The sequence below is a fragment of the Oncorhynchus kisutch genome, linkage group LG22, assembly GCF_002021735.2.
Source record: "Oncorhynchus kisutch isolate 150728-3 linkage group LG22, Okis_V2, whole genome shotgun sequence".
NCBI classification, from domain to species: Eukaryota; Metazoa; Chordata; class Actinopteri; order Salmoniformes; family Salmonidae; genus Oncorhynchus; species Oncorhynchus kisutch.
This window is the reverse complement of record NC_034195.2, coordinates 16,027,193-16,099,281: the sequence shown is the minus strand read 5'-3', so window position 1 is coordinate 16,099,281 and position 72,089 is coordinate 16,027,193. Positions and strand designations below refer to the sequence as shown.

The 72,089-nt window shown below is 41.4% G+C and overlaps 2 protein-coding genes across 2 annotated transcripts; one reads left to right on the top strand and one right to left on the bottom strand.

The window, feature by feature from the left end:
- The first annotated feature begins 18,277 nt into the window (after positions 1-18,277).
- tsg101a (tumor susceptibility 101a) lies at positions 18,278-43,735 on the top strand. Its single transcript, XM_020456919.2, has 10 exons — positions 18,278-18,730; positions 19,073-19,160; positions 19,276-19,341; positions 19,605-19,768; positions 23,544-23,670; positions 24,314-24,371; positions 24,652-24,746; positions 39,975-40,177; positions 40,393-40,632; positions 40,814-43,735. Exons 1-10 carry the CDS (start codon positions 18,689-18,691, stop codon positions 40,901-40,903), a joined length of 1,173 nt encoding a protein of 390 aa, XP_020312508.1. The 5' UTR covers positions 18,278-18,688; the 3' UTR covers positions 40,904-43,735.
- ldha (lactate dehydrogenase A4) lies at positions 43,627-64,426 on the bottom strand. The gene is made up of 8 exons (XM_020456920.2): positions 64,219-64,426; positions 49,996-50,121; positions 47,648-47,765; positions 47,217-47,390; positions 46,703-46,876; positions 46,449-46,566; positions 44,660-44,783; positions 43,627-44,102 (listed from the first exon to the last, which is right to left on the bottom strand). Exons 2-8 carry the CDS (start codon positions 50,119-50,121, stop codon positions 43,938-43,940), a joined length of 999 nt encoding a protein of 332 aa, XP_020312509.1. The 5' UTR covers positions 64,219-64,426; the 3' UTR covers positions 43,627-43,937.
- Positions 64,427-72,089: the final 7,663 nt, after the last annotated feature.

Below are 72,089 nucleotides of genomic sequence, written 5' to 3'. Positions count from 1 at the left end.
AAATAAATTACTATAAAAATCTAACTTTCATGAAATCACACATGTAAGATATCAAAGTAAAGCTACACTTGTGAATCTGGCCAACATGTCAGATTTCAAAAAGGCTTTTCGGCGAAAGCAAACAATGCTATTATCTGAGGATAGCACCTCCGTTAACAAAGAGAGAAAAGCATATTTCAACCCTGCAGTTGCGACACAAAACACAGAAATAAAAATATAATTCATGCCTTACCTTTGACGAGCTTCTTTTGTTGGCACTCCAATATGTCCCATAAACATCACAAATGGTCCTTTTGTTCGATTAATTCCGTCGATATATATCCAAAATCATTTCTTTGGCACGTTTGATCCAGAAAAACACCAGTTCCAACTTGCACAACGTGACTACAAAATATCTCAAAAGTTACCTGTAAACTTTGCCAAAACATTGCCAAAACAAAACAACTTTTGTAATACAATAGGTATTTTTTTACGTAAATAATGGATAAAATTTAAGACAGGATGATCTGTGTTCAATACAGGAGGAAAACAAACTGTAGCATGCTTTCTGGGCCTCTATTTAACAGTACACTTCAAGTTACCCTCGTTCAAGATTGCCGTACTTCTTCATTACACAAAGAAAAAACCTCAACCAATTTCTAAAGACTGTTGACATCCAGTGGAAGCAATAGGAACTGCAAGAAGGTCCCTTAGAAATCTGGATTTCTAATGAAAAACCATTGAAAAGAGAGTGATCTAAAAAAAACTGAACGGTTTGTCCTTCTGTTATACTCACAGACATGATTCAAACAGTTTTAAAAACTTCAGAGTGTTGTCTATCAAATCTACTAGTAGCAGGCAGTTGAATTTGGGCATGCATTTCACCCGGACGTAAAAATACTGCCCCCTGTTACCAAGAAGTTAATGAGACTCACTTTGGCATCCTTTGCAATATTAGTACCATCTATTTTTGTCACTTTGAGACGTAAATGCAATAAGGTGTTGTTGAGGTCCAGAGAGTTGTCACCGTGGACTGGTATGAAAAATTCTATAGGACCGTTGTCTGTAATGGCAGAGAGTGGGGCTATCTCCACATAACCGAACCTCTCTATTGAAAATTGGGTTAAGGGGGCCGTGAAAAGATCGAGCTCTGTCTTTATAGCTTCAGAGAACATGCGGTGTAAAAGAGCCATGTTGCTTGTTCTTTTAGAAAATACCTCCGAATATTCTTTTTACCGTTTTTGGTCCAGACCTCCTCACTTTACCTCATCTTTGACTTACTGAGTTTCTTTTAACGGTTAAACTCCTGCTTTTTAGGGGCTGGCCTTCATCTTATACCCTGAGGTCTCTTTTTTGGTCTTCGAGACAACAGCATATGATGCTCGGCATCTAATGACGCCCTTCTGGTCCTAGCATTGGCTACAACCTCACAATATTTTTAGCCGCTGATTTTAAATGTGGTTTGGCTATGCTGAGGCCTCTCTTCATAAACGGTAAAACCATCCTAAAGAGGTTACGAAATATGCCTCCTATCCCCGAACCGTACATGGTCGGGGATCTGTGACAGCCGGGTAACCCATTACCCACTTAATCAACATAGTATGAGACATATCGGTTAGGGTCAAGATGGTGGTTGTGTTCCATAAGCATTTTAATTTATTTGTATTATGTTTATAAAAAAATATATATAATAGGTGGTACTAAATGCCGTCTTCCACTCGTCTCCCTCTCGGATACGCACCAGGTTGTACTCACTCCTGAAATCCAGTTTAATGAAGAAGCGCGCCCCGTGCATTGACTTAATCGCCGTGGCAATAAGAGGTAGCGGGTAACTTTACCTCACCGTGATTTGTTTTACACCTTGATAATCAATGCACGGGCGCAGACCTCCATCCTTATTCTTCACAAAAAAGAAACTCGAGGAGACTGGTGAAATGGAGGACTGAATGTACCTCTGATTCGAAGACGTATGTCTCAATAGCCACCGTCTCCGCTTGCGACAGGGGATACATGTGACTCCTGGGAAGTGCAGTGTCTACCAGGAGATCTATCGCACAATCCCCCCGTCGATGGGGTGGTAATTGAGTCGCTTTCTTTTGACAGAATTACGAGAGCCAAATCGGCATATTCTTGGGGGATGCGCAAGGTGGAGACCTGGTCTGGACTTTCCACCGAAGTAGCACCAACGGAAACTCCTAAACACCTACCTAAGCACTCTTGCGACGACCCCGTGAGAGCCCTCTGTGACCAAGGAATAGTGGGGTTATGGTAAGCTAACCAGGGTAGGCCTAGCACCATTGGATAAGCAGGAGAGTCAATAAGGAAAATACTCATCTTTTCCATGTGACCCCCCCCCCCCCCCGCGTCACCATACTCAAAGGAGTGGTGGTCTCCCTGATAAGCCCTGACCCTATTGGTCGACTATCTAAGGCGTGAATAGGGAAAGGTACATCCACGGGAACAATAGGGGCCCCTAAACTATGAGATAACACTTTATCAATGAAGTTCCCAGCCGCGCCGAAATCTACTAGCGCCTTAAGCAGGGAATGAGGGGAAATATCAGGAAAAGTGACAGACACAAATATATGTGCGACAGAGGGCTCTCGGTGAGAATGGTGCCGACTCACCTGGGGCAACGCAAGAGCGCCCTGCCTGCTGCCTCGATTCCCAGAGGAACCAACCCGGCACCGACCAGCAGTGTGCCCTCTGCGGCCACAGATGGTGCACGAGCGGGAACCCCCTCCGGTCTCCCTGCGCACCATCCCTCCCAGCTCCATGGACATCGGAGAGGGGGTGCAGGAGGATGGAACCACTAGACGCCGATCTGGACATCCACGAATAGCCAGCATGTTGTCCAGCCGGATGGACAGGTCCACTAGCTGGTCGAAGGTGAGGGTGGTGTCTCTGCAGGCCAGCTCCTGACTGACTTCCTTGCGTAGACTGTAGTGGTAATGGTCGATCAGGGCCGGCAGCCAGGGTCCTAAACTCCTAAGCAAACTCCTGCATGCTCCTCGTCTCCTGCCTCAGATGATAGAGACGCTCACCCGCCGCTCTGCCCTCGGGTGGGTGGTTGAAAACTGACCAGAAACGGCAGGTAAACTCGTCAAAATGGGCCAGCGCCGCACCTCCACACACGGCGCTGGCCCACTCCAGTGCTTTCCCGGTGAGGCACGAGACGAGGTCGAAAACCTTCTCATGGTCTGCTGGTTGGATCGTGGCCAGAAATATTTATATATTGGACCGTGGCAAGAGATATTTTTTATCGAAAACACCCCTCAACTTGGATATACGTACCAAGTCCCCCACTATGAATTTAAAATCCATTTTTTTCTTAAGACGAAGGGGGAACAAACCATACAGATTTGAAAAGAGTTTTCAGAAGAGTATAGGGGCTTCATTCGTATACTCTTATGGTAGCTGTAGTTGTAAGCCTTTACTAAATCTTGAACTATATCGATATATCTATGTTTGTTATGAGCTGTAAAATATTTCCACATCCTCTCCTTCAAAGTTCTGTTAAAGCGTTCAACAACTGAAGCTTTCAAATCCAAACCTGTAGCAAAATGTACGATATTGTGCTTCTTCATTATTAAAAAATTATTTTCCGCCGTCAGTCTGCACTTTCTTGGGGGCTCCTCCTTCCTTCAAGATAGAGTCAAAGGCCCGGGTTACCTTTGCCCCACTCTTATTTTTTAAGACCCTTACAAATGCTATTTTAGAGAAAATATCTATAACCGTAAGCATGTAGCGATTTCCATCATTTTGCATGTATGTCACATAGATAAGCCTGAACCTGGGACAAGGGATGGGTAGAAAAACTATATTTAGTGGAAAATGTTTTTACACAGGTTTATGCAGAGTGTAAGCATCCTGCTCTGCTAGCCATTCATTCACTTGAGCAGCACCTAACCTGCTTCCTGTTTCTTTGGCAATAGCTCTCTGTAACCACTCCTTACCCCCATAAGACCCTGGGTTAGAGGGCGTTGTTTTTCAACATCTGCTCCGCCATCCTTCTTGCCTCTCTGATGTACAATAACATTAATGAGCCCCTTTCAAATAATGACAACATTTCATTTGAATTTAGAATTTTTATTTTTGCAAACATCAAGTATTAAATACAGTCGTGGCAAAAAGTTTTGAGAATGACACAAATATTAATTTTCACAAAGTTTGCTGCTTCAGTGTCTTTAGATATTTTTGTCAGAAGGGAAAAAGAGATGACTGAGAGTTTGATTTTGAGTATGCTAACACACTTTACAGTTTCAGTCAAACTTCATGTAGAATTCATTAGGTTAATCTGACAATCTTTTCATAATATTTGGATTTACATTGGATTTCTGGTAGGGGTAATATTGATGGATTTAATTTTTGATGTCATGTCTAGATGCTTTTTATAGTGGAGATCAAGTTTACAAATTGCTTGGCTGGGCTGATAAGACAGTCAATTGAACAGACATAGAACAGATAGAACAGAGTAAATAGTAATTTTAACATCATAGATTAAGACAGTGGTCATTTGTGGAATAGGCTGTTTTAACCAATCAGCATTCAGGATTAGACGCACCCACTGTATAAAATGACATTACAATATAGAGCCCAGTAGTTCCCATTCTAAAAGGGTTTGCTGCCAGATTCTACAAGAGTAGATTATTGAGCAAAAAACGATTTTATTGTCATCCTATGATATTAGCCATGTTATAATAAGGAAATATAGATTTACTGGTCAATGAAAAACCTGTATAGTCTGTTTGGTGACAAAATAATAAGCCTATGAAGAACCCTTTTGGGTTCCAGATAGAACCCTTTGGAGTTCCATGTAGAACCCTTTACACAGACGGTTCTACATGGCACCCAAAAGAGTTCTACCTGTAACCAAAAAGGGTTATCCTTTGGGGACAGCCGAATAACCCTTTTTTCTAAGAGTGGACTATAAAGCATATAGCCTATCCACTGTTAGGTCCCTGAAAAGTAAAATAAGACTGCTCACTGTTCGCTGTGGACATGTATTTCTCTGCGTTGCTTTCTGTATGCCTCTTCTTCCTTTTGTATTGTGCTACATTAGCCCGGTTGAAGCAGACTGAACACTGTGCTGAGCATTGTTTCACTTGTGCGCAGAGTTCAGTCTAGTTTTTTTCCCTTCCCTTTATTGTTTTCCCCTTTTCTGTGCCAGACTGAGTGTGACCTGTTTAGTCTGATCCAGGCTACCTGTAAGTATTACTCATTCACACACATTCAGCCACTGTTTATCACACACAGGTTATCAACATAACAAAGGTACCACATTGCTCTCACTATATATTTTACTCTTCAATTTAATATATTCCAATTTCTAGGGAGTTTGGGATAAAGGTTCCCTTTAAAATAAGGAATAAGTGGCAAAGATCTGACTGGGGCAGAATCTGAAATCATATGCTGTAAAATTTGTACAACATAATACATAGAGAGAAAGCAGTACACAAAAACACTCACTCACATACTGACTCAAGTCAGGTTATTTCTGTCTGGAAACCGATAGCAAGGCCCTATGTTGTACCATTACAACTTCCTTAGTGTCCCTGGTCCAGTTAGAGAGAGGGATAGATAAGGGAGATCCATGATGCTGATCATGGTCACACCCGACCTGTCAGGGTGTGGAAGCAAGGTTCAACACACTGAGATCTGGGCCTGAAAAACAAGTAGTACTCGAAAGTAGGGCCACGACTCCAACGTGATAGGTTATAACTATCCCTATATCCATAAGACGCTATCCTATCCTCAGACCAATTTTTATTTTACCTGTACTGTATGTATGGACTACTGTATTTATGTACCAAGGTATTTGCACTTTTGGTACAGTACTATGAAATGTGAAGATGCATAATAGTATTTTCCTCTTTCAGGTTCACAAAAGTCCCAGGCACACAGAGGGACTTTTATCATCAGATCAAATATACCTGAGCAGAGAAGATGGTCAATCTTTTCAGCAAGTGGTGGCAGGCAGGTCATAAGGTTTATCAGATACTGCAACCAATCAGTTGCCCTGGCTTTGATGCTCTACTGTTGCCGTGTAGAGGGAATTGTTGTCTTTCTGATGCTATCTAACTTTTAGGCATTGACATGTTATGAATAAATAAATTATATAAACAGAAAATGTTAGCCATTATCAGTGTAACTGTGGCAGTGGTGGTGACAACCATTTTAAGATTTTTGTATTATTCTTACATGTGGTGATAAAATTGAGTGTCACGTGCCATCACAATCATTGTATGGTCTATCTACTGCATATGTATACAGTGCATTCGCAAAGTATTCAGACCCCTTGACCTTTTCCAAATGTTGTTATGTTACAGCCTTACTTTAAAATTTATTAAATAAATACAAATCCTCATCCATCTTCCCGAATGCACTGTATACTGTGATTATTGTTAGAATCAGTTAGATAAAGTTCAAATGTATTAAGGAGAGTCCATCCTATTCATTGTAAATGCTAACATTAAATTAATGTGTCTCAAGTCTATTTGGCCTCCATCATTCTCGCATGATAAAAGTGCTGTCTTCTTATTCAACCTTTAATGTCTCATTGAGATAAAATCTATTTGACAAGAGAGACCTGCTCCAAAATAGCAGCAGGGTCAGCAATGTAACAACTATTATGATCAAATGACTAATTACAGATGTATGATCTTAATTTGACCAGTATTGTCACAGTAACGGGATTTGAACATTTTGTCCATAATCTTGTTTTATCAGTTGTTAGGCTATTAGCTGGTTAAAGTTAGGCTACATGAAAAGTGCAATTCTGTTAATATAACCATGTGTTATTGCATGTTTTTTGTGAATTTATGTAAATCAATCAGCTCAACTGCATTTCCTGTTGCGCAGGAAACCTCTCCGCAATAAAATAGTGATCATATTAAGATCCTATATCTGTACTACATTTGAAACAGTAAATACTATATCAACATATTTATAATATTTAGCAATTGCATACTCATCAAACAGTGTCCAATGGCTTCAATACAGTGGCAGCTGCATTCATATAAACATTCACCATAATCTATAACTGGTATGGTCGAATGTAACTGGTCGACTGAATGATTTGTTTTCTTTTTTTTTTTATTGAAAGCCATGCCTTATTCCTATAAAGCAAGCAAATTTAATGATTAAATCATCAGATACATCTTCAATCTTTTTGGAAAATAATGTCACGGCCGTCAAAGGAAGTGGACCAAGGTGCAGCGTGGTAAGCGTACAATTATTTTTATTTGGATGATGCCGACAAAAACAATAAACAATACAAAAACAACCGTGAGGCTTACAGGGCATTAGTGCCACAAACAAAGTTAACTTCACACACTGAACGGAGGGAAAGGGCTACCTAAGTATGGTTCCCAATCGGAGACAACGATAGACAGCTGTCCCTGATTGAGAACCATACCCGGCCAAAACTTAGAAATACAAAATCATAGAAAACAAAAACATAGAATCCCAACCCCAAATCACACCCTGACCAAACCAAATAGAGACATAAAAAGGCTCTCTAAGGTCAGGGCGTGACAAATAAGGTATATCACCTTTTCGTGACAATTTATCGCTCCTACAGACAGAGTCACGTGGTCGTGGCTTGCTATATAAAGCAGGCAGATAGGAATCGAGGCATTCAGTTACTGTTCGATTGAACATTAAAATTGGCAAAACAAGTGAGTTAAGCAACTTTGAGCATGGTATGATCGTCGGTGTCAGACGCGTCAGATCCGGTATTTCAGAAATGGCCGCCCTCCTGCGCTTTTCACAAACGACTGTGTCTAGGGTTTCGCGAGAATGACAAATAAAAAACATCCAGTCAGCGGCAATCCTGTGGGTGAAAACAGCTCGTTGATGAGAGAGGTCGAAGGAGAATTGCAAGAATTGCCACAAACAGGACATCAGTGGTGTGCAGAAGGGAATCTCTTGTTTTCATCTCAGCTGAAAACAAAAAGAAGCAGCTCCAGTTGGCACACATGACAGTATCATATTTCAGATGAAGACCCATATGCAGACAGTGTCGAAGTAACAACATTTTATTACTAGAACAGGAAAAACGACAGGTCAAGGGCATGCAGAGGCCAGTAATCCAGATCAGAGTCCATAAAGTAAAGAACAGCAGGCAGTCTTGGGGACATGGCAGGCAGAGTGGTCAAAACTGGGAAACTACAAAACAGGAACTCGAACAAAGACAGGAGCAAGGGGGAAATCTCTGGTAGGCTTGACGAACAAAATGAACTGGCAACAGACAAACAGAGAACACAGGTATAATACACTGGGGATAATGGGGAAGATGGGAGACACCTTGAGCGGGGTGAAGACAAGCACAAAGACAGGTGAAAAAGACCAGGGTGTGACAGACAGAGAATACAGTTTCAGACTAAACAAATAACTATTGTTGTTATTTATATTTATATACAGTACCAGAAAGAGATGACAGTCCATCATTACTTTGAGACATGAAGGTCAGACAATCCGAACAATTTCAAGAACTTTGAAAGTGTCTTCAAGTGCAGTCACAAAAACCATCAAGCGCTATGATGAAATTGGCTGTCATGAAGATCGCAACAGGAAAGGAAGACCCAGAGTTACCTCTGCTGCAGAGGATAAGTCCAATAGAGTTACCAGCCTCAGAAATTGGAGCCCAAATTAATGCTTCACAGAGTTCAAATAACAGACACATCTCAACATCAACTGTTCAGAGGAGACTGCATGAATCAGGCCTTCGTGGTCAAATTGCTGCAAAGAAACCACTACTAAAGGACACCAATAATAATAAGAGACTTGCTTGGTCAGGAAACATGAGAAATCTCCAGTCCCACATCTTATCATCCTGCTACTCTGTCCTGGATTCCCCGCTCTACTATTCCTTTGGATTCCTCTCTGGACCTGCTAACCCTCTCAACCCCTCTCGCTCCAGCCTCTGCACCTGGTTTCCAGCAACCCGTTAGAGCTTCCCCCGATCTGCACTCCATCTCCTCCCTTGTGTTTCAATAAATATCTTGGTTACTTCATCCCAGTCTCCTCGTCTGAGTCTGCTCTTGAGTTCCACTCAGCGTAACAAAGATGGATCATTTATCAAAAAACACACAGATACCAGCAACAAAATCTGACAATAAACATCCAAGTATATCTTACCAAACTATGAAATAAATATATTTTTAATTCCGTAAAGTCAGGGTGGAAGAGGTGAGAAAATGATTGTCTATCAACAATGACAAGCCACCGGAGTCTGACAAGCTGGATGGAAAATGATTGAGGATAATAGCGGACAATATTGCCACTCCTATTTGCCACATCTTCAATTTAAGCCTAGTAAAAAGTGTGTGCCCTCAGGCCTGGAGGGAAGCTAGTCGTTCCGCTATCCAAGAATAGTAAAGCCTCCCTTACTGGTGCAAATAGCTGTTACCAACCCTTAGTAAACTTCTGGAAAAAATTGTGTTTGACCAGATACAATGCTATTTCATAGTAAACAAATTGACAACAGACTTTCAGAACGCATATAGGGAAGGACACTCAACAAGCATGGCACTTACACAAATGACTGATTGGCTGAGATAAATTGATCAAATGATTTCGGGGGGCTGTCTTGTTAGACTTCAGTGCAGCTTTTGACATTATCGATCATAGTCTGCTGCTGGAAAAACTTGTGTTATAACTTTATACCACATGCTATATTGTGGATCAAGAGTTACTTGTCTGACATAACACAGAGGGCGTTCTTTAATGGAAGCCTCTCAAATATAATCCAGATAGAAGCAGGAATTCCCCAGGGTAGCTGTTTAGGCCCATTGCTTTTTCAGTCTTTACCAATAACATGCCACTGGCTGTGAGTAAGGCCAGTGTGTCTATGTATGCTGGTGACTCAACACTATACACGTCAGCTACTACAGCGACTGAAATGACTGCAACACTTAACAAAGACCTGCTGTTGGTTTCGGAATGGGTAGCAAGGAATAAGTTAGTTCTAAATTTTTACAAAACCTAAAGCATTTTATTTGGGGCAAATCATTCACTAAATCCTAAACCTCAACTACATCTCGCAATGAATAATGTGGAAATTGAGCAATTTGAGGTGACTGCTTGTGTCATGTTCTGACCTTCGTTTGTGTATGTTTTCCTTGTTTTAGTGTTTGTCAGGACGTGTCATTGTACGATTTCTCTTAAATGACGATAGATAAATGGCTGGTTCTTTTTTTATTGACACCGGAGGCTCCTTGACTTTGACGTGAAGTGGATTTTTTTTTCTTCTATTTTCATTTTGGACCTTTAATCCCAGAGAAATGGCCATAACTCAAAAACCGTTGAGGCCTAGACGCCATCTTGTTCGGGGCCAACTGCCCATTATGCCAAACCTACGCTCACCAAGTTTTGGCTTTAAAATATTTTCCATTTTGGAGATAAGGCCCCGTCGTGATTCGTGATGTTTTGTCCAATTGCAATATGATTGCTTATGCCCTCTTGTGGGATTTTCCGGGACAGCGGAAAAATGACCAAAATTTGATTATTTTATAAAACGGAAACCGAATGTCCGAGAAAGTTCATTTGATGACTTCCCGGTAGGTCCGGTCCTGCCGCTCGGCCCGACGCCGTCCGCGAATTTTACAAATGTTTTCGGACGTCTAGTAAGGGACCGTACATTTGCAAGATGGACTTTCTCACAAACCATACAGCAAATGTCAAAATGTTCCCTTAGAGGGACGTCACGTCGGAAGAAGTCTTATAGCCTCCTCGTGTGGAGCAAATGTCAAAATGTTCCTTTTAAGGTATGTAAGGAAGAGGCACTTTCCCATGTTTACTACTGTATGTATTGTAGACTTACTGTGGGCTAATAAACAAATAAACACATTTCGTTAAGAAAATAATGATAAAAATACTCTTTCGAAATGCAGATGTTGTTTTAGTTGTGGATCCATAATAAATTACTATGGAAATAAATATCACCGATTTAAAGAAATATTGGAACAAATTTGTCTAATGAAGGCAAACAATTTAGAATCATCCAATCCTGTAGCCTTCACCCGACCATCATGTTGTACAGCGCCATATTTTACATTACATCCTAACAGAAAGCCTGAGGGTTTCCTTTTTTGTTTTCCTCTGAATGGAAACAGCATAAAATTAATCAAATTAAATAAGCCAAATTTCTTAAAATCAATCCCATATACTATGTTATTACGAAAAAGGTTTTAAATTCTCTGGTAATGCCAATACGGAATACTATCAAATCCTTCTCAAAGATGACCTCTGGTGGTCAAATTAGCAATAATTTGCAGTAACAGGAAAAATGGCTGCAAGGTGTGCTGCAATATGATGCAGCTTTTAAAGGAGGAACCACTGTATGTGTGTGGTTGTGTGTGTGTGCCCTCAAGTCTGTATGTGTGTGTGTGTGTGTGTGTGTGTGTGTGTGTGTGTGTGTGTGTGTGTGTGTGTGTGTGTGTGTGTGTGTGTGTGTGTGTTGTTCTACAGGTCGGCTGGTACAGGCAGCCTAAGTTAACTAGCAACGCTAAATTTGACCCCTGCAACCGGAAAAACTTTTAGAGAATGAGCGCAGAGCACATGTCAAACATGTGCAATTAACTTTCCTCGCAAGTGACCAATCGTACAGGAAATTATAAAGAGGGAAAATGGAGAACAAAAAAAAGAGAGAAAGGGAGTGTGGATGTCACGTTCTGACCATCGTTCGTGTGTGTTTTCCTTGTTTTAGTGTTGGTCAGGACGTGAGCTGGGTGGGCATTCTATGTTGTGTGTCTGGTTTGTCTATTTCTATGTTTGGCCTGATATGGTTCTCAATCAGAGGCAGGTGTTGTAGTGGCCAATCGATTCAAACATGACACGACCAAGAACTTTGAATTCAATAATAGACTTTTAATACACCCATATTACAAGCCGGAGAGCCCCGCAGGACCCACCCCCTTTTTCAGAGCCCTCGCTCTGAGTTATACACCTACCATATAAGTCCCTCCCATATGCAAATTAATTTACATCCCAATCCGTGCATTCTGCTTGTTCAGCCCAATAACGCCCCCATCTGCTTTCCATTTGATCCTAATGGTGACAAGACCCTTGCTTTGACCTAAAGATAATATACATCCCCCTTTCCTGTGGCCTGTGTTCATACCCTGTAATTAACTCCATGTGTCCCTTTGTATGTCTTTATCTCTAGTTTAGTGTGTCCAGCTGCCCTAAAAATACTATACATTCCTCTATGCTATAGGCTTGCTTTGTCCCTGCGATTGATGTCTGTAATCCATCAGTTGGTCATTTGGCTGACCCCCCTCCTTTTTCTATCCCTTTGATCCTTGTATGCCCAGCTGGTCTAGGAGTGTTTCTCAGCTATCCCATACCCCCACGGCCTCCATCCGCTTCCTGCCCCACACAACAGACAATGCACTTTACCAGAACAGGAAATGAACCCATATGTGTACCTTTCTCTTGTGTTACCAAATCATGTATATAATCTCTCCCACATAACCAATTTCTCCCACAGTGTTAGTCATTGTCTCTGATTGGGAACCATATTTAGGTAGCCTGTTTTGTGTTGGGTTTTGTGGGTGATTGTTCCTGTCTTTGTGTTTGTGGCACCAGATAGGACTGTTTTGGTTTTTTCACGGTTCTTGTTTTGTAGATTGTTGTACTTTCATCTTTATTAAATATGCACAAAACTAACCACTCTGCATTTTGGTCCGCCTCTCTTTCCCCAGAAGAAAACCGTTACAGCTTGGAGTAACCCTGGATTGTAAACTGTCATGGTCAAAACATATTGACACAACAGTAGCTAAGATGGGGAGAAGTCTGTCCATAATAAAGCACTGCTCTGCTTAACAACACTATCAGCAATGAAGGTCCTACAGGCCCTGGATTTGTCACACCTGGACTACTGTTCAGTCATGTCGTCAGGTGCCACAAAAGTGACTTGGGAAAATGTCAGTTGGTTCAGAACAGGGTAGCACAGCCGGCCCTTAAACGTACACTGAGAGAGAACATTAATGACATGCATGTCAATCTCTCATGGCTCAAAGTGGAAGAGAGATTGACTTCCTCATTATTTGTTTTTGAAGAGGTGAAGCTGAAGGTTCCGAGCTGTCTGTTTAAATTACTAGCACACAGCTCGTTCATCCATGCATACCCCATAAGACATGCCACCGGAGGTCTCTTCACAGTCCCCAAGTCTAGAACAGACTATGGGAGGCGCACAGTACTACATAGGGCCATGACTACATGGAACTCTATTCCACATCAGGGAACTGATGCAAGCGGTAGAATCAGATTTAAAAAGCAGGCAAAAATACACCTTATGGAACAGCGGGGACTGTGAAGTAACACAAACATAGGCACAGACACATGCACATGCACACACACACACATGTTAAGATATGCACTATACACATGCGTAAACATGGACTTTGCCATTGTACAGTGGGGCAAAAAAAGTTTTTTTAAAGTATTTAGTCAGCCACCAATTTTGCAAGTTCTCCCACTTAAAAAGATGAGGCCTGTAATTTTCATCATAGGTACACTTCAACTATGACAGACAAAATGATTTTTTGTAGGATTGTAGGATTTTGAATGAATTTATTTGCAAATGATGTATGTGGTAGTGGAGTATGGGCCTGAGGGCACGCACATAGCGTGTTGTGAATTCTGTAATTAATATTTTTTTAAATTCTTAACCGTCTTAATTTTGCCAGACCCCAGGAAGAGTAGGTGCTGCCTTGGAAGGGACCAGAGTCAGTGCGGGCAGAAATTTAGTGGAGAGGAAAACAGTGTCAGGCAAGGACAACAGGCACAACAGGATATGACTAGTAACAAACGGCTAGAAGTGTAGACTGACTGAGCAGAGATTACGATCTGGCAGCGTGGAAGTGGCATCGCTGAGTATTTGTAGAGGTCTTGATTATGGAACAGATTGCAGAGAGAGAGAGAGAGAGAGAGAGAGGGAGAGAGTACTGGGGGAATGGCGGCAGGTCAAGTGTCACGCCCTGGTCTTAGTATTTTGTGTTTTCTTTATTTATTTGGTCAGGCCAGGGTGTGACATGGGTTTATTTTGTGTTGTGTTTATGTATGGGGGGTTTTCGTAGGTTTTGGGATTGTGGCTTAGTGGGGTTTTCTAGCATAGTCTATGGTTGCCTGAGGCGGTTCTCAATCAGAGGCAGGGGATTCTCGTTGTCTCTGATTGGGAACCATATTTAGGCAGCCATATTCATTGAGTGTTTTGTGGGTGATTGTTCATGTCTTTGTGTTAGTTTGCACTAGTTTAGGCTGTTTTGGTTTTTGTATTTATCGTGTTTTTTTTCGTTTATTAAAGATGTATCGAATTAACCACGCTGCATTTTGGTCCGACACTCCTTCGACGGAAGAAAACCGTAACATCAAGGAGACACAGGATGAGTAGTAGAGGGCGTTGCAGGAGCAGATGTGACAATCTGATTCAATGAATGATGGAGTCGAGTTGGCTTTTTTACCCAAAATTTCATTTCAGGTGCTAACAGTGTAACCCTGGTTCATAAGCTCATGATTAATGCATCCAATAGCTGTAGGACTAACAAAGGTATTCAGGGCAATTAGGTGGACACAGTGGCGTAGCTTCAGCCGGTGTGGTTGCACCAGGGCCCGTTATGTACATGGCCCAGTGTTGGGCCTGGATCTGTGGAGCCGCTGGCCCCATATGTTATTTGAATACTGCCCCACCATGCCCAAGCATTAATTGTTGACACAGGTCCATTACGTCTATAGTTTGATGAGAAGATCTTTCTTTAACGTAGGCTATATGATAAATGATCCCACTGATGGTTTCACCAACAAAATGTTTTTTTGCCACTACATAAGTCAGCATGATATTTTAGAGTACCGATGACAATAAATCAATTTAATTAGCTAAATAAATCATATTAATCAATGGTTTCAGTACCATGTTAAGATAATAAAATACATTATTGGATTCATTGTGCTAATACTCTCCAAACCGTTGTTGTTTCTGTCATCGTTTTAAGCAACAGTTGAGCTAGCTATCAAGAGACAACGGCCGAAAACAAAATAAAGAGTCAAGAATAGAAAATTACAACAATGTATCAACACGAAAGTGGAAGGCCAAAAAGAGGAAGGCCAAAAATGAGAAAGCAAAGGAGGTATCAAAATTTGTTAAATTAGATTCCTTTTTCAAATGCGCATAGTTAATGTAACTCTCACACTTGCATCATGTAATTTGGTGTTCAGAAGGCACCGTGAAAAGCTGGGGCAGGCCAACAGTGGGAATTTTGTCACTGCAATTGAACTGCTGTCATTTTACGACCCAGTGCTGAAAGAACTTTTAGAACACCCCGCAGGATCCGTTAATTAACTATCTCAGACCTCAAATCCAAAATGAGCTGATTTATATCTTAGCCAAGCGAGTGAAGTGTGACATTCAGGGAGAGATGCAGGCAGCTCCATTTTTTTCTATTATTATGGACACCACACCGGATGTATCCAAAGTAGACCAGTTAAGCCAAGTTTATCGCTATGTGAGAGTGATAAATAATGTTGCCACAGATCTGACCATCACAGAGTCGTTTTGGGGATTTTTGGAGACTGCTGACACATCAGCAGCTGAGCTTCTACATAAAATCCTGGCCAGAATAGAGGATAATGGGCTGGATATTTCAAAATGTTGTGGGCAGGTGTATGATGGAGCTGCTAACATGAGAGGCATTGCGCAGCGCACAATATTAACCTGGCTCTCAACGACTCTGTCAAAAATGTGCCAGAGATTAAACAGTTTTATGATACTGTTGAACTGTTATACACCTTCTTCGGGCATAGCATAAAGAGATGGTCAATGTTGAGTGGTATATTTCATTTAGCATCAGAAAAAGAAAATGTAACTCTAAAACGACTGTGTCCACACGCTGGTCATCTACTGTAGATATGAGTCCCTTGCCGCCCTGAGATACAGATACGTGGGAGTAATGAAGGCCCTCATTGTGCTTTTAAGTGACAAGAAGGACGAGAGGAATGATGCAGCAGCACTGAAAAAGAAAAAGGAAAATTTGTATATATATATTTTTTGTCTTCCTGCAGACTAAGGTTTTTGAAAATGTGAACGTCATCTCCAAAATGTTACAGGCCAAAGACACAGACCTGCACAGAGTGTTTAGCCTACTCAATGACATGATAGAGGTCCTGCCCGGATTCCGACAGGATTTTGAGAAGGCCAAAGACACTGCGAAGTCCCTTGCCGACAAATGGGGAGTTCAGAATGCATTTGAAGACACTCCGAGAAGGAACGCGATCATGTGAAATACCGATATGTTAGTTTTGCCGCCGTGCACAACTACAGAGAGCATGTACTGGGTCATTAGCTGTGTTTCTGTCAAGAGATTGATCTATATATTTGTGTTTTATAATATTGGCTATTACCTATTATTTGCAGCTAAAATAGGGTGTTTTTTGACCGCTTTGTGCTTTCTGTGGTGCTGATCGACTTATACATGTTCATTTCTGACCGCCGTCCATGGTGCTGAATGTATTGGCTATATTGCGGCTTCTCTGGTAACAGCTTCAAATGTGCCTGTAGATTAGGTTCTGCTCTGCTGTTACAATGCTTAGTAATATTAATACACAGCCTTATCCAACAAAAATATTTTAATTTTAAGGGAAATATAGGTGGTGATAGGGGCCCGTCATTTTTCGGGGCACCTGGGCCCGTCATGATTAAGCTACGCTACTGGGTGGACATAAATTTATTTACTTATATTGTGTCTGAAACACCCCTAGGATAATGTACATTTAATGCAGCATTATTACAACTCATTGTCACAATGGTAGGGAATAGCTGAGCTGGTCTTGGGTCATTGATAAGTAATTGTTTCAAAGCAGTCTTGGATAATCCAGTAGCCAAGACGATTTGGATGGACTCCGTCATTCCTGTAGAGTATCCTCTGTTTCCAGAAGATGTCAAAGTTATCTATTAAAGTGACTCCAGCAGAGCTACAATAATATTTTAGCCAGATATGTATGGCCAGTAGCCTGCTGAATCTTTCACACCAGCGGCCCAACGATGGTACTGGACCTGAAATGATTGGCAGTTTTTTTTTGTCTTTTAATGCTAAAATAAGTTATTTAAAATCAATTTTCAGATGTTCCGAGCTGGCCCTCCTGATGTCGTTTGACCGCAAATGGACTACAACAGTGTCAGCTCCCGGCATCTGTAGTAGAACAGTCGAACAATGGCAGCCTTGTTATATGCCCTGTACTCGTGCTCCTTGCTAATCACAGGGTTTTTGCCTTGGGAACCGAGATGCTTCTCACCGTAGAGCTGCCTATGATGACAGCTGGCAATGTTGAATGGGCCGGTTACTCAGGCAGCCACATGGTCTGATGATGGTGGGAGCTCCGAAGATCTGAACCTGAGGTCAAAGCCACCGGAGAGGGAGACAGAACAGAGGACAAAGACGCAGGTACCTCTGGATCCGATCGTGAATGGGAAGCCCCCAAGGAATAAGGTGCTTGAACCTCTGGATCCAGGGCGGCAAAGCTGTTTCTGGTCTGTGTCAGGTCAAGGCTCAGCATCTCCAAGGAGACCCTCATTGCCAGAGGACGCTGTCTTCGACTTCCACGGCAAGTGACGTATCTCCATGGTTGGTTGGTTGGGTCGAGAACAGCTCTCCAGCGAAGTGGGAGACCCCTTCGGGGATGGAACCCTGCTGAGCACCGGCAAGTTGGCTGTGGAGAGCCGACAAGGTGGCGACACTTCCACCAGACCAGAGCAGCGTCCGGCTACTGGGTTGGAAGAAAAATAACAACTAGGTGGGCGTGGATTCCCCAGTAGCTTGTGTAGGTTTACTACTTGCTTATTAAGAGTAGCCACTTCGCCCAGGTAGTAGTTGCAATATTGAAAGTCAGCGCGGCCCACATGGTCCCGGAACAAATTGAGATGGTTTGGGATGAGTTGCAGAGTGAAGGAAAATCAACCAACAAGTGCTCAGCATATGTGAGAACTTCAAGACTGTTGGAAAAGCATTCCAGGTGAAGCTGGTTGAGAGTGTGCAAGAGTGTGCAAAGCTGGCATCAAGGCAAAGGGTGGCTACTTTGAAGAATCTAAAATATAAGTTATATTTTGATTTGTTTAACACTTTTTTGGTTACTATATTATTTTGTTATTTCATAGTTTTGATGTATTCACTGTTATTCTATAATGTAGAAAATAGCAAAAATAAAGAAAACCCTTGAATGAGTAGGTATGTCCAAACTTTAGACAGGTACTGTATGTTTTAAAGGGCCGTTGTTAAAGAGCCGTTGTTTTCTTCAGACAAGAAGATACAACAAAGCCCCAGTCTAGTTGGTGGCGGTAATGCAACATTTATTGGATGTGAACCGCCGTTAAACCTCATCGAAGAAGAAGACCCGGAAGTACTTTTTTTTTATTGTTGCTGACGAGACGCTGTTGCTCACAGCAGTGATCCTTGAATCTCGTCGGTATTTCTGATTATTGCATTACCTTTGTGTCTTCAGAAATATATTTTTTAAACAGGTAACGTTTAGCTAAACAGAACAATTATACACGCTACTCTTCGTGTCGAAATTAGTATTTTCTTTGACCGGAATCATACGCCGAGGGCCAGCTCACGCTAGCAAGTTGTCGTTTTCAAATAAACAACGTTAACGTTACAGTAGTTAGCTAAACCTAGGTAGTTCATCTGAAGTACATCATATTACACCATCAATCATGGCAGTTGTCAACGAAGGCGCATTGAAGAAAATGCTCAAGGTAAGCATCGATTTTACCTAACGTTAGCTAACAATTGTTTTTATTAACATTGTTAGCCTTTCAGCTAGCTAAGCGCGCTAACTAGCTAATGTTAGCTAACTACAAATATTTGTCTAACGATAACTATCTCGGTTACCAAATAACTAGTGCTAGTGTTAAACAGTTAGACCTGATTTATAACGTATGTTTGATAACGTATGTTTATAGTTAGATACCGTTAACTAGATAGTTAACTTTAGTTATCTGGCTAGAAAACACTAACTAACCTTAGGTACCTGGCTGAACCAATCAGTGTTAAGACATTGACATTCAGCAATATTAATCACCATGTCCACTGTTCAGCAATACAAATACAGGGACCTGACTGTTCGTGAGATAACCAACGTCATCTCCCAGTACAAGGACCTGAAGCCTGTTATGGATTCATATGGTAAGAACTTGTACAGTACATGGGTCACCGCAGTGGCCCATATCACAAAACATGATCTATGTGTTATTGTATGCTTGTCTGATTTGTTTTATTGAGTGATATTTTCTGTCCTCAGTTTTCAATGATGGCTCCACTAGAACTCTGGTGAGCTTAACAGGAACAGTGCCAGTCAGCTACAGAGGTAGGCTAAGTTTGGGTGTATGTCACTATCATCTGACAAAAAAGTAATGACCATGGTTGTGTTCATAGGCACCAAACAGAGAGGAACTACCTGGACTTGTTCAATAAGAAACACACATTTCCATTGTCTGTTGCATAACTTTCCTGTTGTGTTCTATGATTTTTTCTATTACAGTATTTGAGCAATTTTCTTCCCAAGCGAACTGTCTGTTTCACAATGCCATATATATATATATATATAAAAACAATACTCTTGTCTTCTAGGAAACATATATAACATCCCAGTGTGTCTATGGCTGCTGGACACCTACCCATACAACCCTCCCATCTGTTTTGTGAAGCCCACCAGTGCCATGATGATCAAGACTGGCAAACACATTGATGCCAACGGCAAGATCTACCTGCCCTATCTGCACGAGTGGAAACATGTCAGTAACAGCGTTGTCTCCAGTATTTTAGCATTGGCTATATTATACCTCTGTTTTTTTGCGTGTGAATTTTTTTGTGACGCACACTGTATTACTCTTCATTTATTACTGAACCAATATCTCTGTACCTAGTTTCTGATGGATTTCACACATAACATGGATTAAGTAAACACAATTAATGTTGGACTACTTTAAAGGGGCAATATACAGTTCAAACAATAATAGTCCACCCCACCACTGTTTTGGGCAAAAGCTGAGGGGATTGGGCTTGAGTATTGATTTATTTAACTAGTCAAGTCTGTTAGGAAGACATTCTTATTTACAATGACTGCCTACTCCGGGCAAACCCTAACCCAGACAATGCTGGGCCAATTGCCACACAATTGTAACCACTCAAATTCATAAACCATCCACTGGATGCAAGGACTGGATACAACATCCATGATATCAAAATTATAGTTTGAGGCTATACAGTGTTTGTTTACAATTACATTGTTTACAAACATTGGAGTAAAACCAGCTATCATATTTTGGATTGTGATGGGGTTTGACAGTTGAACTAAGCTACATTTTTTTATTTGACCTTTATTTAACTAGGCAAGTCAGTTAAGAATAAATTCTTATTTACAATGAAGGCCAAACTCGGACGACGCTGGGCCAATTGGGCGGCGTACAATGGGACTCCCAATCACGCCTGCATGTGATTCAGCCTGGATTCGAACCATGGGCTGTATTGATGCCTCTTGCACTGAGATGCTGTGCCTTTTACCGCTGCGCCACTTGGGAGCATGAGTTATATACGTTATGCTCTTCAAGAATCGAAGGGTATATCATTCATTTAAATGCCTAACATTTTTTTGTAGCAATCGCAGATTGCCCCTTTGACAGGGCTCCAGACTGTGGCCATTTAGTCACATTTAGCCCCTCTCACCCCCGCTTGTTTACCCCTCGTGATTGTATAACATTTCAAAATGCAATTGTGGGGGCAACACAGCTTTGGAAGCAACTAGTTGTCTATATTAAAGAGAGGAGGGTCTCAGTATTCTGTAGTTACAATTTTCTAAACATATCTGATATGGGTTTGAAGTACGGAGCTCACAAATTTGCGCATCGTCCATCGTGAGTGCACTCGGCCTCATTGCAAAGTTTTTGGGAGATGTTACATTAACTCTTAGATTAATACATGGCCACTAGCAGTAGGTGTTATATTTAGAGTTAGCGATCTAGCTAATGTGTTTTGCGTTTCCACTTCCTTGGGTGCTGAACTAGTACCAATTGAATTTGGCCTATACATAATATTAGTGCACGTAAAGATTTTACGTGCCCTGTTTTGACAGTAACATAACAAAAATAGCCTAATTGTCAACTGAAAATTCATGACAATCACTGGATTAGGTTTACATATACAAATATTTGGAATCTTGCATTCCTGCTTGGACTTTTTAGATCAAGGGTGTCAAACTCATTCAATGGAGGGCCTAGTAATCTGCAGACGCCCGGCCATCCGTGGAATGAGTTCGACACGTGTTAATGTAATGTTTTTTCTTGAATATCATGTCCGAAGTCTATTACACTACTTAGGATGTAGAGAGTGAAACCTCTCACTTTGTCTCTTCCTCTATGATAGTATGCATACAAGGGCTGGGCATTTCTCATTGCGAGCTTAATAGAAACAGGCTTGCTATTGTTGCATATCTTATTACAGTCAAAAGGCTATAGCCTATTATACAACGGGTGGGTCTAATCCTGGATGCTGATTGGTTAAAATCCCATTCCAGCCAGTGTTTATTCCAGATTCCAGAAGTTGCCACAGGCTAAATCTGACTTTGAAAAGCCTATTTTCTCTGTTCCCTCTCACTGTGCAATCCACTGTCTCATCAGCCCAGCCAGGCAATTTATAAACTTGAACTCCACTATAAAAAGCATCTAGACATTATCTCACATTTCTTTTAGACTAACATTTAGTTTTCAACAGCGAAAATTTGTATAAACCTTGCAGTCTATCTCAGCAACACTGTTTCAATATTGCAATTCGAACTCCAGCTGTCCATAGTAATGAATGTGGCGGGAGTCGGGAATAGGCAGACAGGCAGGCAGCATTTCTCATCCAATTGAAATAATTAATCAGCAGGCATTATTTTTCTGGGTGTATACAAAGAAATGTCAATAGAAAACAACAGGAAAATCGAAATGAAATGCAGCATGTTTGCTGTCTTTCCAGCTTTAGTTTGAAGTGATTGTGTTAGCTGTGTCTTTGGGTAGCTCCTATGAACAACAGTGTCCTGATGAGAGCACAGTATCTGTGCCTGGCGAAATCGCGCCTCATTAGTTCATTGTTATGGATGCATCCAAATAAATGTCACTTGTAATTTGCTTGAACAACTGCAAATGCAGCCACTTCGCTGTTATTCTGGCTGCATTGTTTGTCGTGACTATGAGAGCGTTGCCAGCTAGTATGGCAATGGAACATTTTAGACTGGGTCTTGTCCATAGATACAGAACTAAAAGACTGAGTGAACTACCAGCCGGCTTGGGCAGCAACCTTAGATTTGTGTCGGGACTATATCTCATGGAAGGATGAATTGGCATGAATAAATTGTTGTATGAAAGTGATAATGCCCTCGAAGCTGGTGTTTGGATGATATAGTGGCACGGTTTCGAATGGCGAATGAGTGGCGTGCTTTGAGTTGAGATTGTGAAATCGTGGCCACAAGTTTTTAACATGCAATTGTGTTTAGCATTGTTATTTGTTGCGCAATGACTGGGCTTACAAAAGCAGGTTTCACTCCAGTGGCCTAGAGGCTTTTTGAGGAGATACTCTTGCACTGTCTGACATGTGGTAGGCTATTCTGGTCCTCAAACTGGGCTGTGTATGTGTGAAATAAAATGCATGAGGACTAACAGAAATATACATGCGGCAATTAAATTCCCCCGAATCATGCAAATTAACCTATAGATCGATTAGCATGACAGGTCAAATGTATTTTCGATGTAACGGTTAGCATCCTTCTTAATAAAGCATTGTGAATGACTTTCTAAGATGAGTCAAATGTATTTTATTGTGTGACACAGCAAAATATGTTTTGGGGTGTCACAATCTAGGGCCCTATAAAATCTGTGATGCAGAGAACACGGATGGAATCCAGACATTTTAAAACTGAATTCAACAATATTCAAACGTATTGAACTAAGTAGGGAATCAACTAAATGTATTCAACATTTATTAATTTGCTCAAGGTCATCATAAGACATGAACAAAATGCATCAGTTATTTGTATTTCCTGCAACTTCCTGAAGAGGCAACAAGAATTTCCCCTGTCTATGTGCGGTGCGCTCATTTACCACTTTGTGTAGATGAAAAGGCTTTCCCAAAAACCTTAATTAAATGTTGACTACAAAGTAGGATATGCTTACCTGGCAGAATATCACAAAAACTGCTTGACAGCAGCCTCTTTGCTAGGTGCACACTGGAATTAAACTAAGCCCCAAAATCTACATTTCTAAATAATTTCCCAGATCTCAAAAGTTGTCTCCCGATGTGGTGTAAGTATTGTTGTGGATGTAGAACATCCTATTTAGTTGTTTGTGATAAAAAAAAAACATTTTTTGGCTGGTGCCATCAAGGTTAGTGCCACTAGGGGGAATGTTAGCCCTACTTAACATGAGCTCATTTCATCACGCTGTTATCTGTATGAGGTGAAGCCTGTCACAGTTGTCCATCTCCATGTGGACAATAAAGTTCTGTTGTACTTCTGTTGATTTCTCTTCCTCGCAGCCCCAGTCGGACCTGTATGGTCTGATCCAGGTGATGATCGTGGTGTTTGGGGAGGAGCCCCCCGTATTCTCCCGCCCCACCACACAGGCCCCCTACCAGGCCTTCCAGGCTGCAGGACCCCCCAACCGTAAGTTACCCGTTCAGTCTGACATTGTTTGTATTCCAGACCTAGCATTCCTGTTTCAACTTGTCAACTAATCAAGCCCTCGACTAGTTGAATCGGGTGTGCTATTTCAGGCCTACAACATCATTGGGAAACGTCTGGGTATCTTCAAGGAATGATTTTTGGAACACTGCAGTATGGATAGCATTAGTCAGTTATTTTCACTATATGGATAGGTCGGTCATTGTAATAATGGGAATTTTGTATGAACTCTGTTTCTCCATATAATACGTGAGACTTTGGGCGCCATTTTCATAGTGCAAAAACACTTAACGTCATCTTGCATTGTAATTGAAATTCAAACATTTCTTTAACTGCATTATAAGCAAGCGACTATTGAACTAGAGTTTTAACTGAGCAATACATCGTCGTCTCGAACATTGTTAAATATTTCAAATTTAATTATGCCTCCAGATTGAGGTTTATGGTCATTTTTGCACTTTGTAATTCTTCTGCACTACTAAAATGTTGCCCTGAATCGTTCTTGCAAACACATGCAGTACCTCCTATTGGACTCCAGATGGTATCCACGCACATTGTAAAAGATGGATGACATGACCAATGTAATCTGACCCTCACACTGTCAATCCCTCCCTCCCATCCACAGCATCCTACATGCCAGGTATGCCAGCGCTCTCCCCGTACGGACCAAACCCCACCCCTGGGTAAGATGTCTGTCTTCAAGGCCACAATTTCCTCTGACACTGCCTCTCTCAGCCAGTCCCTCTCAATCTCATCAAACCAGTTCTGACATGTTTGTCTTTGGGTTTACATAAGCAACACAGCCACATAAGCATGTCTGTCTGGTGGAATCATCACACTCAATGAACAAATTAATGAAGCAGTTCCTTCTCTTACAGTGCCTCATATAGTTCATAAGATGTACAGCTTTGATTAACAGATGGCTGTTGGTTGATGATGCATGGTTTGTTGTTTTCTCTCCAGTGGCTATCCAGGGTACCAGTACCCTAGTGCAAACTCGTATCCTGCCACAGCTGGCACTACACACTACACTTCCCAGATTCCTGCCTCCACTGTGGGTATGTATCATACGGCATTGCCTTCTGGATATTGTAATCTCAAGGCCTGGCTTGATCGGAGCTATTGAAGTATCAAAGGGAAAAATGCACACACCCCTAGGAGAATCACAAAGGTTTTCTATGCACAATATTGGACACCATTATGAAGTCCTAACACTGCCTTGTATGGCAATTTTAGGTCTGTGACATGTAACCGAAGGTTATGGATGAAGACCATCCTGACAATAACCATTGAATTATTTTTTATGAGTGAGCTTGTGAAGCATACTGCATATTTCAATGACTTATTAGGTGTTCCCTCTAAGCTGCTTGCGAGTGCGCACTTCCTCCGGTACTCCCGTGCTAAATAAATGCAATGCTGCGCAGAGACACAGGAGATTGAACTTCACTGAGTTCGCCCCATTGGTTTGCACTATATAGATCAGTGTTTTTTCTGTGATCGAATCAACATTATATCAGCCCCTTTTCAATGCAACAAACCAAAACAAATCTAACTTTGCAAGATTGAGTCTGGTTTTGTTGCAGGCAGAGCCAGTGCACAACGGAGTAGAATTCTATTGGCGGGGGTAGCTCATGAGCGGTCTTTCAATCACCCATGAGTGAATGCGCTTCCTGCAAGAGCACAAAACATGTAGGCTACATTTTCAGCGGTCTTTGAGAAGCCATTCAGGTAAAAAGCATATGTCTTAATTAAAGGGGCAGTGTTGAATTTTGAGACAGGCTAGCCTACGGTAGCCTACGTTGTCTTATTCTCTGTATAGTAATAATACATTTTATTTTGTAAAGTGGTTTCAGTGGTTTGTTCAGTGGCCCCAAAAATTAGGGAACATTTGGCTGGAAACCTATTATAATTGTAAACATTATTGTTTTCCAATTTTTGGAGCGCTATAGTTCTTAAATGGTAAGACCTACAGAGACAACTTGGTGGGATTGCTTAAGTTGGTGCACAAATACATCTGGTTTACACGTGGCAGCCAAACGATGGCGCAATAAACAACATTTCATTTAAAAAAAGTCAGCCCTACCTTCTCATTTAACCTAGTCTCTGAATTTGAAACAGAGGTTCCACTCTACCCAATGAATACATTTGCATTTAGGACTGATGACATCACCATGATGGATCATCTGGCATTTTGAAAAGGTTGTAATTTCTCAAACTTGTTATACAGCATTTATAGACCAAGATCTTTAAATTCATTATAAATTAAGTTAATATCTTAAACGTCATGACCGCTGTGAGCCAATGAAATTTAGTTAGGTTGGGCTTGACCTTTCAAGTCGCTCTTGACGGGAATAATCTAGAATGTTTCCTGAAGTGTGCGGTTGTCCACTACCCAGATGGATTCAAAAGTATAGAATTGATGTGAGTACCAGAGATGAAGTCAATACCGAAACCCTTTAGATCCAGCCCCAGACAGACATTCTGAGACTCAGACTGTTTAAATGGGGAAGCAACAAGTAAACTCTAGTAGAGTGCAGTAAGTATAGTTCAGTACAGAATAGTTCAGTGAAGTAGAGTATAGTTCAGCCCAGTAAGGTAGAGTATACCTTTTGAGTGCTCCAACTCCTTTCTGCCTCAATTTAGTCCTTTTGGAAGTTTTTCTTGATAAGGCCTTCTCGTGATTTTTGTTGTTGTTGAGCACCCCTCCTTTCCTTTGTTTGCTGAAGCAAGAAGGCCCACCTGAACTCTTACCTATAGTGTTGTGGAAATTGCCACCAGATACCCCTGAAGTCAATATTAAATGTATCCTTTTTTATCAGCAAGCCGGAGAGGTTCCAACAAACTTAAAGAATCAAGAGGAACACGTCTGTCAGGAGGTCTCCCGGGGCAGTTCCGTTCTCTTATATACGGCTATACAAAAAAAGCTACATAGGCATGGTCCATAGGGTTGGTTCCTACATGTGACGGGCACCGTCTCCATTCTTAACTTATAGCATATTCTGGGCGTTCTTCCAAAAGATCTGACGGGGTCATGACCGTCTCCCCTTCATATCTCTACCCAGCACCTACATGAGACAAAATGTACAATTCAAGGCTATCTCTACAGACAACAATAGTTTAGTATAGTAATGTAGAGAACCGTACATTATTTACATGTTTGGGCTCTTGGAGGGTTTGAACTCCCTTCTGGCTATGCATCTCAATTGTCTATAGTTTTTCCTGAAGTGTGCACTTGTCAACTACCCATATGGTGATCCTCTGTAGTTCATTTGGTAGAGCATGGCACTTGCAATGCCAGGATAGTGTGTTCGATTCCCGGGACTTGTTTTTATTTTACTTTTTGTATGTAATCTTTAAGTAGACAATTATTATTATATACAATGACTGCCTACCAAGAGGCAAACGGCAGGGATGGGGGCTGGGATAAAACATTTAGGACAAAACACACATTATGATAGACACCACAACAGACCTTAGATAACACAACATGTCAGCAATACAACATGGCCACATAACATGGTGGCAACAACATGACAACACTGTAGTAACACATGGCAGCAGCACAAACATGGTACAAACAATGTTAGGCACAGACAACAGCACAAAGGGAAAAAAATGTAGACAACAATCAGGTGAAGCAGCCTCAAGTGTAAGGAAGAGTGTCCATGATTGAATCTTTGAATGTAGAGATGGAGATAAAACACTCAAATTGGACAGTTTTTTTTTGCAGGTCCTTCCAGTCACTAGCTGCAGCAAACTGAAAAGAGGGATGTGTGTACTTTGGGTACCTTTAACAGAATGTGACTGGCAGAATGGGTGTTGTATGTGGAAGTTGAGGTTTGTTGTAGGTATCTCAGATAGGGGGGAGTGAGGCCTAAGATGGTTTTATAAATATCAACCAGTGGGTCTTCCCCTGGGTATACAGAGATGGCCAGTTGACAAAAGGGTATAGAAATCATTGATGTGTCCTATAAGGCAGTGTTTCCCAAACTCGGTCCTGGGAGCACGTTTTTTTTCTTTTCTCTAGCACTAGACAGCTGATTCAAATAAACAAAGCTTGATGATGAGTTGATTATTTGAATCAGCTGTGTAATCATCTGTAACGTCCCTTAGCTGAGCAGTGAATTTCAAACACAGATTCAAGCACAGAGACCAGGGAGGTTTTCCAATGCTTTGCAAAGGGCACCTATTGGTAAAGGAGTAAAAAAACTAGAGGCATTGAATATCCCTTTGAGCATGTTGAAGTTATTAATTACACTTTGGATGGTGTATCAATACACCCAGTCATTACAAGCTTCAGGCGTCATTCCTAACTTATTTTTTTATTCAATGTTTTTAGCTAGACAAGTCGGTTAAGAAAAAATTATTGCTTACAATGACGGCCTACCCTGGCCAAACCCTCCCCTAACTCGAACGACTCTGGGCCAATTGAGTGCTGCCCTATGGTCTGTAGTGACGAGTCTAGCACTGTGATGCAGTGCATTAGACCGCTGCACCACTCGGGAATACTAGTTGCCGGAGAGGAACTCTCAGGGATTTCAACATGAGGCCAATGGTGCCTTTAAAACAGTTACAGAGTTGAATGGCTGTGATAGGAGAGAACTGAGGATCGATCAATAACATTGTAGTTACTCCACAATACTAACCTAAATGACAGTGAAAAGGTCACCTGTACAGCATAACAATATTCCAAACATGCGTCCTGTTTGCAGTAAGGCACTAATGAGTAGCACTCTTCATATTTTCAAGCAAGGTGGTGGCTGCATCATGTTATGGTTATGCTTGTCATCGGCAATGACAGTGTTTTTTTTATTTTGGGATGAAAATAAATGTAATGGAGCCAAATATTCACATTGAATGTTCCTGAGTGGCCTAGTTACAGTTTTGACTTGAATCGTCTTAAATCTATGGCGAGACGTGAAAATGGCTGTCTAGCAATGATCAACAACCCACTTGACAGAGCTTGACTTATTTTTAAAACATAATATGCTGTTATTGTACAGTTCAGTTGTGCAAAGCACTTAGAGACTGACCCAGAAAGACTCACAGCTATAATCACTGCCAAAGGTAAGCCTAACTTGTATTGGCTCAGAGGGTTGAATACTTAAGTAATCAAGATATACAGTGCATTCAAAAAGTATTCAGACCCTTTGACCTTTTCCACATTTTGTTACGTTACAGCCTTATTTTCCTCATCGGTCTAAACACAATACTCCATAATGATGAAGCGATAAGTATTTTTTTTTTTTGCAAATGTGTACATAAGGTGTTTTTTTACTTTAATACAAGTATTCAGAACCTTTGCTTAAGCTGGCCACCCAGCCAAACTGCACAATCAGGGGATAAGGGCCTTGGTCAGGGAGGTGACCAAGAACCTGATGGTCACTCTGACAGAGCTCTAGAGTTCCTCTGTGGAGATGGTAGGTTCTGGAAGATTCTCCCATCTCTGCAGCACCCCACCAATCAGGCCTTTATTGTGGCGTGGCCAGACGGAAGCCACTCCTCAGTAAAAGGCACACGACAGCCCGCTTGGAGTTTGCCAAAAGGTGCCTAAAGGACTCTGACCATGAGAAACAAGATTCTCTGGTCTCTTCGAGCCTGAATGCCAAGCATCACATCTGGGGGAAATCTGTCAACATCCCTATGGTGAAGCATGGTGGTGGCAGCATCATGCTGTGGGTATGTTTTTCAACAGTAGGGAATGGGAGACTAGTCAGGATCGAGGGAAAGATGAACGGAGTAAAGTACAGAGAGATCCTTGACGAAAACCTGCTCAGGACCTCAGTCTGGGGCGAAGGTTCACCTTCCAACAGTACAATAAACATAAGCACACAGCCAAGACAATGCAGGAGTGGCTAAGGGACAATTCTCTTAATGTCCTTGAGTGGCCCGGCCAGAGCCCGGACTTGAACCCGATCGACCATCTCTGGAGAGAGCTGAAAATAGCTGTGCAGCGACGCTCCCCATCCAACTTGACTGAGTTAGAGAGGATCTGCAGAGAAGAATGGGAGAAATTCCCAAATACAGGTATGCCAACCGTCATACTCAAAGCTGTAATCTCCGCTAAAGGTGCTTCAACAAAGTGGTACAGGGTCAGAATACCTATGTAAATGTGATATAACTTTTTGCTAATTTCTAAAATTAAAAAACTAAAAACCTGTTTTTGCATTATTGGATGTTGTGTATAGATTGAGGAAAACACAATTAAATACATTTTAGAATAAGGCTGTAACATAGCAAAATGTGAAAGTCAAGGGGTGTGAGTACTTTCTGAAGGCACTGTATAAATTATGTCTCTGTAATCTAGCATGCGTAGGATGGTCGTCTGAATCGGGGTTAGATTCGTAGCAGGGGTGAAAGAGGAGCGATCACAATAGAGGAAACCAAGTCTAGATTTAACCTTAACCTGCAGCTTGGATATTAGTTGAGAGGACAGTGTACTGCCTAGCCATAGTCCTAAATACTTGTACGAGCTGACTACCTTAAGCTCTAAACCCTCAGCGATGCTAATCACACTGGTGGGGGTTGGATTATCTTGGCAAAGGACAAATGCTCACTAACATGTATGTGACCATATTTTGAGAAATAAGCTTTTAGCGCTCATTACATTTTTGGGGGATCTTTTATTTCAGCTCATGAAACATGTTGCGTATATATTTTTCTTCAATGTATTATTCCCACACTACTCCTACAGCTTTTACTCAACCTACCCTTACAACTTTATAACATGCAGAGGTCTAACTTGAGTTGCTTACATTTTTGTTTTTGATACATAATACTTTTTTGAAATATAAGCACTTAAACATGCAAAACTATTTTTACATGGAGGTCTATGGTGACCAAAATATGCAATTTTCTAAACTGCTGTACGTACATCTACTTTTTAAGAAACACACTCCAAACCAACTTTACATAATACAGCAGAACACTCCTAATTACAAACTACTGAACCACCACCACACGACAACAGATCTCAAAGATTTACCAAAACAGCTGACAACAGTAGTCAGCAGTTGTGTTGTACATTCAGAACTACAGTATATTTTCTTAATTTATAGACTAATCAACGTTAATAAATAGGCTATGGACATGTTGTGTGTATTTTTGTATCCATTTGAATGATTGTCAATTTCACCTTCAAATATTGCATAGCTGTCTCTCCCCTTCATACTTTCCTTATCAATTCGTTCTTATGGCCTACTTTCGGAAAGCCTAAGGTAGGTCTAGGTATTTTAATACGTTTTAAGGGAAGAGTAAATATTATCTCTTGTGTCCGACACGCTGAATGACGAGTCATTTTACGGGGTGTGCGTGTGAAAGTAGCATGTCTGGACTCCCTCTCTATAATAAGAATCAAACCCTCCTGTCATGATTTCATCTCGTAAAAGGCCTGTTTTCAGTAGCTTAGGCTCCATTATTTATTTAATTAGTGCATCCTCTCTTTGAAGAACATATGCTAATGCCACTGCCATCGAATGACCGCAGTAGAAGGATTTGATGCAACTATTTCGGGAAAAGACCATTGGTCTTAGAGTGGTTTAGACCGTCGAAATGGGATCCGTATTGAATTTTTGATTTTGCAGGAAAGCCAACAGACAAGGACAAGATAGGCATATCTTTATTTTAAAAAATAATAGCAATGTTGTCATGTGTCAATATGTAAATTATACAGAGCCTCTCCAACCTGGAATTTCTTCATTTGTAGATTGATAATAATGAAATGCCATCATTATAAACAAAGTGTAATGGCAAATAGGTTTTTATTAAGAAGCATATACTGCCTGCCATTCTGTTGACCTTTAATTGACCCTGACCTCTAGCATTCTGGCTGGGGTCTGTTCCCCTCTGTGACCTCACTGCCTGATCGCCTCTGAAATGTCGCCCCTGTAACCAGACTCTGGTGACGAAAGGTCAAGAGGTGTGGTGGTCCCAACCCCCTCAGCACAGACACAGCTATTTTTAACCTCCGGGTTGACATTTTCCCTTATGTGCTAATCTATGACCAGTTTACTCATACACTTCACTATAAATATCAGTGTCTTATGGAAATGTTGTCCTACTACTTTATTTAGACCAGGGGTAGAGGGGAAAAGAGGAGGGGTGAAAGAGGAGAGGCTATATGGACACTCCTGGTGCCCAAATTGATGTGCGTCGCGCAGCTGAGAGTCAAGTGTAGACTAATGGATGCGGTTTAGTCAGTTGTCCTGATGAGCCCTAAGCTAGTTAGTTTATTCTGGCTAGCTGGCAACAACAGCAGCACCACACCAACAAAAATCCACCTTTTCCAGCTGAAAGACGCTTCCATGAGCCTACCTGTAATGTTGCACAACGATTTAAGTCAATAATTCATTGATTAATACAAAGTATGATATATTTGGGTTTGAACAGGGAAATCAGAAGTTATTAACTTGGTATTTTTCCGCATCTATGCTGTGTTTCATGATAAAATTACTTATAGTCAGATATAAATGTACAAGTCTTGTGAGGGATTGCTTTAGCACAGTTTCTAAACCCAGAGCCGCAACATTGCAAGACTTCCGGGAATGCTTGCGAAACAGATGAAGCAGGTTTGGGATTTGAGAAGTGAATGAAAGAAGTGAGAAATTCTTCCTTAGTTGTTCATTTTCACAATCTTAAGCACAACGTAAATTCGACCAAATGTCTTTTTAGTTGAACTACTGTCACTTTCTCAAGGTTGGGGTAAACTGACATGTTTTCATTTTCGTCAAACGCTATCGGAGTGCCTTTTGATTTGACAGCCTGCACATGCGCAATTCAGTGCGAAAATACCATTAGTACTGATGACATTTCTGTGCATGTGCTTAGCTAGTCTCTATGACGTCGCCTACAAGCGTTATCTGGGATTTCTAGTGGAGAAGCAGTTTCTGCCTATCTTCATACTGTACCGTCGTGAGCTTTAGTTAATTTATCAAACAACTATCTCTTTCCCTACTGTATTTATTTCATTTATTTATTTATTTTGCTCCTTTGCACCCCATTATTTTTATTTCTACTTTGCACATTCTTCCACTGCAAATCTACCATTCCAGTGTTTTACTTGCTATATAGTATTTACTTTGCCACCATGGCCTTTTTTTGCATTTACCTCCCTTATCTCTCCTCATTTGCTCACATCGTATATAGACTTGTTTCTACTGTATTATTGACTGTATGTTTGTTTTACTCCATGTGTAACTCTGTGTCGTTGTATGTGTCGAACTGCTTTGCTTTATCTTGGCCAGGTCGCAATTGTAAATGAGAACTTGTTCTCAACTTGCCTACCTGGTGAAATAAAAAATTTGGAAGCACCTACAAAACATATGTGCGGACTCCTTACGTCCTGTTTACAACCTGGTGCAACGGGTTACTGCTCTCCGTAATGGACTTTGTTCGATCTGGAGCTGTTGGATGGGCTGACGATGAAACAGTGAGTGAGAAAAGAGCAAATATTATTTGGATGAGCTACTGCCGTTCACTTGGCGATAGTAAGCAACCTGACAAGGCACGTTAGCCGAACAACTTATCAGGGGCTAGCTTCATGGCTTATGTCACCTAGCGAACATTAACTGGATAGCTATTTTTCTTCACCTTTTATTTAACCAGGTGGTCCAGTTCAACAAGTTCTCATTTACAACTGCGACCTGGCCAAGATAAAGCATGCAGTGCGACAAAAACAAGAGTCACACATAAACAAACGTACAGTCAATAACACAATAGAAAAATCTATACACAGTGTGTGCAAATGTAGTAAGATTAGGGAGGTAAGGCAATAAATAGGCCATAGTGTTGAAATAATTACAATTTAGCATTAACACTGGAGTGATAGATGTGCAGATGATAATGTGCAAATAGAGATACTGGGGTGCAAAAAATAAATAACAATATGGGGATGAGTTAGTTGGGTGTGCTATTTACAGATGGGCTGTGTACAGGTACAGTGATCGGTAAGCTGCTCTGACAGCTGATGCTTAAGGTTAGTGAGGGCGATATGTCTCCAGCTTCAGAGATTTTTGCAATTCGTTCCAGTCATTGGCAGCAGAGAACTGGAAGGAAGGGTGGCCAAAGTAGGTGTTGGCTTTGGGGATGACCAGTGAAATATACCTGCTGTAAAGCGTGCTACTTTTGGGGTGTAGCTATGGTGACCAGTGAGCTGAGATAAGGCGTGGCTTTGCCTAGCAAAGACTTATAGATGACCTGGAGCCAGTGGGTTTGGTGACAAATATGTAGTGAGGACCAGCCAATGAGAGCATACAGGTCGCAGTGGTGGGTAGTATATGGGGCTTTGGTGACAAAACGGATTGCACTGTGATAGACTGCATCCAATTTGTTGAGTAGGGTATTGGAGGCTATTTTGGAAATGACATCGCCGAAGTCAAGGATCGGTAGGATAGTCAGTTTTACGAGGGTATGTTTGGCAGCATGAGTGAAGGAGGCTTTGCTGCGAAATAGGAAGCCGATTCTAGATTACATTTTGGATTGGAGATGCTTAATGTCTGGAAGTAGAGTTTGCAGTCTAACCAGACACCTAGGTATTTATAGTTGTCCACTTATTCTAAGTCCGAACCGTCCAGAGTAGTGATGCTAGGCATGCGGAAAGCAATCAGTTGAAGAGCATGCATTTAGTTTCACTAGCATTTTAAGAGCAGTTGGAGGCCACGGAAGGACAGTTGTATGGCATTGAAGCTCGTCTGGAGGTTTGTTAGCACAGTGTCCAAAGAAGGGCCCGATGTATACATAATTGTGTCGTCTGTGTAGAGAGAATCATCAGCAGCAAGAGAGACATTATTGATATATACAGAGAAAAGAGTCGGCCCGAGAATTGAACTCTGTAGCAACACCCATAGAGACTGCCAGAGGTCCGTACAACAGGCCCTCTGATTTGACACACTGAACTGTCTGAGAAGTAGTTGGTGAACCAGGCGAGGCAGTCATTTTAGAAACCAAGGCTGTTGAGTCTGCCCATAAGAATGCAGTGATTGTCAGAGTCGAAGCCTTGGCCAGGTCAATGAAGACGGCTGCACAGTACTGTCTTTTATCAATGACGGTTATGATATAATTTAGTAACTTGCGCGTTGCTGAGGTATACCCATGACCAGCTCGGGAGCCAGATTGCATAGTGGAGAAGGTACGGTGGGCCTCGAAATGGTCGGTGATCTGGTTGTTCACTTGACTTTCGAAGACTTTAGAAAAGCAGGGCAGGATGGATATCGGTCTATAACAGTTTTGGTCTAGATTGTCTCCCCCTTTGAAGAGGGGGATGACTGCGGCAGCTTTCCGATCTTAAAAGATCTCAGATGATACGAGAGGTTGGACAGGCTAGCAATAGGGGTTGCAACAATGGCGGCGGATAATTTTAGAAAGAGAGGGTCCAGATCGTCTAGCCCAGCTGATTTTATAGGGATCCAGATTTTGTATCTCTTTCAGAACATCAGCTGTCTGAATTTGGGTGAAGGAGAAATGGGGGAGGCTTGGGGAAGTTGCTGCGTGGCATGCAGAGCTGTTGGTAGGGGTAGGCCAGGTGGAAAGCGTGGCCAGCCGTAGAAAAATGCTTATTGAAATTCTCGATTATCGTAGATAATGTTAGTGTTTCCTAGCCTCAGTGCAGTGCAGTTGGGAGGAGGTGCTCTTATTCTCCATGGACTTTAGTGTCCCAAAACCTTTTGGATTTAGTGCTACAGGGTGGAAATTTCTGTTTGAAAATGCTAGCCTTAGCTTTCCTAAATGACTGCATATTGGTTCCTGATTGATTGTTGAAATTTCATCACAGCTGGGATATTTTTTAATTTTTTATGTTTAAGAACAAATTCGTATTTACAAGGACGGCCCTCATCATTTCTGGAGACGTCAGCATAAAGTATTAAAAAAATGATTTCATGTTTTGTTCATTTAATGCCTGTTCTGTTAATGTTTACATAACCAACTACAACTTCAAGCTGAGCAAACAATGGAATAGAAAACAAATTATTACATTTTAAAGAAAGCCCATCTACTTCTGCGCTCCTATCCCACATTGACTACTGAGGGTTCCAAATGTTACAATATGTTTGAGGGGTGCCACATTGGCATTTAAATTGTTTTGGGCGTCCCCATGAGCACCACTGAAATTAGAACTATGTCTGTGCTCTAACAAGCCACCGCATCCTCCTCTTGGCTATAACAGTACAGTATACACTTTCTGTTAACTTCTTTGGGACTGGGGGGGAAGTATTGACTAGCTTGGATGAATAAGGTGCCCAGAGTAAACTGCCTGCTACTCAGGCCCAGAAGCTAAGATATGCATATTATTAGTAGATTTGGACACTCGGAAGTTTCTAAAACTGTTTGAATGATGTTTGTGAGTATAACCGAACTCGAATAGCAGGCAAAAACCTGAGAAAAAAATCCAACCAGGAAGTGGGAAATCTGAGGATTGAATGTTTTCAAGTCTTTGCCTATCGAATATACAGTGTCTATGGGGGTCATAATGCACTTCCTAAGGCTTCCACTAGATGTCAACAGTCTTTAGAACCTTGTTTGACGCTTCTACTGTGAAGGAGGGGGGAATGGGAGCTGAATGAGTCAGAGGTCTGCCAGAGTGGCATGAGCTGGTCACGCGCACTCAAGTGAGAGTTAGCTGCGTTCTATCGCATTTCTACAGACAGGAATTCTCCGGTTGAAACATTATTGAAGATTTATGATAAAAATATCCTAAAGATTGATTCTATACTTCGTTTGACATGTTTCTACGAACTGTAATATGACTTTTCGCCTGAACTTTCTCCTGGACTTGCCCGCACGTCGTGAGTTTGGATTGTGTACTAAACGCACAAACAAAAAGGAGGTATTTGACATTTTTTTAATCTGACACAGCGGTTGCATTAAGGAGAAGTGGATCTAAAATTCCATGTATAATACTTGTATCTTTTATCAATGTTTTATGAGTTTTTCTGTAAATTGATGTGGCTCTCTGCAAAATCACCGGATGTTTTGGAAGCAAAACATTCCTGAACGTAAACGCGCCAATGTAAACTGAGATATTTTGATATAATATGAACGTTATCAAACAAAACATGCATGTATTATGTAACATGAAGTCCTATGAGTGTCATCTGATGATCACCAAAGCTTAGTGATTTAATTGTATCTCTATTTCTGCTTTTTGTGACACCTCTCTTTGGCTGGCTGTGTTTTTCTGTGACTAGGTACTGACCTAACATAATCGTTTGTGCTTTAGTCATAATGCCTTTTTGAAATCGGACACTGTGGCTGGATTTACAACAAGTTTATCTTTAAAATTGTGTAAAATACTTGTATGTTTGAGGAATTTTAATTATGGGATTTCTGTTTTGAGTATGGTGCCCTGCAATTTCACTGGCTGTTGGCGAGGTGGGATGCTACCATCCCACATATCCCAGAGAGGTTAAAGGAGCACTGGTGTTATTGTTGGGAGAATACAAGCTAAATAGTAATTTTGCCATCTACACATTAACAGTGTAATATCTGGATGACATTTTTATTATGCTCAGTAAATAATAAGGAACATAAAGTAGAATTGCATATGCATACATTGTCAGGTGTTTGGTTCAGTGTGTGATACATGATTTGACCAAATGACAGCCTTACTCTAGCCGGTTCATCAAAAACAATGCTATTTTGCTTTATAGGTAATGGTCCACTTTCTAGCTAGTGTTCATCACTGATAGAGGAAATAGTTGCTTTCCTTGGCTCCCTACAAAAGGGCCAACTGTTATATTGGTAATCTAGTGGGGATAGTTGTAAATATTACCGCTAAGTTGTTCCTGCTGTTGCTAAGTTAGCTAGCCAGCTCGTACAGTAGCTACTAACTACCTAACCTTTACTCTTTACTTATCGGAAAAACAGCTGAAAGGTAGCTAGCTTGCGTAGTTAGTTACGCTTCTGCTTGAAAAGACATCCACAGTTGCAAATAGTTACCGGTTGCTACCTGGCTGGCTAGCAAGCTTTATTGGTCCAGGGAGTAGTTTAGCAAGCCTCCAGCTTTGCCGGTAAAGCACCAGTACTACTGCTAAACTCTCTATTCATCCTTGATCATTCAATTCCTTTGGAGAGGAGAAGAGTGGATGGTCCTCTGCCTTCTCCTTGCTAGCTGTGCTGTGCTCGATAGTGATTAGCAAAGCTATCTCTGGCTGTTTGTTTAGTTTGCGGAGTGTGGGCTGTGCCAGAGAATTTATGGCCTGTGTACACAGAGGAAGGTGGAGATATGCCCAATTTTAATCAATATTATAAGGAACCCTATGTCTGAGGGTGGTTAAGACAGTGTGTATTACCAGCGCAACAGTGTTGTATCGAGGTGCTTCCCACTGTTGCTTCCCACCGGGCAGCTGTGTTGCATGTCCCTGGCAGTAGCTAACATGGCCAATTTGTTCCATCCCACTTCATGTTATTTTGAGTAGGACAGCAGCTCACACACTAAATAACTTGTAATGTTTGTAGTAAACATGTCAATGTCACCGTGATATAGTCTACTGCTCAATGGGGAGAGTTTGCGCTGCGTGTTGTGTTGCCGGCTTGAAGTGTCCTTCGCTCCCACTTGCCGAGCACTAACAATTACTCTGATAAAAACTTTGGCAGAAAAGTTTAAAATTCTCACTGAAGTTTCTACCCACAAGCATAATCTAGCTAGCTGGGAAGGGCTCATTAGGATGACTGACTGAACTGACCAGTTTTGCCAAATATAGCAAAAATGTACAGCCCAATGACCACTCAACCTGGCCACAAGGCCTGAAAACTAGCCCCGCCCCCCCCCAAATGGGGAAACAAAGGGAAAAAAATAATATACACACACATTTCCTAGACACGCAAAATGCTTATTTTTTTGTTGAATGTTTCGCAACAAGAGTTATCACGAGGGAGAAAGATGTAGCTAGCTAGTGCTATTAGTTCATTGATATCACATCACTTGTCATGAAGTGTGTGCATGCTGGTGCTGCTCTCCACTGACTCGGCTGCCTACAGCGCTCTCTCAACACACAAACGCACATCCTTCTGGCCCTCCCTCCCCGCCAGCACTGGTTCCGCAACAGCCTGCCTCACTGCTTGATAGTTAGCTGCAGCAGGTAACGGTGAAATGAATCTACCTTTTTTAAAAGAGAAATGCCATGGCGGCCGTGGTGAAATTTAGAAGTAGCCCAAATATCTGGAACCGTCATTTTCACCTGCAACAGTTTTCAAAGTAGCCCAATTTTTGGGGAAACCGCCAACATGGCAACCCTGGAACTGACTGAACCGAATCCGTTCACCCCCACTCAACTCTCGCTGCGCAACATACTTGATCAATTTTGAGGTTCACTATGAGATTAATCATACATTCACATTGCTGACTCCAGCCTGCTAGTTCTAATATTGTACAGAGAAATGATATCTAGGCATCTCTCCTTTCAGCAGATTTCTACTACTTCCTCAAATGCTAGGCTAAAGTTCGGCAAACAGTTTGTTTACATGAAAGAAAATACCATGGAAAATTCCACAACTACAGTCAGTTTTCATATGTTATATAGTGAGTATAAGACTGCTAGGTGGAATGCTTTGACACTGTGAATTGTTTTATGAGGAAAATAACCTCTGTACACTTTAATGGCAGATCACCTGTATCAAATCGAGCTTTATTTATACAGCACATTTCAGGCATGGAATGCAACGCAATGTGCTTTACAGGAAAAAAACAATGAAAGCTGAAATATTTACTACAAACTTAAGATAAAAAAAAACAAAAAAACAAGAATGACAACTGAATGACTAAAAAGCACCCTAAGGAAAGCGAAGCTAAAAAGATGTTTCAAGATCTCTTTTAAATATGTCCTCAGTTTTGTCTTTCAGCTTTTTTTAGGGTAGTAGCAACACAATAACATGAACTCATTGGCATTGAAACATGTTTTTATAACTTTCTGTAAAATGTTGCTGGTGTCATTCCATATACATTTGAGAAATGAACATCCTGGAGATGATGCATCCCAACTTCCTCCGTCATTGTTTATGTCTGAAATCATAAGGGTCGTATAAGATCACGAACAAGGACACTGTGATGCAAGGATTGTAAATGCTGTGTAAAAGCAAATGTCTTTTTGCATAAATTATCAAATATAGTGTGTGGAACAGATTTTCTAGTGTAGCGTCTTGCTAGTTTACTCTTCTCTCCTCCCTGTCCTGTCCATCCCTCTCCTCCTTTTATTTGCATTTGAACTTGCTATGTAAGTAAGTTTAATTGTGCCAATACAGGCTGTAAATTAAAAAAAATCTAAAATCTAAATATAATCATTCTCCTCCTCCAGGCCCCAGTAGGGATGGTACCATTGGCGAGGACACCATCCGTGCGTCGCTGATCTCCGCGGTGAGCGACAAGCTTCGTTGGAGGATGAAGGAGGAGATGGACCGGGCGCAAGCTGAGTTGGACGCACTAAAGAGGACCGAGGAGGACCTGAAGAAAGGACACCAGAAACTGGAGGAAATGGTCTCACGGCTAGACCAGGAAGTGGTGAGGGAGGATATAGGGATATATTAGACACATTTCTCTTCTGTTCTGTCTCTTTCCTCTTTGACTCTAAGGTCCTTTTCTATTCCTCGCTCTGTCTTTTGCTCTTTCATTCCCTCTTTGCTCATTCTCTCTTTCTAACTAATATTGGAACATTGGGAGGGGGGGGGGGGGGGTGTACTGTTCATGTGTTTATTCGTCTTGTGTTTTTTTTGAAGGCGGAGGTGGACAGGAACATTGACCTACTGAAGCGTAAGGACGAGGAGCTGAGCGAGGCACTGGAGAAGATGGAGAGCCAGTCGGAGAACAACGACATCGATGATGTAATCGTGCCCACGGCGCCACTCTACAAGCAGATCCTCAACCTGTACGCTGAGGAGAATGCCATTGAGGACACCATCTTCTACCTGGGAGAGGCGCTGCGCCGCGGGGTCATAGACCTGGAGGTGTTCCTCAAGGTGAGGGTTGGGAAACACGCATGCAGACATGCATGGACACACGCATACAAACACACACAGATGAACTCACTCAAATAAACCACACACTGCACGCACACCTTTTCATAAAGATCATCACAACTAGGCATTGTGCCCTTGTATGTCTTCTCTAACGTCTCCCTATCTTTCTCTCCTGTTACAGCATGTGCGTCTGCTCTCCCGAAAGCAGTTCCAGCTGCGAGCCCTCATGCAGAAAGCCCGCAAGACCGCCGGCCTTAGTGACCTATACTGACCCCGCGGACACCCATACACACTCCCTTTCTCCCAGTCGCTCCCTCTGTACAGCTCCTCCTCTTTATATCTGTCTTTTTGTCTCTCTCTCTCGGTCTGTCCTCTTCTCTCTAAAAGACGTATGAAAAGAGCTAAAAAAATTGTTTTTGTTTCGAACATCTCCTAAACATGCATCTAGTTGGATAACTAATGTGGAAAATATGCAGTTTGATATGGAGCAAATGTCTGCCAACATTAATTCTTGCATTTATTTTTTATTTTTTTGTATTAATATTGGCAGCCATATGCTTCCATAGTCACAATGTTGGAGTGGTATCAAACGAGAGGTGTGAGAGTATGTGCTCTGACATTGTGTGACAGTTGCTGGTGTGAGTTTGTGCTACTTGTCTCGCTGTAAAGGAAAGCTTACACTCTCATATAAATATACGTCTCAACTAGGGATGTGCATCTCTCCTTTCATGAAAGATTCTAAATACATGGGCACTGATACGCTACAGGAATGATGCCTTTTTGTTTTAAAAGATTCAGTTTGATTAGGTGAGCGAATTAATGCGATTTGGTTAGATACGATATGCTTCAATGCACTAAAATGTTTTGCATGAACACATTTCATGTTTGAGCTAGTACTATGTCAATATGTGTCTTTAGAAATTAACATGGCATTTAGCCAATAATAATGCAGTTTTGGATTTTACCCTGTCTCAAAAGCAAATTGTTTGGACCATTGATTGTAAAAATGATTGCTGTCCATTATGAAGTTACCTTCTTTGTTTAAAAATGACCAAATACACCGACTGTTGAAAGCAAAATTACCAAAACCTGAACAATTGAAATATAATCTGAATGAAAACCCCAATCAACAGTTGGATGTGAGTTGTCCACAACTCGCATGTGAGAGGCTACACAACTCCGGTAAAGCACAATGTTCTTGTAACAATGACCCAGCAAATTACATTGGTTGTCACTCAACTAATAAAGCCTATGATTTGACATTGTAAAAGCCATTGTGCAAGCATCTGAGTGCTGAAGGTGCGCGCAGATGTATCCTATTAGAACAGGGATAGGCCTGCCTTTTGTTGGCGTGATCAGTTGTCTCTCGCACTATGCCACAGTTATATGACAGCACATACGCAGTTACATGCATAAAAGTTTGATATGCTACTGAACTGAAGGAGAGGCAGCATCAATTGTCACAACAGATAAGAGGTATTTTTGGTATAAAAACAATATGGAGTAAAACAAATATTAGTGAACTTGCAATTTGAATCGGTTTTCTGACCAATGTAATGCATGCTTAATTTGGATTGTTTTGGGATCCCGCAGACCGATGCACAAGTATCTTAAACATTTGAACCAAGGACCGATGCGCGTCAGTGAATCGTTACATCCCTAGACTCAAACTTTTAGGAAATGACAAGGGTTCATCTAGTCGGAGCATACTTTCTCAAAGCAGGGTTCATGTTGGCACAAAACTGTTTGGAAACCTTTTAGAGGTACAATTTGAATTATATTTTTTTGTATAAAAAAAAAAAAGAATAATGGCAGCCATTTGTTCCATATCCAACTGCATCAATGCTGAATGAGGTGAGCAGGTGACCCTGCCTTGTGCTCACAGTCCCCCTACCCTTTTATCTCCGCTATCTCTATTGCTCCCATTGGCATCTGGAACAATTGAGAAACGGCTTTCCACGTTAGCTGTTCAGGATGATCCTTCAGTCTTGAGCTGTGTCGTGTTTATTATGACACTCAATAAACAACGTTTTCAAAGTTTCGCAACGGAGAAGGAAAATTATAGTCCGTTCTTCTGTTTGGTGCCTAATGAGCAGAACCATGATGGTCAGTCGATCATGTCCATTGTTTCTCAAGACTCCCCTAAGCCCCTATACAGTGTCTGTATGTTCATGTTTGGATGTGTCACTTAAGGTTCAAAGGCGTCAAAAGGAAAATGTTAATGTTTTTCTCTTGCTTCGCTTAGTTGTTTATTTTCTGTTTTCTTTCAAGTTTTCAGCTGTTCTAAGAGATCAATGTCTTTACCCTTTCGGTTTATATAAAGGTTGTTAATTAGAAACAAGTGAAGTTTTTTTTTGTCTTTTTTTTTTTTACTAATCAGAAATGTATGTAGACAGGTCTCTTTTTAAATGAGCTTTTACTAAATGCACTTTGAATTGTATGATATGCTGTAGTTTTTTTTTCAGATTACTTTCATTTTCAGCAATAGACCATCTGTTCTTTTATCTGTAGAATTTTATGTAAATCAGCACAATAAAACTAGTCTGGTTTGCCAAAAATTACTCCTGTGGGGGTTCACTTTGGTGATGGTGTAGATCTAAAACACGTACCTTTTTCACACTTTTGTGCGGAGCCCTCCCCCCAAAATAATTTGCCTCGTAAGGCTGACCATTGATAAGTCAAACATTGGTCTAACTTTTCTGACTTGATAACCCAGAGCAGCCGACGATGCTTGTTGTATGCAAAGAGACTGTCATGTTTTAGTTTTACAGTTTAGTTCTGCTATGTCATAATATGGACCCTTGCGTTGATATCCCACCCGCCGACCTCAGTTGAGAGGAAAGACCAGGGACCTCCATTTCACCTCATTGAATGAGATCCACAATCTGCGAATGTGTAAAACCCTGCCTCAAACAACTGAATCGGATGCAATTCTAACATGTAAACACAACTACCATACAGGCATAGCATGCGCACACACGGAGAGAGAACAGATTGGTTGTTTCATCATCCTGGTAGTTTTATTTGGTTGGAGTAAATCGTATCGTAAGTATATCCAGATGGCACAGGGGGCTCTTTACAAGATTTTTTTTGTTGTAATTTCGTCCTTCGTTACTTTTAGTAATCAGTCGACCATGAATGTCCATTATAGCCTCACGTGGAAGTCTTGTCACATTTTCGTAGACTAAAATGAAAAGTAATTTGCATTTGTCATAGTTTCAGGACATCTTGTTATCATTGGTTTTAGTCTGGGAAAAATAGGTGATTGAGTATTGTCTCATTGCTGATACAATTAACACTCTGCTTTACAATGTGAGCTCTTTCTGTACACCCCACAGGGTCTCGGCGCTGTTGATTAGTTGCTTCTCTTCTTCGGGCTTCAGGGTCATGTGGATGACGTCGGTCAGACCACTGTTGCCCAGCACGCATGGCACACTGAGGAACACCTCGTCTTTCACACCGTGCATCCCCTGAGAGGGAGGGAAGAAGAGAGTCTGATTAGGGATGGATCACAGGTGGACTGGTGTAATATTAATGTGTGTCAAGTCCATACATCTGTGGCCTTGACCTGCTTTGACTATGGTTGGCCCAAATAAAGCTATCAGATATGTCTGTATTTATGTATAAAGAGCCAATTTAATCCTTATCTCTTCAGTCATAACACACATTAGGTATACAGTGTAGCAAATGGCTTTCTTGAAAAACATTCATATAAATACTTTATTTGTGAGTGCTGACTGTTTTTCATTCAAGTTGAGTTCACCCACTGCTATGCTACAACACCCAAAGATCCATCGATCTTCTTTAAACCCTCTTAGACCTGTTTGGTAATAGATTATACCATTTACTCTACTGTATTCTTCCCCTGATTGGAACCACCAGTGTTATGGATTCAGCACACTCTTAGCTACGAGTAGTATGGTAGTATCTAAATTAATGCACTCGCTGTCACCCTGGATAAGACTGCTATAAAATGTAAATGTTTGGCATCAAGGCACATGTAGAGCATGGCTGATGGACTTCTTACCTGGACCAGGGTGGACACAGGGTGAACTTTGTGGAGGTTCTTCAGGATGCTCTCAACCAGGTCAGCGACAGACATGCCGATAGCCCAGGAGGTGTAACCCTTCAGCTTGATGACCTCATAGGCACTATATGACAGAGAGAGACACGAGGAGAGGAGTTTAACACATTTAAACTAATTTCGTAGGAAAAGTGCATAGGTTTTCCTATTGTGAATGCTAAGAAATACTACAGGAAAATACATTTAGAAAACAGCAGGGACAAATTCCCTTGAAACTAGTTAAAGTGGGTTGTGAATTACTTGTACTAACTTGTAATTAATAGTTATACCTTTACAGTCTGCAGCATTACATATCAACTTAACTGCTTTAGACATAGATGCCAGGTGCAGTAAAGATGTAACACAATGGCGTAGTCAGTACTTAGTGTGCTAGTCCCAGCATGTTTCTGGCTCTTAGCCTAGGGCCAAATTCCATCCTCATTCCTCCAAACTCTATCGGATTTGATTGGGAGTGAAGTAATTTATTCTCTACTTCCATTATTGTTATTTATTGATTCATTTGGAGTCAAACTCTAAGGACCAGTTTCCAATTAGGCCTAATCCTGAACAAAGAATAAATTTTTCGGTGGGGAAGGGGGGGTATCTATCGGAACTTGTCCAATAAGAAATGGTAATTTTCCTTTTTAAAACGATCCTCAACAGATGTACATTATATATGTACAAGTATGTGGACACCCCTTCAAACGAGTGGATTTGGCTATTTCAGGCACACCTGTTGATGACAAAAATCGAGCACACAGCCACCAATGCTATCTCCATAAGAGATTCTGCCCTGCTAAAGCTGCCCTGGTCAACTGTAAGTGCTGTTATTGTGAAGTGAAAAACATCTAAGAGCAACAACGGCTCAGCCGCGAAGTGGTAGGCCACACACGCTCACAGAGTGGGACCGATGAGTGCTGAAGCACGTAGTGTGTAAAAAATGGTGTCCTCGGTTGCAACACTGACTACCCAGTTCCAAACTGCCTCTGGAAGCAATGTCAACACAAGAACTGTTCGTCGGGAGCTTCATGAAATGGCTATCCATAGCTGAGCAGCCACACACAAACCTGAGATCACCATGCGCAATGCCAAGCGTTGGCTGGAGTGTTGTAAAGCTCGCCGCCATTGGACTCAGGAGCAGTGGAAATACGTTCTCTGGAGTGATGAATCACGCTTCACCATCTAGCAGTCCGACGGATTTGGTGGATGCCAGGAGAATGCTACCTGCCCCAATGCATAGTGCCAACTGTACAGTTTGGTGGAGGACGAATAATGGTCTGGAGCTGTTTTTCATGGCTTGGGCTAGGCCCCTTATTTCCAGTGAACGGAAATCTTAACGCTACAGCATAGGACATTCTAGACGATTCTGTGCCTCCAACTTTCTGGCAACAGTTTGAATGGCACAAAGCAAGGTCCGTACAGAAATGGTTTGTCGAGATCGGTGTGGAAGGACTTGACTGGGTGGCACAGAGCCCTGACTTAGACTGCGACCCTGGGCTAATCGTCCAACATCTGCTGCCTGACCTCACTAACGCTCTTGTGGCTGAATGGAAGCAAGTCCCTGCCGCAATGTTCCAACATCTTGTGGAAAGCCTTCCCAGAAGAGTGAAAGCTGTCATATCAGCAAACGGGCCACCAAATGTATATTAATGCCCATTATTTTGGATTGATATGTTTGACGAGCAGGTGTCCACATATGTTTGGTAATGTAGTGTAATTGAACAGATAGCGATGTGTGTTTTATAAGACTCACCCATCGACCACCATCTTGTGGAGATGCTTCCAGTCCTCCTTGTCTGCGTCTGTGCCCATGTGTGGGTTTAGGCCTTTCAGGGAAACACCAGCAACGTTCACGCCACTCCATACAGGCACTGGGAGTAAGAAAAGAGACAGGTATCCAGTCAGTTACCTTTCTGTCATAGATACCAATGTCCATGAAGGTTTTCCATAATATGGTATGGACAGAGAGATGGTTCCGGAGTGGATTTGAAGCCATAGCCAACATACCACTGGAGTCTCCGTGCTCTCCAATGATCCAGCCGTGGCAACTGGAGGGGTGAAGGTGCAGCTTCTCGCCCATAAGGTGGCGGAAACGACCGGAGTCCAGGTTGGTGCCGGAACCGATGACGCGGTGACGGGGGAAACCGCTCAGCTTCCAGGCCACGTAGGTCAGGATGTCAACTGGGATAGACAGAGGAGAGAAAGGAGAAAGGGGGGTTACAAATGTTATCACAATTTGAGTTAAGAAAACAAACCCTAACCATACCCCTTAAATTACATTTACATATGTATAAAGCCAGCATTGACTTTGCTAATTGGAGCATGGACTGTAGTTGTCAGCAAAAAGACCATGCAGTTGTTCCTGATAATGTAACCTGGCCCTGGAGAGCTACGGAGTGAGCAGCCAGCACTAATATCTAATTCAAACCTGTCAATGTCTTCGCACAATTCTAGAGTAATGATCAAGTCACTAGATCATGTTCAACCAAATTACTCCCTCCCTCCCGGCCTTCTCTTGTACCGGGGTTGGAGACGACCAGCAGGATAGCGTTGGGGCTGTACTTGACGATCTGGGGGATGATGAACTTGAAGATGTTGACGTTGCGCTGCACCAGGTTCAGACGACTCTCGCCCTCCTGCTGACGAGCACCAGCGGTGACCACCACCACCTTGGAATGGGCGGTTGTACTGTAGTCTGGAGTGGGGGAGGACACACACACACACAATGTAACCAGGGTTTGATTATATAACAGTGGGCAACTCAAGGTAAGATGCACATTAAACACACACAAATACAACCGAGGGTTCCGAGCACCTCCACAACAAATCAGTGTGTGTGCACAACTTGTTTGTGCATATGTGTGTTTGTTTGTGTCTTTGTGTGTGTGCACAACTCGTTTGTGTGTGTGTGTGTGTTAGTGTGTGCGCATAAGTGTATGACTCCTCACTCACCCTTATCGCCCACGATCTTGTGGGTCTTGCAGAAGAGGCTGCCATGCTGCAGGTCCATGACCTCACCCTTCAGCTTTTCCTCCATCACATCAATCAGGCACAGCTCATCGCACAGGTCCTGGTCAACACAAGGCTTGTTAGGGTTCAGGAATATAATCCATATAGAAAAGGATATGGATATAATTAAGCGGCAGGATTCCCAGACACAAGATGAAGGCTAAATCTTAGCCTAAAAGCAATTTCACCATAGAAACTGCTTGTTAGTCCCTGACAAGGCTTAATCTGTGTCTGGGGAAACTGGCCCTACAAATCCACTCCATTTTACCACAATATTTAATCAAATAAAATATACAGTTCATTTCAGACATGGAGTGCAACGCTATATGGGTAAAATGAAGCGCAAATTAAAAGTAAGAATCTCTGAGCATCGTAGCACCATTAGGTGCAAAAACTCAACGTATCCAGTTGCGGCCTACTTTTTGGAAGCGAACCACTCTATTTCGTCCCTACGTTATATCAGCATCGAACACGTCACCCTTTCTAGGGGGTGACCTTGACAATTAATTGTAAAAACGAGAGGCTGCCTGGATCTTTAATTTAAAGACCCTTGCTCCCTTCGGTCTCAATGTAGACTTTGATCTGAAGCCATTCTTGTGATTTTGCTATTCATTGTAAATGTTTGTAGGCCTATGTAGCCGAATTGTATCTGTGATTGTATGGTATCCATTCATGTTTTTTACATGTTCTATTTTTATCTGTAAATTAACCAGTGATATCAAGCCTCACCCGGCCATGATTACAGACACCTGTGTGTCCTTTGAAACTATATAAACTAGTGACCTTCAGGATTTGTCGTTATACCCTGATGAAGACAGCTTATCTGTTGAAAAGTTGGTTATTAAATTATTGCATCAGAGCTCCTAGCGTGTGCGGCTCTCCTTTTCTTTTTAAAGTTATGTAGCTGTGGCCATCTGACGAGTATCAACAAGGGTTTTCTACAAAATAGCAACAACAGCGCAGATAGTTTGGAATCTAGACCATGAGCAATATGAACCGAAATGCATTGCCAAACAATGCTGCCACATTCTGGTTTGGAGTATTTTAGCAAGTCTGAGTGGCTGATGACTTCAAAGGTCTTGCTCTGAGAAAACTGAAGAGATTGACTGCTAACACTCTGTCCAGAGGTGCGTAAGTACTGTCGGTATGCAAACGATTAACAGTCCCAAGGGTGTGTCTGACCTTTTAAAGTTGGTGGAGTTGGTGCCTCTTGGGTAATCCAGGCAGATATTAGAGGGCTTTTTTACTGAAGAATGTTTGTTTTATATGATTTTCTTGTTTTCAAGAACAACAAAAAATCTCCCCCATCCCCAAATTCAGTTATTATTGCTATCTACCTAGCACATTGCTGTGAATCACAGGGAGTTCCTCTCTTCTAAACTTCTCTGTGATATTGTGCTCCATACTGTCAAAAATGAGTTTCATTTAAGAAGACCACGAGTGGGGCTTTAATTGCTCAATCTAATTTCGTGATGATTCAAAGAAAATATGTCCGTAGGCCTAACATAACATGCTCAAACACTTTTGAAAAGACTTAAACAACTGCAAATTATCGAGATATCAAAGTGTCACCAACAAAAATGTCAAAAATAGGCCTATAGCAAATGCAGCATATGACATCAATACATTTTTATGTGCAAATTGCACTTTTCGGTAGTTCTTAATTAAAGCATGCCATTCCATGAGAGCAGCATTTATTTTTCAACTTTAAGCAATGAGCCCAATCAGTCCTCCATGACAAAAAAAATTAACAGAGTAGGCTAATAAGCCCTTAGCTGACAAAACTCCACTCTGTGGAAGTCAGATCTTAGTTCTTAATTGTTGGCTTATGGCAAATCTATATTTCAATATTTCCAAGACCTATTCTTAAAGATCAAGTGATATCAAAGTCATTGGAATGACTGAAAATCGGAATTTTTTTTAAATGTAAAAATATTGCCTAATCATATTATCTGTAGTAGAAAGCAATGGGTTAAAATAAGCCTACATAACCAACCCATAAATTAATATGCAACATCCATTTATGACCAGCTATGTAAACTCTAACACTGATTTATCCTGCAATAGATGTAATTCAATTGGTAATATTCATTATTGTATTCTTCTAATGCCTCGTAAGGGAAAGTAATCTAAAAGTAATCAGATTACGTTACTGAATTTGTGTAATCCAAAAGGTACGTTACTGATCAACATTTGGGACACGAGTAATTGTAACAGATTACATTTAGAAAGTCACATACTCAACCCTGATCACACCTTACCCCCTCCATCCATCCCTCCATCGGTCTTACCTTGAGCAGGACGCTGACTGCGGAGGCCATGCCAACCATGCCGACGCCAACCACTGTCACCTTGCTTCGGGAGCCAACGGGCTCACCAGCCAACACATGGGTGATCAGCTTCTCCTTAGTGGTCATCTTAGAGACATAAAAAGGAAGAGAGAGGGTCAGTCTGATCCCCTCAGTTTTCCTTCAGTACATCCTCTGAGAGCAAGAAACAGCACTGTGCTCTGGTACCTACTTTTCTCTACTGCTAATACGAATAACTGCTAATACAACTCATTTTTTTTCATTGGTGTAATGTATATCACTCCACGCCTCTTCACCATGCTAGCTAATGTGTGGTGAGCATTCTGGCACAAAATGGTTGTGTGCATCATCATGGTGGTGGGTAAGGTGAGTTTCCCCCTTACTATGTAAAGCAGTTTGAGTACCTCAGTTTGTAGAAAGACCAGAACAACAGCAAAGGACCTTGAAGATGCTGGAAGAAATAGGTACAAAATTACCTATATCCATAGTAAAACGAGTCCTATATCGACATAACCTGAAAGGCCGCTAAGCAAGGAAGAAGCCACTTCTCCAATCCGCCATGAAAAAAAGCCAGAGTACGGTTTGCACATGGGGACAAAGACTACTTTTTGGAGAAATGTCCTCTGGTCTGATGAAACAAAAATAGAACTGTTTGGCCATAATGACCATTGTTATGTTCGGAGGAAAAAGGGGGAGGCTTGCAAGCCGAAGAACACCATCCCAACCATGAAGCACGGGGGTGGCAACATCATGTTGTGGGGGTGCTTTGCTGCAGGAGGGACTGGTGCACTTCACAAAATAGATGGCATCATGAGGGAGGAAAATGATGTGGATATATTGAAGCAACGTCTGAAGACATCAGTCAGGAAGTTAAAGCTTGATCGCAAATGGGTCTTCCAAATGGACAATGACCCCAAGCATACTTCCAAAGTTGTGGCAAAATGGCTTAAGGACAACAAAATCAAGGTATTGGAGTGGCCATCACAAAACCCTGATCTCAATCCTGTAGAATATTTGTGGGCAGAACTGAAAGTGTGTGCGAGCAAGGAGGCCTACAAACCTGACCAGCTCTGTCAGGAGCAATGGGCCAAAATTCACCCAACTTATTGTGAGAAGCTTGTGGAATGCTACCCAATACATTTAACCCAAGTTAAGCCATTTAAAGGCCATGGAAGACTATTGCCGCAACTGCCAGGTGTGTCAAATCACCTCCCCAAAAGCAAACTTATGGAACACATTGGTTCCCCTGCCAATCATCAGAGTGCTGTTTGAATTCATCGCCATTCATCGCCATCTCCAAAACGTCCAGAGAACACCAGTACATGGATGTGGATAGGGGCTGCTCCTTCTGCTGTTTCCTGAAGTCCACGATCAGCTCCTTTGTTTTGTTGACATTGTGTGAGAGGTTATTCTCCTTACCTCCTCCCTGTAGGCTGTCTCGTCATTGTTGGCATTCAGGCCTACTACTGTTGTGATGTTTGCTAACTTGATGATTGTCCCCAGAATTTCTAAGCAATCAGATGGAGGCAGGTCTTTCTCCTATAGAGCTCCATTTTTATTGAATGGTCTGCCTACCCTTGTGAGAGACGCAGACTCAGTCTCAACCTTTAAGTGTTTATTGAAGACTCATCCCTTCAGTAGGTCCTATGATTGAGTGTAGTCTGACCCAGGAGTGTGAAGGTGAAAGGCACTGGAGCAACGAACCGCCCTTGCTGTCTCTGCCTGGCCATTTCCCCTCTCTCCACTGGGATTCTCTGCCTCTAACCCTATTACAGGGGCTGAGTCACTGGCTTACTGGTGCTCTTCCATGCCATCCCTAGGAGGGGTGCGTCACTTGAGTGGGTTGAGTCACTGACGTAGTCTTCCTGTCTGGGTTGGCGCCCCCCCCCCCTTGGGTTGTGCCATGGCTGAGATCTTTGTGGGCTATATTCGGCCTTGTCTCAGGATGTTAAGTTGGTTGCTGAAGATATCCCTCTAGTGGTGTGGGGGCTGTGCTTTGGCAAAGTGGGTGGGGGTTATATCCAGCCTGTTTGGCCCTGTCCGGGGGTATCATCGGATGGGGCCACAGTGTCTCCTTACCCCTCCTGTCTCAGCCGCCAGTATTTATGCTGCAGTAGTTTGTGTCGGGGGGCTAGGGTCAGTCTGTTATATCTGGAGTATTTCTCCTGTCTTATCCGTGGTCCTGTGTGAATTTAAGTATGCACTCTCTCTAATTCTCTTTCTTTCTTTCTCTCTCTTGAAGGATCATGCCTCAGGACTACCTGGCATGATGACTCCTTGTTGTCCCCAGTCCACCTGGCTGTGCTGCTGCTCCAGTTTCAACTGTTCTGCCTGCGGCTATGGAACCCTGACCTGTTTACTGATTACTATTATTTGACCATGCTGGTCATTTATGAACATTTGAACATCTTGGCCATGTTCTATTATAATCTCCACCTGGCACAGCCAGAAGAGGACTGGCCACCCCTCATAACCTGCTTCCTCGCTAGGTTTCCTCATAGGTTTTGGCCTTTCTAGGGAGTTTTTCCTAGCCACCGTGCTTCTACACCTGCATTGCTTTCTGTTTGGGGTTTTAGGCTGGGTTTCTGTACATCACTTTGATATATCAGCTGATGTAAGAAGGGCAATATAAATTAATTTGATTTGAGGCGTGCGTGGCCACTCAGTCATGGGTGAACAGGGAGTACAGGAGGGGGCTGAGCACCAATCCTTGTGGGGCCCAAGTGTTGAGGATCAGGGAAGTAGAGGTGTTGTTTCATACCTTCACCACATGAAGGCAGCCTGTCAGGAAGTCCAGGACGCAGTTGCACAGGGCGAGGTTCAGACCCAGGGCCCTCAAGCTTAATTATGAGCTTGGAGGGTACTATGGAGTTGAATGCTGAGCTATAGTCAATGAACAGCATTCTTACATAGGTATTCCTCTTGTCCAGATGGGATATGGCAGTGTGCGATGGCGATTGCATCGTCTGTGGATCTATTGGGATGATAAGCAAATTGAAGTGGGTCTAGGGTGTCAGGTAAGGTAGAGGTGATATGATCCTTGACTAATCTTTCAAAGCACTTCAGGATGACAGAAGTGAATGCTATGGGAAGATAGTAATTTAGATCAGTTACCTTTGCATGTGGGGACAGCAGACTGGTTTGGGAAGAGATTGAATATGTCCGCAAACACTCCAGCCAGCTGGTCTGCGCATGACTGAGGACGCGGCTAGCAATGCCGTCTGGGCCGCCAGCCTTGCGAGTGTTAACACATTTAAATGTTTTACTCACGTCAACCACATAGGAGAGCCCACCGTCATTGGGTAGCGGGCTGAGTCTGTGGCACTGTGTTATCCTCAAAGCTGGCAAAGAAGGTGTTTAGCTTGTCCGGAAGCAGGATGTCGGTGTGGCTGGTTTTTCCATTGTTGTCAGTAGGCCCTGCCACATATGTCTCGTGTCTGAGACCATGAATTGCGGCTCCGCTTTGTCTCTATACTGACTTTTTGTCTCGAAACTGACACTGTTTGTATTTGGCCACATTCCCAGTCACCTTGCCATGGTTAAATGTGATGGTTCACGCTTACAGTTTTGTGCAAATGCTGCCATCTATCCATGGTTTCTGGTTAGGGTAGGTTTTAGGGTAGGCACAGTGTGTACAACATCTCCTATACACTTCCTGATAAACTCGGTCACCATATCAGTATATATGTCAATGTCATTCTCGGAGGCTACCCGGAACATATCCCAGTCCGCATGATCAGAACAATCTTGAAGCGTGGATTACTCACCACATTTTATACACTGCAGTGCTATATAGCTGTAGCTTATGCTTTTAGTACTAGAATCATCCTCTGATCCTTTGATTGGATGGACAACATGTCAACTCATGCTGCAAGATCTCTGATAGGTTGGAGGACCTCCTCCGGAAGATGTCCTAATTACTGAGTAAGTCTATGGAAGTGGGTGAGAACCATGAGCCTCCTAGGTTTGGCATTGAAGTCAATGTACCCAGAGGAGGACGGAAATTAGCTCTCCTCCAGCTACACCATGGTGCTACCCTCTCCATTATGGATACATTTAAGGAAAGTGGTTCTGCTTTCGTGGTTTTCACTTTTACCCAAGATGGTGATTTTGAGTAACTTATATATCAATATGATTACAGCTTTAGTTTTGATTGTGGCTGATGAAAAAGCAGCCAGTTTGTACAAATGGTTTCTTCTATGTGTGTCCTTTTGGAACAGGTGTGTTTCTTGGACCATTGCTAAATTAATATGGTTTCTTGCTAGGATATCAAGACTGATGGAATATTTGATCGAACTATTAAGGCCTTTCAAATTCCAAGAGATAATAGCTGGCGGTGCCATTTAAAAAAAGATGTATAATGTATTATTAATGATGTAAATGTTATCTTTAGTGTTAATAAGCCCATGGATGTGAAACAAAAAACAGGACCCACAGGGAAACTCACACATTGGTCGTTCCCCACCCAGAAACCCTTCCATGTTAACCATTCCCCCCTTCCCTTCAGTAGTGTAAATGGAGGGGGACAACCATTAATATAAAAAAGGAATTGTGTGGAAGACCATATGGGACTGGCCATCTATCCTTAACAGTAGTACAATAAAAATAGTAATGGAATAGCTTTGCATCCCTATATTTAGCCCATATAGGGATGCAATGCACTGTAGACCCACAAGGAAGCAACACCAGTCTGTATGACACATCAATATAATGTTAATTTGTTTAATTGGCGTGGTGTCATCATTGTCTAAAGGTCCTGGACCATAGGCAATATAATAAAAACAAAGGCCAATTTCAGCAATAATAATAACAATAAAAATAACAGTGTTCCTTTTACCCAATTGATGGGGTGTCCTCATAATTGTCTTATGCTGAGGTCAGCATCACATCCATAGGCTAGCCTGTGTGATTGTGCATAGATAGCATACCTGAATATTGAGCCAGTCAAACTGGGGTTAACCTAGATCTGTCGGCTCGTCCCCTTGTGTGATGGGCTTGATGTGATTCTCAAAGAAGTCTTGAGCCTCATTGGCAGTTGAAAGTGTGTGTGTTGTATTCTGAAAGATGAAAATACATTTTGCAGAGTGGATGAAGCCGCATCTCAGGTTTAGCTTGTGTAGCTGGGATCTCACCTCGTTGTAAGTCGCCCTCTATTTCAACAGTTTGGCACTCAGGTGAACACTTTGCCGTTTGACTTAAACTGTGGATAAGTACAATCAAACACCGGGATACATTATAGAGAGGACCCGTGCGTTGTGCAATGTTTATCAGTGGCATTGGACCAAACTTCTACTGCCAAACAGTTCATAGAAAAGATTCCCGCCTCCACACCAGTCCTGTGAAGGGGACACTGAATTTACAGGAATGATTTGAGTAATTCTGTTGAATTTTTTAGGAGAATAATTTCCAGGCCATGGAGTCACCACTCGGTCACATTTGCTGCTGTCTCCAAACTTTCCACTTTTGTTGAGTAGGTATCCACTTTAGAAGTGAGCAGTGCAAGCGATTCATTTACTGGCTTAATTGCAAGTTTAGGGCAGAGGCACTTTCCTCACGAACAATCTCTCGGATAGTAGTGGGCAACTCTTTCTGTTGTCGGGTGTTGATAGAAGCTATGTTCCCACAGGTGAATTGTTAACGGACATAATATGCCAGCTGCTGGAGCGAAATAGACTTGCTTTGTTCATTTAATACAGTCCCACACCTTAATATGGTGTTATACACTGACAATATCTTTCCATGAATTAGACTGACCAGGTCAATGAAAGTGAAAGCGATGATCCCTTATTGATGTCATCTGTTAAATCCATTTCAATCCGTGTAGATGAAGGGGAGGAGACAGGTTAAAGGATTTTTAAGCCTCAATGGGATCCCCATTAGTTACTGCCAAGGCAGCAGCTACTCTTCCTGGGGTCCAAACACATTAAGGCACTTTCATTACACATAAAATAAAAGATTAAACAGTACATAATATAACGTTATTACGCCACTTCATATATACAATACAAAATGTATAATACCACCATACAACACTTTTACTATGTGTGTGTTGAGTCTGCATGCTAGCGCCTGTGTGTGTCTGTACCTGTGTGTGTGTCTCTCTTCAACAGTCCCGCTGTTCCATAAGATGTTTTTTTATCAGTTTTTAAATCTGATTCTACTGCTTGCATCAGTTACCTGATGTGGAATAGAGTTCCATGTAGTCATGGCTCTATGTAGTACTGTGTGCCTCCCGTAGTCTGTTCCAGTGGTGGAAAAAGTACCCAATTGTCATATTTAAGTAAAAGTAAAGATACCTTCATAGAAAATGACTCAAGTTAAAGTGAAAGTCACCGAGTAAAATACTACTTGAGTAAACGTCTAAAAGTATTCGGTTTAAAATTTACGTAACTATCAAAAGTACAAGTATAAATACTTTTTTAATTCCCTATATTAAGCAGTGCTTTTCTTGTTTTTTTTAATTTACGGCTAGACAGGGGCACACTTCAACACTCGGACATCAGTAACAAACTAAGCGTTTGTGTTTAGTGAGTCTGCCAAATTGGAGGCATTAGGGATGACCAGGGATGTTCTCTTGATAAGTGTGTGAATTAGACAATTTTCCTGTCCTGTAAGCATTCAAAATGTAGCTAGTACTTTCGGGTGTCAGGGAAAATGTAAGGAGTAAAAAGTATAATCTTTTCTTTAATGTAGTGAAGTAAAAGTTGTCAAGAATATAAGTAGTAAAGTATAGATACCCCAACAAACTACTTAAGTAGTACTTTAAAGTATTTTTACTTAAGTACTTTCCACCACTGGTCTGTTCTGGACTTGGGGATTGTGAAGAGAACTCTGGTGGCATGTCTTGTGTGGTATGCATGGGTGTCTGAGCTGTTTGTTAGTAGTTTAAACAGACAGATTGGTGCATTCAGCTAGTCAACACCTTTTTCACAAAAATAAGTAGTGATGAAGTCGATCTCTCCACTTTGAGTCATGAGAGATTGACCTGCATATCATTAATGTTAGCTCCCTGTGTACATTTACTGGCCAGCCGTGCTGCCCTGTTCTGAGCCAGTTGTAATTTTCATTAGTCTCTCTTTGTGGCAGCTGACCCGACTACTGAACAGTAGTCCAGGTGTGACAAAACTAGGGCCTTTAGGACCTGCCTTGTTGATAGTGTTGTTAAAAGACAGAGCTGCGCTTTATTATGGACAGACTTCTACCCATCTTAGCTACTGTGGTATCAGTATGTTTTACAGTATGTTTACTGTAAAATAGCATTGTATCTGGTAAAACACAATTTTTCCCAAAAGTTTACTAAGGGTTGGTAACAGGCTGATTGGTCGGCTGTTTGAGCCAGTAAGGTGGACTTTACTATTGTTAGGAGATTTTTGCTTCCCTCCAGGCCTGAGGAGACGAACTCTCTAGTAGGCTTAAATTGAAGATGTGGCAAATAGGAGTGGCAGGTGATCTTGTTTGTGTCAAGAACTGCAACGCTGCTAGGTTTTCACACTCAGGTTTTGGCTGCTTTTCCTTCACTCTATGGTCCAACTCATCCCAAACAATCGCAATTGGGTTGAGGTTGGGGGATTGTGGAGGCCAGATCATCTGATGCAGCACTCCATCACTCTCCTTCTTGGTCAAATAGCCCTTGCACAGCCTGGAGGTGTGTTGGGTCATTGTCCTGTTGAAAAACAAATGATTGTCCCTCTAAGCCCAAACCAGATGGGATGGCGTATCGCTGCAGAATGCTGTGGTAGCCATGCTGGTTAAGTGTGCCTTGAATTCTAAATAAATCACAGACCGTGTAACCAGCCAATCACCCCCACACCATAACACCACCACCTCCACGCTTTACGGTGGGAAATACACATGCGGAGATCATCCATTAACCCACACAGTGTCTCACAAAGACATGGCAGTTGGACCCAAAAATCTCCAATTTGGACTCTAGACCAAAGGACACATTTCCACCAGTCTAATTTCCATTGCATGTGTTTCTTGGCCAAAGCAAGTCTCTTCTTCTTATTGGTGTCCTTTAGTAGTGGTTTCTATGCAGCAATTTGACCATTAAGGCCTGATTCATGCAGTCTCCTTTGAACAGTTGATGTTGAGATATGTCTGTTACTTGAACTCTGTGAAGCATTTACTTGGGCTGAGGCTGTTAACTCTAATGAAATTATTCTCTGCAGCAGAGTTAACTCTAGGTCTTCCTTTCCTGTGGTGGTCCTCATGAGAGCCAGTTTCATCATAGCATCAATAACCATTCATTGATGGTTTTTGCAACTGCACTTGAAGAAACATTCAAGTTTCTCTTTTCTTATTTGAGCTCTTCTTGCCAAGACATTGGTATTTTGCCAATTATGGCTATCCTCTGTATACCACACCTACCTTGTCACAACACAACTGATTGGCTCAAACACATTAAGAAGGAAAGACATTTCACAAATTTACATTTAAGAAGGCACACCTGTTAATTGAAATGCATTCTAGGTGACCACCTCATGAAGCTGGTTAAGAGATTGCCAGGAGTGTGCAAAGCTGCCAAGGCAAAGTGAGGCTATTTGAAGAATCTCAAATATAAAATATATTTGTTTAACACTTTTTTTTGGTTAGTACATGATTCCATATATGTTATTTCATAGTTTTGATGTTTTCACTTATTCTACAATGTAGAAACGAGTAAAAATAAAAACAACCCTTGAATGAGTAGGTGTTCAAAAATGTTTGACCGGTAGTGTATATATTTATTTTGTATTTTTAGTCCTTAGATTCTGTCATTTCAGAGGCTACTATGAACTGGATATTGTTAGCTTTAAAAAAAATAAAAGCATGAGCTTTTTTATCTTTTCTATGGAGTTAGCATCCCCACATTGTTTAGTAACAAGGCATTTTCAACTCAATGACTTTCCTTTTATCATATTTAAAATGTCTTGGCTGCTAACAGTAAGTTATTTTGCCCAACTCTGCAGGCCATCATTCAATCCTCATCTTCCGTTCGACTGACAGCGATGCTGGGTCTCCATAGCAATGCTTATCTATCTCTCACCCTCTGCCTGGACCTGTTTCTGGTTGCCATGGCTCACTATTTTGGGGTGGCGATTGCATCATGGGCACTATTTATTCTTCCTGGTTCTTGATGACTTAGCCACTCCAGCATTGTGTGAATATGGACACAGGCATGTACAGATCTTAATTATCACTAAAAATATTCCTGAGCAAAAGCAAATTCAAATGTTGAAACGGTCAATAAAAAACACAGTTCTCCTTCTCTCCATGCGGGGGCAGTTGAGTCGTTCAGACCAGTGCCAGCTATCAAAATCATATTCCCTCTCTCGCTCGCTCAAAGGCTTAGCACACAGCTCACGTGTATAGTGTTGAGTCATCCGCATACATAGACAAAAGGAAGGGACCTAGACAGCTGCCTTGGAAGTCCTGATTCTACCTAGATTATGTTGGAGATCTGAGGACTGAGCTCACACACTGGAGGGGCTGGTTGTTTCTTTGTCAGCACGGAGCACACGATTAGGCCTATATCAGAGACTACAGAGTGGATAAAGAAAGGGAGAGAGTCTAATACCAAAACACAGTATATTCTGTGGCTGTGAAATCATTGAGCAATATAGGTAGCCATTTTGTGTCCTGCTTCTTTATAACATGAAAATGCCCACTACAATAGAAGCTTTATAAAAGAGTAACTACAGGGTGCCATTTAGCTATTACTTGGTGCAATTTGGAAAAACAATACTTTCAAAAGAATAGGCATTTAAGATAAGTTCCTGTTTCTACATTGCTTAGTGTTGCACAAAGTGTTGATGTCGACATAACATTACCCATTGGAGAAGAGGTGTATCCAGTAGTAAAAATAATACTTAGAGCTTTAATAACTGAAAGTGGTACTGTACGAGAGAGAAAGAAAGTGGACAAGAGAGGGAGGGGGAAGAGAGGGTATGGGGTATCCATGTGCTGGCACCAAACTTCACCATCAGTCTAAGTTCAAATCTTGAAGCCATCACACCTGTTACCATACTATTAATTCACTACTCGTCGAATGAGCCAGGGGTATTCAGGTCTGATCTTCCTCTGGTGAAGGACTGTTGCACGATGACATTATCATATATCGCGGTACAGTATACTGTGACATTCACTTTACTTGAAAATGAGAATATTTCCCAAATGGCACCCTATTTCCTATATAGTGCACTACTTTTGACGAGGGCCCATATGGCTCTTGTCAAAAGTAGTTCACTATGTAGAAAATAGGGTACCATTTAGGACAATCTCATAGCCACTGTCGCCCGCATGTGGCTGGTAACAAGAGCACTTGAAAACCCAACCAACATGCCAGTGAGCACTCAGCGAGCTCCAATTGGTGTCAAGTGTCGCAGCAGATGTTCACAGTAGGTCATTCATGTGCTCTGACCCTCAAGGCCCATGGGTTTGAATACTCGTGTTATAGGTCATATGTCACCCATATGGTAAGAAGTCTAAGAAGATTATTAAGGACCTTAGCCACCTGAGTCACAGCCTGTTCACAGTACAGGTGCATTCAAGCTGGGAACAAGAGACTGATAAACAGATTCTATCCCCAGACCATCAGACTGTTAAACAGCCACCACTAGACCCTGCCCTCTGCCCAGTACCCTACAGTCCTGGCCAAAAGTTTTGAGAATGACACAAATATTAATTTTCACAAAGTCTGCTGCCTCAGTTTGTATGATGGCAATTTGCATATACTCCAGAGCGTTATGAAGAGTGATTAGATGAATTACAATTAATTACAAAGTCCCTCTTTGCCATGCAAATGAACTGAATCCCCCAAAAACATTTCCACTGCATTTCAGCCCTGCCACAAAAGGACCAGCTGACATCATGTCAGTGATTCTCTCGTTAACACAGGTGTGAGTGTTGACAAGGACAAGGCTGGAGATCACTCTGTCATGCTGAGTTCGAATTACAGACTGGAAGCTTCAAAAGGAGGGTGGTGCTTGGAATCATTGTTCTTCCTCTGTCAACTGTGGTTACCTGCAAGGAAACACGTGCACAAAAAGGGCTTCACAGGCAAGGATATTGCTGCCAGTAAGCTTGCACCTAAATCAACCATTTATCGGATCATCAAGAACTTCAAGGAACGCGGTTCAATTGTTGTGAAGAAGGCTTCATGGCGCCCAAGAAAGTCCAGCAAACGCCAGGACCGTCTCCTAAAGTTGATTCAGCTGTGGGATCGGGGCACCACCACTACAGAGCTTGCTCAGGAATAGCAGCAGGCAGGTGTGAGTGCATCTGCACGCACAGCGAAGACTTTTGGAGGATGGCCTGGTGTGAAGAAGGGCAGCAAAGAAGCCACTTCTCTCCAAGAAAAACATCAGGGACAGACTGATATTCTGCAAAAGGTACAGGGATTGAACTGCTGAGGACTGGGTTTCTCTGATAAATCCCCTTTTCCGATTGTTTGGGGCATCCGGATAAAAGCTTGTCCGAAGAAGGCAAGGTGAGGGCTACCATCAGTCCTGTGTCATGCCAACAGTAAAGCATCCTGAGACCATTCATGTGTGGGGTTGCTTCTCAGCCAAGGGAGTGGGCTCGCTCACTCACAATTTTGCCTAAGAACACAGCCAAGAATAATGGTATCAACACATTCCCGAGAGCAACTTCTCCCAGCCATCCAGGAACAGTTTGGTGACGAACAATGCCTTTTCCAGCATGATGGAGCACCTTGCCATAAGGCAAAAGTGATAACTAAGTGGCTCGGGGAACAAAACATCGATATTTTGGGTTCATGGCCAGGAAACTCCCCAGACCTTAATCCCATTAAGAACTTGTGGTCAATCCTCAAGAGGTGGGTGGACAAACAAAAACCCACAAATTCTTACGCACTCCAAGCATTAATTATACAAGAATGGGCTGCCATCAATCAGGATGTGGCCCAGAAGTTAATTGACAGCATGCCAGGACAGATTGCAGAGGTCTTGAAAAAGAAGTGTCAATACTGCAAATATTGACTCTTTGCATCAACTTCATGTAATTGTCAATAAAATCCTTTGACACTTGTGAAATGCTTGTAATTATACTTCAGTATTCCATAGTAACATCTGACAACAATATCTAAAGACACTTAAGCAGCAAACTTTGGAAATTTATATTTGTGCCATTCTCAAAACTTTTGGCCACGACTGTACTCTGCCACTTTGTCACTGTCACTATCCGGCTACCACCGGGTACTCTACCCTGCACCTTGGTGACTAAACACTGGTCACTTTAATAAGGTTGACATATTATTTATCCACATCAAGTAACTCTACTACTGTACTAAATGTTTGATTTTATTAAAATTGTTATTATTGTGTGCTTATTTGACATTTACTGCATTGATTGTTAGGGGCTAGGAACCTAAGCTTGTCGCTGCACCTGCGATAACACCTGCTAAGTGTGTATGCGACAAATTAAAATGTAATTTACAAACTCGTCTTCAGGCAGTGCCGGTCATTAAGGAGTGGGATATTCCCACTCCCTTTGTGTTTTTCTGCGTTTCTTGGATAGAGAGCAAAGTAGATAGGAGGAGAGAAAAAGTGCTGTGTGAGATTCAAACTCATGCTCACAATGCTAGTACACTGCACAGTACATGTTATCCAGAGGCAGCGGCTTAGTCCACTGAACCGCCACAGTGTGCCAGTTCTGACTCAAAGTCTGACGACTGTCAATCTATCTGTTGCTCCAAACATCTGGGTCAAAGTCTTGCCTATCTGCCAGCCTCTAATTTGTTTTTCTGCTGTGGGTCATACAGTCCACACCTGACAAGACTATATGACACCGATGAGAGACTGGCCCAGTTTAAATAGTCTTCATATCATTCCTATAAAATCATGTTAGATCAGTTACTTTTGTAAGGATTGGAGGAAAGAAGGAAAAATGCATTTTAGCATATTCGAACAGAGACCACATTTTTAGCCTGGTCCCAAATCTGTTTGTGCTCTTGCTAAATCGATTGCTCATGTTTCAAGCCAAACATGGCGTGGATGCTAGAGTTCTTTAAAAGGATACTACATTCCATGGCTACCATTATTTAATTACCCAAGTAAAGTTATAAAACAATGTCTGGCATAAACTCAGTGCAGAACTATGATTTAAGGATACGCACATCAAACCAAGTGGTCTTGTGCAGGAAAGCTAATAAACTAACATTACCAAGATGCATTGCAACTCAGATGGGCATGGCTCTTGGCACAATCTTAGTCCTTTTTTTATTGTCTGAAAAGATATAGCAAGCTCTTCATATCTGTCAGTTTGTGGCAGTCCCAGATGAAATAAAACAATTTAGCCAATTTGTAATATGTTATTTTTGTCAACTTTAGTGGATAGGTGGAAATGTACAGAGCTTAGAAATATTGGCAAAATAAGCAGGATAATAATTAAGACCTTCCATAATAAGGACATGTTGTACTATTACACAGTAGCCTAGTTGGCCATTTCACAAATGTATCCTTTGATCAGTAACCAGCCTATTTACTAGTATGTCTAAGGCCTATTACTAGTCTTATTCAAAATGTTTAGCATAAACAATTAAAATGCTTAATACAGCAACAGGCTGCATACAGATTGAGGTAGAGCAGTAGACTATTCAGAGTGATATACATTGCCTCTAGGTTACCATAATTACCAATATTACAGTACATCTAACCTTTTCGCTGGTTATGACCAGACTGAAGTTGCCCAAATGAACCACCGTAAAGAGAAATCACAAAAGTCTGGCAAACATGTAATGCTCTGTATCAAGAGCCTCATATTCTCACACTCTTTCCACATTCAAAGACTTGCGCAACTGGAGGAAATGTGTATGCCTACTTTTACAACAATTTGTGATAATCTAGTTTTCGATCATCTGCTTCCTAGAAACCAATCACTGAATATGCTTAAGAAACTGCTAGCTAATTGATAAATGTGACACACCCCTCTCTGTGAGCACAAGGCATCTCCATCACTTAACATTGTAGCAATAAGTAAGCAGAGTATACTTCTCAAGTTCAAGTCCACCTAGTCAACCTCAAGTCACCGTAAACCTATCAGCTGTAAAACATGACCATTGATCATGCCCTTATAAAACATTTATATTTCACTTCAGAAACCAACTACTGCAGGCCATTATTCCCCAAATTTCGCCAAAACACATAACATCTTGTCTGACGTTTTCCCATTAGGCCTACTTGATCACAAAATCCGATGTCTCACCTTGAAGGTTTCGTGAAAGTGACGTGGAAACAACACTGAAATGCGAGTTGGAATGTCTTTGGCTGGCCTCTTCCCTGACTGGATGCAGCTTTTCTATGGCACTGGCGTGTGTGGGGGAGGTTCCCGGTATTTAAGCAACAGAGCGATGCACGGTAAACGCTGCGTGATTACATGACACACTGGGAGGGTCCCCGGTGTCTCGTGTTAAATGTCATGTCCATGCACAGCGAATGTGCTATGGGATGGAGAAGCCACTCACTGTGGCACAAGGAACGGGGTGGGGTCAGCTGTGGGCAGGCTCACCAACGACTAGCACAAAGCTCAGACACCAATGCATACTGTACATGCCACTAAGGGTCTCTTCACAGTCCTCATGTTCAGAACGGACTCTGAAACACGCACAGTACTACACAGCGACATGACTACACCTATTCCACATCAAGTAACTCATGCAAGCAGTAAATTCGGATACATTTTTTTGTAAAACTACACCTTATAGAACAGTCCACATGACTGTGAGGAGACACACGCAAAAACATCCATATGCACACATAAACACACATATCAGGACACACAGTCCACACAAATATGTAAGTTGGTATTACACATGTTGTATTTTACATATGTGGTGGTGTAAAGTTAAATCAACCGTTTTATTTAATTAATTTGTTTGGACCCTAAGAAGAGCATATACTGGAAAAAAAGGCAGCAGCTAATAGGGACTCTTAATAAAAAAATAAAAAAATTGTAGGCACTAACTCCGCCATTCTTAGTTGGACAAAGCCTATGTGGAAATGAATTATGTTTTTGGATTAACACAGACCACACAACTACTTACCAAAACCACAAAACTGTTGACAACTCAACTACTGACCACAACCACACAATTAGGTAGAACAAAAGATAAGACCTCTTAATCCTGTGTTTACCACGGATTTTTTTTATTTAAAACAAACGGATGATCACTAGTTGTTTGTTCAGTAGTTGAGTTGTCAACAGTTTTGTGGTTGTGGTAAGTAGTTGTGTGGTCAGTAGTTATGGCCAGTAATTGGTGTTCAGTAGTTGTGGTTGTGGTAATTAGTTGTGTGGTCAGTAGTTATGTGGTTGTGGTCAGTAGTTGTGATCAGTAGTTGCGGGTTGTGGTCAGTAGTTGTAGTCAGTATATGTGTGGTCTGTTGTTGTGTTGTCAGTAGTGTTTAGTATTTGGGGTAAGTATTGTGGTAAGTTGCTAGTGGTTGTGGTTGGTAGTTGTGGTCAGTGGTTATGTGGTTGTGGCCAGTAGTTGCGGTCAGTAGTCAGTCGTTGTTTGGTTATGGTCAGTATTTGTGATTAGTAGCAGTGTGGACAGTAGTTTTGTTGTTGTGGTTAGTAGTTGTGGTCAGTAATGTTTGGTATTTGTGGTCAGTTGTTGTAGTCGGTAGTTGTAGGGTCATTTGTTTTTGTGGCCAGTAGTTGTGCGGCTGGGCTGAGTAGTTGTGGTATGTAGTTCTGGTCAGTAGTAGTCAGTAGCTTAAAAACATTTTGTGTGTGGCTCAGTACATGTGGTCAGTAGTTGTGTGGATGTTATCTGTAGTTGTGGTCAGTAGGTTTGGTCAGTTGTTGCGTGGCCGGTAGTTATGTGATTGTGGTCAGTAGTTCTGTGGTTATCAGTAGTTTTTGTAGGCATGTGTCTGGTCCAGTATGTGTGGTCAGTAGTTGGGTGGATGCGGTTAGTCGGTCTGGTCTGTAGTTGTGGTCTGTTGTAGTCAGTCGTTGTGGTCAGTAGATGTGTGGTTGTGGTCAGCAGATGTGTGGTCTTGGTCCATAGTTGTGTTGTCAGTAGTTGTGTAGATGTAGTTGTGCGGTTGTTGTCAGAAATTGTGTTGTTGTAGAGAATAGTAATTTGTTCATTGGAGATTGCGTGACTCAGGCCTTCATAGTCGAATTGCTGGATGATCTCCGCATGTGTGGTTCCCACAGTGAAGCATGGAGGAGGAGGTGTGATGTGTGGGGGTGCTTTGTTGGTGACACTGTTGGTGATTTATTTAGAATAGAATTCAAGGCACACTTAACCAGCATGGTTACCACAGCATTCTGCAGCGATATGCCATCCCATCTGATTTGTGCTTAGTCACACTATCACTTGTTTTTCAACATGACAATAATCCAAAACACACCTTCAGGCTGTGTAAGAGAGTCATGGATGCTGTATCAGATGACCTGGCCTCCACAAGCACCCGACCTCAACCCAATTGCGATTGTTTGGGATGAGTTGGACCACAAAGGGGAAGGAAAAACAGCCAACAAGCCAACAAGCCAACAAGTGCTCAGACTCCTTCAAGTCTGTTGGAAAAGCTTTTATTATGAAGCTGGTTGAGATAATGCCAAGAGTGTGAAAAGCTGTCAAGGCAAAGGGTGGCTACTTTGAAGAATCTAAAATCTAAAATAAATTGATTTAACACTTTTTTTTAGTTACTACATGATTTCATATGTGTTATTTCATAGTTTTGATGTCTTCACTATTATTCTACAATGTAAAAACATGTAAAAATAAAGAAAAACCCTTGAATGAGTAGGTGTGTCCAAACTTTTGACTGGTACTGTTTTTCCTGAGTGTTTGTATATCTCCTAGACAGACAGTTAAATATCTTATTTGTCATGTATTTTTTTACTTTATTTTTTGCCATTTATTAATGTGCTTTTCAATGTGTTTCTTTGGAGTACAGTACTAACATCCAAATTCAATTAATTTGGCAAATATTTTTTTGTTTTTATACCCAAATGGGGTACTACAATTCAAAGTCAAATAGCTAAATGATCTATAGTATGACCATCTTAAAATAAATCAAATTTTTCAGCTTATAAAGTGAAAGAAGTTGTATCATTTTAAGTTCAAATGTTTTTTGGTCCTTTTTTTATCAAATATATCAAAAAGTATATTACAAGCAACTTAACCCAGACCAGTCTAATTTTAAAGTTTGCACTGCGATTTTAGCTTAAAGTTGAGTGCTTAATAATAATAACAAGATGGTAAGTTTACAAGCAAAGTTGTGGGGCTTGCTAAAGCTCTTGAAAATGATTGTTGTAAGTAGTGGAAGAAGTTTAAAAAGTTGTACTTTAATTATATTATTTGAATAACGTTATAATGTAAAATGCGATTGTCATTCATTTTGGTCGATAGTTTTGGTCGGCAGTTTTGGTCGGTAGTTGTGGTTGGTAGTATTGGTCAGTAGTTTTGGTCAGTAGGTGTGTGGTCAGTAGTTTTCAGTATCTGTGTGGTCAAAATAGTTATGGTTTTGTCTTTGTGGTCAGTAGTTGTTGTAGTCAGTAGGGTTAGTAAGTCAGTTTGTGGTTAAGTAGTTGTGGTCAGTAGTTCTGTGGTCGTGGTCAGTAGGTTAGGTTAAAAGTTATGTTTATTTTTTTCACATTTTCAAACGGTACATTTACATTTTCCAATGGGGCTATACATTTGGGTGAGGTTTTTTTCTCGCCTGAGTAGCCTCGTTTCACTGTCCAAAAAATTGAAATAAGTATAATAACACAATGTCAAATACAGGTAGCCTCATCAAATAATTAACATCCAATGACATTAACCGTTACTCTCTCGCGGAAACCTTCACTCTTGTGCAGACATTTCGAAAATCAGCAATAGGAGTTCTTTGAGCGAGAATAAAGACGACTTTCGAGTAGTAAGATGTATAAAAGCAACAGATACCGTTAATAAGAAGCAGCGTCTTATATGGTGAGCTACTGAGTGGCTAGGACAGGCAATCCTCATACTATTGTGGAGGACTTAATTCTTCCTGCTGCCTGGCTGGGATAATGCTGGGGGAAAAGGCCCCCCAAAAATTATGCAGACAATGTCTTCATCAAACAACACTGTTTCATGACGCATCTGTGACATGGCAGGCGATGTTTTGAAACAATTACTGCTTTGCATACAAGCCAGTGAATTCTATGCGTTACAGCTGAATGAGTCAACAGATGTGACCTTTGATGATCTTCATCAGATGACACTCATAGGACTTCATGTTACACAATACATGTATGTTTTGTTCGATAAAGTTCATATTTATATCCAAAAATCTGAGTTTACATTGGCGTTATGTTCACTAGTTCCAAAACATCTGGTGATTTTGCAGAGAGCCACATCAATTTACAGAAAAACTCACCATAAATGTTGATGAAAATACAAGTGTTATACAGTGGGGCAAAAAAGTATTTAGTCAGCCACCAATTGTGCAAGTTCTCCCACTTAAAAAAATGAGAGGCCTGTAATTTTCATCATAGGTACACTTCAACTATGACAGACAAAATTAGAAAACAAAATCCAGAAAATCACATTGTAGGATTTTTTAATGAATTTATTTGCAAATTATTAACACAGGTCTTTCCATCATTGTATGATTTTTTTGTGCAATTGAACTCAAGCTTACGGACAATGTCAAATGTTATATAGCGACGCACCTGAGTAATCTGTGTGTGCAATTACGCATGTACTTTCCCGAAATGGACGGCACAAACAACTGGATTCGTTATCCCTGTCATGCCCTGCCTCCAGTCCACTTACCGATATTTGAACAAGAGAACTTCATCGAAATTGCAACAAGTGGTTCTGTGAAAATTGAATCTGATCAGAAGCCACTGCCTGATTTCTGTATAGAGATGCACTTGGTTTCTTGCCTTGGCAAATCACGCTAAGACACTGTTGCCCTTTGCAACCACGTACCTGTGTAAGAGTGGATTCTCGGCCCTCACTTGAATGAAAACTAAATACAGGCACAGACTATGTGTGGGAAATGATTTAAGACTGAGACTCTCTCCAATACAATCCAACATTGCAGAGTTATGTGCATCCTTTCAAGCACTCCCTTCTTATTAACCTGAATTTATGACATCTGTCGCATTGTGTTGTGTGACAAAACTGCACATTTTAGAGGGTCCTTTCATTGCCCCCAGCATAAGGTGCACCTGTGTAATGATAATGCTGTTTAATCAGCTTATTGATATGCCACAGCTGTCAGGTGGCAAAGGAGAAATGCTCAGAAGCTATATTTTTGTTCAGTGTAAAAGTGTTCGGAAACATTCCATTCTTACTTACAATAAAAGGGACTGCAAAATGCTACAATTGATTTCTATTGAGCACAAAATAGTATGAAACACAACCAAAACAAACAGCAAATGCAGCCAAAAAGTTTGTAGAGTCACAGGAATATGGGACCAAATACAGACCTTTTGACTACTTTAATACATACTGTACTGTATATAAGTGAATATGTCCCAATACTTTCAGTTCTCCTGATATGGATGAACATACCCTCAAATTACAGCTAACCATCTGCACTTCAACCTCAGTCACTTTATCATCTCATGGGCACTGCTTGAATATTTCCACCTGAGCCACATCCCATTATTTAACTCAGCAAGTCAGTCAAGAACACATTTTTTCTTATTTTCAATAACAGCCTAGGAACAGTGGGTTAACTGCCTTGTTCAGGGGTAGAACAACATATTTCTTTACCTTGTTAGCTCAGGGATTCGATCTTGCAACCTTTCAGTTTCTAGTCCAATGCTCTAACCGCTAGGCTACCCCCATTCTTTAACTTTTGGTTGGGTTGGAGACTTGAATCCAACAAATAATGTATTAACTTGTTGAATGGTTAATATGCTAGTTATTGTATTTCAAAAGAGATATTGAATTGTGTTTGGTTGTCAACACAACAAAATAACATTTAAAGGGGATTATCTTCTGCTTGGATAGCCATTGACTTGGGTCTGGCTTTAATTCCAGTTTAATTCCAGTTTCTCTACAAATTAATTCGAGGTGTAATGATATGAGAGGTGAGATGTTTAGGATAACTGACTGTGGGGAGGGAAAGCTCATCAATGCATCCTCTGCCACCTGTATGATTCATAGTTCACCTCCTCCTTCCAGGGATGGGAGGGAGTCTAATCTAACTCAATATCTCCCCCTTGTGACATTTGCTTGCAAATGCAGTTGACATCATTTCTGCTTTTTCTGAAATACACTTTGAGTATTAAAAAAAACAAATAGGACCAAGGCACTCTTCATATAATTAAAATGCCTTTATCAATAATTTTTTTGTTGTCAAGACATTTGTTCAACCCCGAGACAACTCCTCCTTTAACCTCTCCATTGAGCAATGTAACGGTTTTCTTTAATTTTTCCAATCCAAAATCAAAGGGGATCTATTGCACCGTACAATCGATCCCTTTGCTTCATAATGAGCCTCCTAGCTGCAGTTTCACAAAATTCTCATTGACAACCTCAACATCTGTCCCTGAAATTGTAAAAAATATTAGGTCAACTACCTGCCCCTTGGACGATAATCCCACAGGACTCCAGCCTCATTCTTCTCAACTATTACCAAAATCATAAATTACTAACTTAGTTCCGGCCCTGTGCCTTATTCCCTCCTACCTGCACTTTCTATCAAAGGTCCTTGAACGTGTGGTCTCAACACAGCTACAGAACACAGTAACTACACCAACAATCTAGGTTAACCCTTCCAGTTTGTCTTCCAAGCACGGCACAGAACAGATGACTTGCTAATGGCACTTGAATGAGACAGTAGCACCCATTTACTTCTGGACATGACAGCTGCCTTGACACAGCGTACATTTACATGAACAGGAACAATTTGATATTAAACTGATTATGGCAGTAGGCAGATTATGCAATAGTCACGTAAACTTACTCTGCTTATTTTAAATTGAGGCCTGAGCATTCTTTTGAATTATTAGGACATTTCTAAGCAATCTTTCGATTCACCTGTGTATTTGATCTGCGCATGTGCCAGCACCGATAGCTCAAGCCTTCCTCTTTTGTGCGAGTGAAGTGAGTTCGAAACAACTACATTTTTGTGTCTTATAAAGTTTGTATGTGAAAACTATTTCTATGTCCAACTCAGAATCAAATACACTTCCCAAAAATAACATGGTTGCTGTGGTATAAGGTTTATTTTGATTGACGATTTTCTGCCTTTATCAGAGTGCCATAAGGTAGCATGAGTTCATAGGTGTCCATTTAAATAGGATTATTAGGGAAATTGTTCTTGCAAAGCATGTACATGTTTTAACTGAACTATTATATTGTGAACAGTACCAGTCAAAAGTTTAGATACAAGGGTTTTTGTTTAGTTGTACTGTTTTCTACATTGTAGAATGATCGTGAAGACATCAAACTATTAAATAATACATACTGTACAGTTGAAGTTGGAAGTTTACATACACCTTAGGCAAATGCATTTAAACACAGTTTTTCCCAATTCCTGACATTTAATCCTAGTAAAAATTCCCTGTTTTAGGTCAGTTAGGATGACCACTTTATTTTAAGAATGTGAAATGTCAGAATAAAAGTAGAGAGAATTATTTATTTCAGCTTTAATTTCTATCATCACATTCCCAGTGGAGCAGAAGTTAACATACACTCAATTAGTATTTGGTAGCATTTCATTTAAATTGTTTAACTTGGGTCAAACGTTTCAGGTCGCCTTACACAAGCTTCCCACAATAAGTTGGGTTTATTTTGGTCCATTCCTCCTGACAGAGCTGTTGTAACTGAGTAACTTAATCTTAAGTAACTCTTCCCACATTGATTACAACTAAATGATCTCTCTCCTGTGTGTGTCCACTGGTGTATAGTCAGATTGCTAGATGTATTAAAACTCTTCCCACATTGATCATAGTTCTGCCCACACATTTTCTATGGGATTTAGGTCAGGGCTTTGTGATGGCCACTCCAATATCTTGACTTTGTTAACCTTAAGCCATTTTCCATAACTTTGGAAGCATGCTTGGGGTCATCTATTTGGAATACCCATTTGCGACCAAGCTTTAACTTCCTGACTGCTGTCTTGAGATGTTGCTAC

Bases quoted from the DNA above. Each gene is read 5' to 3' on its own strand.
- tsg101a (XM_020456919.2), top strand. From the start codon at position 18,689: ATGGCAGTTGTCAACGAAGGCGCATTGAAGAAAATGCTCAAG. The intron at 23,671-24,313 runs GTAAGTTACCCG...TCCCATCCACAG, and splicing joins GGCTGCAGGACCCCCCAACC to CATCCTACATGCCAGGTATG. The intron at 24,372-24,651 runs GTAAGATGTCTG...TTTTCTCTCCAG, and splicing joins GGACCAAACCCCACCCCTGG to TGGCTATCCAGGGTACCAGT.
- ldha (XM_020456920.2), bottom strand. From the start codon at position 50,121: ATGACCACTAAGGAGAAGCTGATCACCCATGTGTTGGCTGGTGAGCCC. The intron at 46,877-47,216 runs GTACAAGAGAAG...TGTCTATCCCAG, and splicing joins GCTGGTCGTCTCCAACCCCG to TTGACATCCTGACCTACGTG. The intron at 44,784-46,448 runs GTGAGTCTTATA...TCTGTCATATAG, and splicing joins CACAAGATGGTGGTCGATGG to TGCCTATGAGGTCATCAAGC.